The sequence below is a fragment of the Sphaerodactylus townsendi genome, linkage group LG13 (genome assembly GCF_021028975.2).
Source record: "Sphaerodactylus townsendi isolate TG3544 linkage group LG13, MPM_Stown_v2.3, whole genome shotgun sequence".
Lineage (NCBI taxonomy): Eukaryota > Metazoa > Chordata > Lepidosauria > Squamata > Sphaerodactylidae > Sphaerodactylus > Sphaerodactylus townsendi.
In genome coordinates, this window is record NC_059437.1 from 35,280,869 (window position 1) to 35,334,706 (window position 53,838).

Below are 53,838 nucleotides of genomic sequence, written 5' to 3' on the forward strand. Positions count from 1 at the left end.
GTTAATTTTGCCTATCCTGTGATCCCTCTTGAAATCCAGCAATTGAAAGGTATGTTCATTGCTTTGTGAAATACTCAAATGATCCTCCTCCTAGCAGCAAAAGCACACAGAATAAATATTGGACTCCTCAGCTGACAGAAAACTATTGTTGAAGGCTTTCACGGCTGGAATCACTGAGGTGCTGTGTGGTTTCCGGACTATATGGCCCTGCTCTAGCAGCATATGCTGCTAGAACATGGCCATATAGCCTGGAAACCACACAGCACTTCAGTGACAGCAAACTGTCAGTGCTCTGGTTTAACAATGGGTGGCAGCATTTTGCGTTCTGGTATACAGTGCAGCTGCACCTTCACACTCATCTCAAGTTTGCGGCTTAACCATATTGAATAATCCAGTGAACAGGCTAAAGCCAAGAGGTAGATCCTAAATAGTGCAGCTCCCCTATTATGCAGCCTTCACACTCTGATTATGGCAGCTTGAGAGCTCTTTAGCACCTGAAGGAAGCATCAGTACCCCCATCCTAACCCTCTTTCATTCCAGAAATAAACTAACAAAAAGTCAATACAGTTTTCCTTCCCATGCTCTGCAAGCCATAACTCTGCTGCCTCCTGCAGCTGATGTAACTCAGACACTTCACACAGATGTCAGTTAAGTAATCAGAAATTCATTCAATACAAGCAGAAGGTAGAGTGTTGCAAGGAGAATCAGACCATCATCTGATACGGACCAGTCAGTTTTCCTGGTTTTCCCTAGAAGGAAGCTGGGTCCTCCCTTCTTGTTTTCTGCTTTAGAACAAAGCTTCCATCCCAGTGAATGTTGTACTGCGGCAGCTTGAACATCAGCCAAAACAGTACAGCGGCAGCTTGAACATCAGCCAAACAGACTCACCTAATGAACTCCTGGCCTTCTCTCAAAAGGCTCATGGTGCTCTGATTAGCCACTGCTAGCCTAAGAGGTGTATGTGTTACCATTTCAGAACAATCAAAATCAAGCAGTCTGACCCATTAGGATTGAAATAGTCCCAGAAAAGGTCAATAACCAAAGAGAAGTCTTGCTCTCTGGCACCCAGCTGGCAAGTGCTGTTGCCCGAAACACAGTCTACCACCAAGAGGCACTTGAAGGCAAGTCTCCCCCTTCTCCAGCCCTCTGATTTCAACCTCGGTACTCCTTCAGCAGTTGCCCTGCGATCACCAGCCTCTGTATCTCACTGGTTCCCTCATAGATTTCAGTAATTCGAGCATCACGATAGTGCCGCTCTGCTGGCATTTCTGTCACGTAGCCCATGCCTCCCAGGATCTGGATAGCCTGAAATTACAGTGTTTAATAGTCAATAGTCACCAACATGAGCCTGGGCCTTCAGCAAAAGGGGAAGCAGAGACTGCACAAACAGGAAAGTGTTTCCAGGGGATCCAACCCAACTTCCACCATGTCTAGAAAAAGTCATGTAAACCTCCCCCTCAGAGGGGAGCTGCTGTGTTGTTTTCCAATCGGAATGATGGAAGCACTCAAAGCTCTTGCTGAGGGCTCTGTTAGTCCTTTATAAACCAACGGAACATCCGCAACAGGGCAACAGTCTCACCCGGTAAAATTATCTTCTGTCATTGCAAGCTCAGAGCTGCTTACCTGATGGGAAATGGCAGTCGCTGCCTCGGAAGCAGCCAGCTTGGCCATCGCAGCTTCCTGTTGTTGAAAAAGGAAAAAAATAAGGTAGCAGTGCTGTGGAATGAAGAGAGCCAATTCCTCTAAAAGCTATCCCCATTTTTCTGGGCCTAGTAGGAATGGGAGTTCAAATCCAACAGGCACATCACTTTTTAGGATGCCTGAAAGAACACCTCCCCTCCCCCAGCCCTGCACAAAATACATTACCTTGGTGAACGGTTTCCCATTGTCCTTCAACATGGCTGCTCTCCAGGTCAGTAGACGAGCACTCTCAAGCGCCAGTGCCATGTCAGCCAACTTGAACTATGGGCATACAGATGTCTGAATGACAGCTATTCTCAAGCCCTTTTCTTAAAAACACAACACTAATAAATACTGGCTTGGACAGACTGCTGCACAAGCAGAAATGTAAATGGATTTCATGCTTTTCTGCCTGCAGAAGATTTTGTGCAATACCTATATGTTATAGGGCTCACAACGTGGTTGTACAAAATCTTACTGCATGCAGAAACACAAGTGGGGATACAATAAGTGACAGTAAAAGTGGCTACATTTTCTTAGTTTTATGCTTGCACAAGATCCAACTTCATGTTCATGGGAACATGATACAAAACTTAGTGTAGACTCAAACTGATACAGCTAGGTCAAGTTAAGGGTGAGGAGGGGAAGCCAATGGAAAACACCTGTCCTATGGAGCACAATCCACCAGAAAGCCCTCCTTTGAAAACATGACTGAATGCCGCCCACCCCCCACCCCGCGTTCTTGTGCAGCTCTTCCCATTCAACGGGGCTGGCACAGTCCAATCTTCCCAGAGGACTATGATCCATGTTCACTAATGTGAAAATATGGGGTACCTTTTGAATGAAAAAAAAAATGAAAATATATATTTTTTATTTTCCACAAAAAGTTACAGAAACATAAAATAGGAGGGGGGAAAGCCACAAGGAAAGTAAAACTGAAGGGGAAAAAAGACAGTGAAGAGGGGTGTGTGTGGGGGGCATTTCTGAAAGCCGAAAGAGTAGCTCACATCTACTGATATTTTCAGAACTAATGGCTCTATTAGCAATCCTCAACTAACTCACCTGTCAAATTGAAGGTCCCCAGAACTCCTGAGGAGGCAACCATCAGACCCTATCTGTTCTTATGCCAGCAAACTGTCCCTTTCAGTAGTGTGTGTCAGGGAGCTCTGGAGAGCCCAAACCAGCTGAAGCACCATCTTCCCCAAGGCACCTTTTGGATCATTTGACTCAGGGACTAACTTGTCTGACCAGACAGGGGGACAAATTTCTATAATCCCCCTGGCTCCATACCTAATTGTCTATAACCAAACCCCAAGAACTATTCTCCAATTTGTAAGCCATTTCCAGTGCTGAACCCTCCTGATCCAACTGGCCTTTGAGAAGCGTCTCTTAAAATATTGCCACAGCCCCCCACCTCCTGAAAAAGACATTTTAGCTGGCAAAATTACCTGAATAGCCTGCAACTTGGTGATGGGAGCACCAAAGGCCATCCTCTTCTCTGAGTAATCCACAGCACAGTCTAGAGCTGCCTGGGCGATTCCCAGGGCCTGTGAGGCAATTCCGATCCTGCCACAATCCAAAGTTTGCTGAAAAACATATTGGGGAAAAGGGGGGTGGTGGTTATCTTTCAGGATTCTCTCAATTTCCACTTGTTTCTAAAACATGGGAAATGGAAACTACTCAGGAAAGTAGAAATATCAGTACAAATAATTACAGTACAAATAATAGTTACAATGGAAGTGGAGAAAAGCAGGACAAATCCGTGCTACTTATGTTATTTTTATACCACACTGATTGATATGGCTGCTCTCTAAAGAATCCTGGGAACTGCAATTTGAAGAGGATGCTTAGAATTCTTAGATTACAGCACATAATTTACATGCCAAAGATTCTTATCAGTTCTGGCAGCTTTAGTTAAAGGACCTCAAATAGCAGGTTTCAGAAAGATTTATCTGAGCCTGAGACCCTGAAGATCAAGTCAGTGAGAAGAGGCAGTACTAAATGTGATGGACTAATGATCTATCTGACTCCTTAAAACTGGGGCTGCCAACACTGCCTTCGCAAATGCTGAGAAAATTTAAGGGCACTGCCATGAGAAGGTGGAATGTTGGTAGGATGTGACAGGATACTTTAGGATTTTCTCCCAAATGGTAAAGACCATAGAGACAAGGGGTAATTTCTAAAGCATCACTGTGGAGACCAATTTTTCTCCCATTCTCACTGGGAGAAAACCCCCAACTCTATTCTATTCAGCACTTTGCATTCACTAAGATCGTGGGAGGAATGCCTAAAGCTGGCATTCTGCCAGAGACAGAATGGTTATTATAAGGGTGGCATTCAAAAGAGAGCCAGGCTGGTGTACTGGCCAGAGATTCTGGTTAGGATACGAGAGGTCGAGATTTTAATCCCTACTCTAATATGGAAGTTTTATAGGCGACCTTGGCCGGTCACAAACTCTCAGCCTAGCCCTGGCCTACCACTCGGGATTCTTGTGAGGATAACAATGTGAGCCACTTTGGAAACAATGGATTAGAAATAAGGCAAATAAATAAGAATTCAAAGAACTGTTTCTACTGTGTGAAGAGGTGTTCTATCATAGCTTTCAGCTAGCAGGCCAGTATTTTCCCTGGGGACGGTAGAGAAAGAGGTCGGTCCTGGGTGCCATTAATAAAACAGGAAAGTTGCCATTCAACAGCACTCCCTGATCCCTTGATGTAAATTTACTCACCATGGCAATTCTGAAGCCCATTCCCTGCTCGCCCAGCATGTTTTCCTTGGGAATACGACAGTCCTCAAAGATGAGGTTGGCAGTGGATGATGCTCGGATCCCCAGCTTGTCTTCTTTCTTGCCCAGAGACAAGCCTGGGGTTGGCATTGGAACAATGAAGGCACTAATACCCTGCAAGAAGCAACAACTTTCAATATAACCCACAGCAGCATTCAGTACACACAAGCTGGCTTTCTGAGTTTAGTGCAGCAGGTTGTGCAGCCTACTGAAAAGGACAAAAAGGTGCATGAAAACTACCCTACCATCCACTTCACTCCACCCCCAGGCAGAGCAGAGCAGTGAAGAAACAAGCCACCAGGCAGAGGAAAAATCAGAGCAGATTTACTGTAAGGAAGGCAATGTTTCTTTGATCTTTCTCAAGGCTGCAGCAGCCAGCCAGCCTCTCTAGTTCTTGGTGCTCTGTTCTGAACTCCCAAATGTGGCTGTGAAGCTCTGGAGTGCTCCCACCAAGCAAATACCCAATGGGAGTGCTCACCTTGTGTTTTAGGGATTTGTCTGTGGTGGCAAACACCACTGTTGCGCTGGCATCCCAGGCATTGGTGATCCAGGCTTTGGTGCCATTTAAGACCCATTCATTGCCAACAAGCCGGGCGACTGTTGAAGCAGCTCCTGCATCACTGCCATTTCCTGGGCAAGACAAAAAAAACCCCTTGCTAGACCTCGCTCTTGTGCTAGCTAGGGGTTGTGAGGCCCCCGTCTCAAGTGCATTTCCCCCACAGATGGCCTCGACACTTCCACCCATGATTGAGTGCAGCAAGCACTTAACTTATAAGTGTTGTGTGTTTAATGGAATCAGGAAACCTGGCTCACTTACATTTATGCAGCACAAAATTTAGATAATTTTTTGTCTTCCTTAAACAGTAAGGTGACCAGATGGTCACCTTTGTAAACCGGGATGGGCGGGTAGGCGGGTGGCCACGTGAGCGAGCATGCACATGCAGCCGCAGGAGCGCACTGCCTTCTGGGGCGCTCCTGCGTTCCCCAATGAAACTGGAAGCCCAGAGAGAGCAGTGCTTGGCATGTGTGTGCCGGGAGGCTGCACCATTACACTGCCTTGCGCCCCAGAAAGCAGTGTGGCAGCCTTCCAAAAATCGGGACACTTCAAAAAACCTGCGGGACGCGGGACAAATTGTGTTAAGGTGGGACTGTCCCACCAAAAGCGGGACGTCTGGTCAGCCTACTAAACAGGTACATCTACCAGACTAGGCCTCTGCTGCTGGTCCTCCTACTTTCTTTTGATGCTCATCAACAGTAACACAGATGCAGTTTCTGCTGATGGTTTCCCTCCCTGGGGAATTCAGATTAGCCTGTACACTCCCACACACGCCAGCTGGGTGACCTTGGGCTAGTCACAGCTTCTCCGAGCTCTCTCAGCCCCACCTACCTCACAGGGTGTTTGTTGTGAGGGGGGAAGGGCAAGGAGATTGTAAGCCCCTTTGAGTCTCCTGCAGGAGAGAAAGGGGGAATATAAATCCAAACTCTTCCTCTTCTTCTTCTTCCCCACCCCCAGTGGTATCCTAAACCTTAATGCCAGGTCTGAAAAGCCTCAGTAATCATAATACCTCCTGTGCTGAGTGTTTTGGCTGTCCAGTTCTAGTACCCAATGTCCATCCTTAGTTTAAAAGCCTCTGGAGCAATATGGCTAAATCTGAGAAAGCTCATAATCAGTTTTGGATGTATTCTATATGCCTACAGAACATGAACAGAACGAGGAATTGGCAACACAATTTAGCATTCTGACAATTTCAGTTTTTATAAAAATAACACAAGTTCCTAGTCTTTATGTTTATAATGGTGCGGGCAACAATTGGTAATCTCTGAAGCCTGAGAGGTGGCTGAATTAGAGTTCCAGGAGATGGGGGCTTTATGCTGTAAATACTAGCTTGCTCTTCCCTTTGACAGGGAAACCACAATAAATTATGCAAAATGGAAATAATCAAACTGAGCACAAGAAGGTGACAGGACAAAGATAAGCTGCGTGCAGTTATGTTGTCTTTTTAGCAAAAATAAATACACTCCTGTCTATTGTTAACACGCCGGTCCATATCCACACTCTTCATCTCTAGTTCTATGACTTCTCAAGATAGGCTATTCCCCATGAACAAAGCTCTAGGCCACAAACCCCTCTGCACCAGAGCAAAGTCATAATCCAGCTCAGAATCTGAATGCCCAAGTTACCTGGTTCGCTGAGGGCAAAGCATCCAACTCTCTCCCCACTGGTGAAGGGAGCAATCCACTTGTGCTTCTGGTCTTCAGACCCGAACTTCAGAATTGGTCCTAAATAGAGGGACTTAAGACAAATAAAATAAGAAAATAAAAGGAGCCCATGTCACAGAGTGGTAAGCTGAAGTAGTGCAGTCCAAGCTCTGCTCACAAGCTGAGTTTGATCATGACATAAGTTGGTTTTAGGTAACCAACCTCAGTGGCATAGCTAGGGTGGCATTGGGGGTGGGTGGGTCTGGAACATAGGTGCCACTTCCAGGCTGTACTCCCTCTTGCAACTGTGCCCTGATGCAGAACTCCCTGTGGAGTTTACAGCAGGGGCGCAGTTGAATACTGGCAGGTGGGGCTTGCCCTGCCCCCAATCTCCAGATGGAGTTTGGGTGTGCAGATTGGGGACAGAGCAAGCCCTACTCGCTGATGTTTAAGTGTACCCCTGCCTCAAACACCATGGGGAGTTTGGGGCAGGGGTGTATCTGTGGGGGGTAGGGCACCCAGGATAATCCGCAGGTGCCGTTTTAGAACGCTACACCCCTGCTTACATTATTGACGCTCATGATGACACCTGTAGATGCACAGCCCCGACTGATTTCTTCTATGGCGATGGAATACGCCAGGTAATCAAGTCCTGCTCCCGTGTATTTCTCTGGCACATCCATAGCTAGCAGTCCAAGACTCCCCATTTTCTTGATCTGGAGGGAGAAAACAATTGACAACGCTCATTAACAGAGGGTAGACTGAAGTGGCAATAATGTCTCTATTAAAAACCACATTAAAGAATTTTAGGTGGAATCAGCAGAATTGAGACGACTCTCCAGCAGGGATAATAGCAAGCTGCTCCACTGCAGTGCTTACATATCTTGCAATCATGAGAAACGTAGCCAGCCGTGCAATTTATTTTTTGCTGACTTTTTTATTAGCCATTGTTTGTTTTAAAATTTATTATTATTTATTGACTTTAAAATTCAATTTATTGAGCCTTTGGGCAAGGCAGAATTCTATAAATCACAATTAAAGTGAAGCACAAACTGTTGTTTTTGTTAAAGTCATGGCTGGATGCAGGCTGTAATTCCACACTCAGAAAAGCACCAAAGATAGCAGAATTCAGCTTCCTGGAAACCTCAACTTTCACTTATGTTATGTATTGTATTGATGTGAGGTACTGTATTGTTTTAAGAATCTGCAGCTGCTGCACGGTAATTGGTCATTAGTATTTGTGTTAAATTGAGCGCAGCTGCAGTGTGATCTTATGCTATATGCGAGTGGTAGCCATGCAATAAAGCATTGTATTTTATCCCTCCAACTCCTGAGTTCTGAGACGTAACAACTTAAAAATCCCAGCCCTTACAGAGATGAACAGATGTCCTGAAAACACTGGGCACAAGGACCAGCACTATCTCACCAGTGGGATTAATTAGGCAGCCAAGGGCAAAGGTTTCAGTGCCCCTCCCCCCGCCCCCCCATGCAGGGATTCCTGGCTTCTCTCCATGATGAACTGAAAGAAAATAAAATGTGCAGTATTCTGAAAACAAGCAGAAATATGAACATGCAGCTGAAACAAAGCATAGACATGTTAGACAATGCAGAAATTACACAGTAGTATCACAAGCGTGTACCAGACAGTATATATTTTCAAACCATTTTGGTACAGTACAGCTCTGATTACCTGCGTAAAAACGCCCTCCTGAATAATTCAGTTTTGAATAATCTGATGGAAGCCAGGAGGGTGGGAGTCTTCCTGAACTTCTCAGGCCATTTCATAAGGTGGGGCTATGACAGAGAATGTATGTTTATGTGAAGTTGTAGACTTTGCCCATGTATAAAGTGACACCGGCACTTGGAGGAAGCCCTGTTTCAGTGTGCAAAGCTGTCACAGTGGAGCATATGGGAAAGGTGGTGCCGCAGGAACCAAGGACATAAAGGGTTTTGTATGTTTGGGACTCTTTAGTTTGGAGAGGAGATGTCTGAGGGGGGTTTGATTGAAGTCTATAAAATTATGCATGGGGTAGAAAATGTTGACAGAGAGACATTTTTCTCTCTTTCTCACAATACTAGAACCAGGGGGCATTCATTGAAAATGCTGGGGGGAAGAATTAGGACTAATAAAAGGAAACACTTCTTCATGCAACGTGTGATTGGTGTTTGGAATATGCTGCCACAGGAGGTGGTGATGGCCACTAACCTGGATAGCTTTAAAAGGGGCTTGGGCAGATTTATGGAGGAGAAGTCGATCTCTGGCTACCAAGCTTGATCCTTCTTGATCTGAGGTTGCAAATGTCTTAGCAGACCAGGTGCTTGGGAACAGTAGCAGCAGAAGGCCATTGCTTTCACATCCTGCACGTGAGCTCCCAAAGGCACCTGGTGGGCCACTGCAAGTAGCAGAGTGCTGGACTAGATGGACTCTGGTCTGATCCACCAGGCTCTTATGTTCTTATGTGATAGTCAATACCTAACTGAGCCCATGAGAGAAATATAGATGTTCTGCTTAGTTCCTGATCATAACCGAGCTGTGGTGTTTTGCACAAATTGGAGTCTTCAAAATTGACTACAAGGGGAAATCTACCGAGAGTGCATTGAAGTAGTCTAGTCTCAAGGATAGAATACTGGGTCTCCAAAAGTTGCCCTGAGTTCTTTGGAAGAAAGTGAATATACAAAAATGTTTTGCTTGATTTGGGCAGCATTAAAATCCAGATCCTGCCAAACATAACACCTCTGAAAGCAACTGATTGAAACATTTGGCTCAGTTTTGAGACACACACTTGTCTACTTGTCTACTTGGGAAACCTGCTTGGTTGCAAGAGGTCCTTTAGAGTCATCCTGGATACTACCTAAAGCCTAGATATGGCAAATGCCATGTACCTGATCAGTAGGATAGCGGTGCTCCTTGTCCAGCTCAGCAGCAATGGGAGCCAGCTCTTTTTCAGCGAAGTCCTGGCATGTCTGCCGGAGCATCTGGTGAGTCTCCGGCAATTCTACTGTCTGATATACAGTGTGCAGCTGTCGTATACATTGGAAAGTTCGAGCTGCAAAAAACAAATCATGATGGGATGAGATTTTAAAAATCCTCTTTTGAAATTGGAAGGAATTTTTGTGAATTTCCTGCAAGCACTAGCTCCTGAACTGAAGATGTAGCCGGTTTGAACCCTTCAGGTTTTCCCCTCAAGAAGATATTAAAGTCCTGAGCATTCAACTAAAGACAGAGATGACAGAAGATATTGGTACTTCCAGTACAGCTGACAAAACAGCATGTAGCAAATCCTTCATCAGTTCAGTCCCAGAACATTCAGTTTTATCACACACTTGTACACTACTTTAAAACAGCCACTGAAAAATGCTTTACTGCAGGGGTGAGATCTGAGTTGCCTGATAAAAACTCCCTTCTGTTTTACAAGTGAGGAAATTGCTTTGAGAAGATATGCAACCTGAGAGAGAGCAACACACACCCAAAGATTCCTTGCCAACTGTGATAAAAGGTGAATAACGTCTTGTGTTCCTCTCAGAGATCCCACCTCTCCCATCAATATTTGGGGTAAAGAACAGAGTGAAATTTGCTTCCTTACTTCCTGGCCAATCTTGCCAAACCTGAACATTACAGGATTTATTTTAGTGTCACAAAACTAAATCACCTAAGCTACCCCTGCCAAGTCATTTCCTCTGGCCGGTCACACACTTTTCCTCCAAATGTACCACCTCCTTCTGCATCTGTGTCAGGGAGAAACAGCAGAAGCTGCCTTTGCTGTAAAAAAAAGAAAGTTGGCCTATTGATCTCATCCAGCAAAGCACACTTGTTTGTCTCCAGTATTGGCTATCCAGAGGTATACACAATGGTGGGATTCAAATAATTTAACAACTGGTTATTTACAATCACCAGTTTAACAACCAGTTCTGCTGAAGTGGTGGGAACCTGCTGAATCCCGCTACTGGGTATACTACTTCTGCACATGGGGGTGAACAGGAACACTGTTTCAGGCTTTAGCCCAGATGCCAAGCCAAAAGTGCGAAGTAAGCTTTCCCCAGTGCACTCACCCTCCTACCCTGCCCTTCCTGCTCTATTTGGTGGTCCTATCCCAGTAATGGCGAACCTTTTCGAGACTGAGTGCCCAAATTGCAACCCAAAACCCACTTATTTATCGCAAAGTGCCAACACGGCAATTTAACCTGAATACTGAGGCTTTAATTTAGAAAAAATGGTTGGCTCCAAGGTGCAAATTACTCGGGAGTAAGCTTGGTGAATCAACTGTGCAATGCTTCAAATAGGTGAATCACGACCCTAGGAGGGTTAATCAGAAGCAAGCCCCATTGCCAGCAACCGAGCTTACTCCCAGGTAAAGGATCGTGCCCAGGCTAGCCTAGATGTGTGTGTGTGTGGGAGGGGGTGATTTTCCGACCCCCCATATGATGAACTCTGTGCACGTGTGCCCACAGAAAGGGCTCTGAGTGCCACCTCTGGCACCCATGTCATAGGTTCGCCATCACTGTCCTATCCTTTCAAATTGCTTTGCTGTCCTTAATAGTACAGCACCAGCCAGTAGAGCATCTGATCGTTCTCTACCAGCCACGTTCCCCATTATTACTTTGCTACTGCCAAGTTTATAGGCCAAGCTTATGGTACATAACATTCTACATGACATTACGACTAAATACCATTCAGGGTTATCAGGGCTCGATCGCTTTTCTCCTGTTTCCTTTCATGAAAAGAATTTCTCATGCAATCTCCAAGGCCCCCCCCCCCCCCCAAATCAACTTTCCTCACAACCGAACTTCACCCCTCTTTGCCCTCTTGGTACGCGCCAGGCCTGTCTACCCACCCCGCGCAACTACTGGCACGTACCAAAAGACCGCGCCGGGGAGGGGGGCGAGGGGGGTTTCCTCCTCACCTCTGCCTGCAGAGCCCCATCGCCACGCCAGGAAGGGAACCGCCGCCGCCGCCATATCAGGGAAAGGTCTCAGACTGGCTGCCTGTCAGCCCAACCTCCGCCTGCCTCCTCCTCCTCCTCATTACTATTAAAGAGCTCCGGAAGTCTCCACCTCCTCACTGCCAATATTTTTTTTCAGAAATAAGTGGACTTCAAGTCTACTTCACTTCGGGATAACGATTAATTATGGTTAAAAAGAAAATTGCAAAGGAACTCTGTTTACACGGGTGCTGCTGGACTTCAGTCTGCAACTGTCCCATTTGCACACTGCCCGGTGCAAAGATCAGGGTTAGCCACTGGGCCTGGGTAGATCTAGGTTCAAATCCCGATTCGATCATCCCGAGTCGGGACTGTACCTGACTTTTTAAAAAGGGTTGGGTCAGGGAATGCCAGCCCCAGTTCTGGCTTCCCACACCCACATAGCAGAAAAGCCCAAACGGGCTCCTGACCGCGATGGCTGCGGGGAGAGGAAAGGCTCCTCGCTGGAAAACCCACACTGCGAGGAGTTATTGCCAAATTGAACCAGGGGCGTAACGAGGCAAACTAGAGCACTGGGCAAAACCTGAGTTGGATGCCCCCCCCCCCCCATGGGTGGCCACCCCACTACGACCAAAAAATTGTTTTGCACCAGGTCATTGGTGCCTGCAGGGGTGCATTTTTAGACATATCTGCACCAAAATGACATATCGGCACCCCGCCGGCCAAGGAGGAGGAGGACCTCTCTCGGGACTCGTCACCCCGGAGGCGATGGGGAAGGAGGGAGGGGCTCCCGTCATTGGCTTCAAACGCCCCTCCCCCCCCGCCTGGCTCCCCCGGGACCCCCCTCCCCCGTCCTGATCGGATGCTGCAGCTGAGGAGTATCTGCCCCACAGTGCTCGGGAGAGCCCCCGCTCCCTCCCGTGGGCCACGCCACGCTGACCGCCCGCCTTCGCACGAGACCGCACGTGGATGTTATGGGGTGATTCCGCTATCTTCCCAAGCCTCTTTGAGCTTGGCAGCCCATTTGGACAATGTAGCCTAGAGCCCTAGGGCGCACGAGGCCCCACGTCGAGATTGTGGCGTGTCCGAGCCTCTTTGGGCAGGGGAGCCGCTGCCCTCGGGTGGCCAAAGGTGTGAATTACAAGCGCAAACCTCCACCACCACCACGGGGCATTTCTCAGGTTATAGTTGCTATAATGTGGCGTGTTGGGGCCCCTGTTGGGCAGGGGAGCCACTGCGGAGGGCTCTCCGAGAGCGTGCTAACGCGCCCGGGAAACTGGCTCACTTGGCAGCGTTGGCACGCTTTCGGCAGCATTCGTTACAACGCTCTAAGAAAGCGTTAGTATGGTCTTGGGAGTCGTTTCACGCTCTCAGAAAGCGTTAGCATGGGCGGGAGAGCGTTACAGCGCTCTCAGAAAGCGTTAGCATGGGCGGGAGAGCGTTACAGCGCTCTCAGAAAGCGTTAGCACGCTCTTGGTGGTGGTGGAGGTTTGCGCTTGTAATTCACACCTTTGGCCACCCGAGGGCAGCGGCTCCCCTGCCCAAAGAGGCTCGGACACGCCACAATCTCGACGTGGGGCCTCGTGCGCCCTAGGGCTCTAGGCTACATTGTCCAAATGGGCTGCCAAGCTCAAAGAGGCTTGGGAAGATAGCGGAATCACCCCATAATAAGTTGCAATCGTTATAAATGAATTCCTTTTCAGGAAGAGAGCAAAGTCCGGTGGCCCAAACAATCTTGAACTACCTGCTTTCTTGCTCTGCCAAATTACTGTAGGAGTGCTGCATGTATGCAAAAGGTCAGAACACCAGAGTTAATAGAGAAGAAATGAGACAGATTCAAAGGGATCTAGCCCACAGAGGGATTTCAGATGGAGATAAAATTTTACCAGCATCTTGATCAGGGGTGAAAAGAGATGTCCTGGTTAACATATCAGAGGAAAACAGCTAATGTGTCAGGGAGAATCAGTAACTGCGCAGATTTGCAAAAGACCACACAAATCAAATTACTGAGTCCCCTACCCAGCACTGTTTAAAAGGCCCTGACTAGTACCTGCTCATTGGAGAAAGCCCATTGATTCTGAGAGACCAAGCATGTACACTTTCTCCTCTTCATCTTACCGTAAACCTGGCACTATCAAAACCATATTGTGGGTGTGCATTTAATAGATAGGGGCTAGAAGTCAGGAGTACCAAAAATGATCATGACCGATGGAGACAGGGTTGACTTCAAGTCTGTGTATTATCGCAAGCTCAAGAAAAAAGTAACATACAAGGTGATTACTGCAAACCTTGAGTCCTTTTGTATTTTGAGAGTTCCATGTGTAAAATCAGAAAAGCCAACTATCTGTCATTTCCTCATAATTTCTACAGCCATCGTACAATATCTGTGTATATTTTAGCACCTTTAATTGTTAGCTGAATAAGAATACATTTTATACTAAACAGGATTTCCTTGCTATTTTTACATTCTTTGCTAGGCTTGCAGTCCTACTTATAAGCACTTTCCCTCCAATTATTAAGATATTATTTACAATATTTAAATGCCCACCTTACTCCTGAGTATCTTAAGACGTTTACTCTGAGCCAGGATGAATTTTGGAGCAGAACTGTGCTGTAGGAAGAAGAGATACCGCTCAAGCAGACAGCATCTTAAAAAAACAACAACCAAGCAGAACCTCAGCTTCACTACAGCACTGAAGAAATTGCATCTGCTGGATGATTATTCTTGTGCTGTTAAGAGATCCCTGCACACTTCTTAATAGTGTAAGGTCCCCTTTATTACCTTTCCCACATGTACTTCAGGCTCAAGCCCTAGGTCTAATTAACCTTTGGTGTTCATTTGTTACCACCAATCAAGTCACTACTTAGCTGCCGCACACCATACAGTGCTTGGCAAGCAGTTCAGCAGAGATGAACAAAAATGCAAGACAGTTCATCAGTAAAACTTTATTGCTACAGAATCTTAAATTTCCAGAAATGTTACATAATGAGTCTGGGTACTGTTTGAAATTGAAATGGAATGCAGAGCTTATGGAATCTTTTAAACAACCTTTTGAAACATTAGGTTGAAGGGTAGGCAAGCTTTCCTATGTGGTCACCAAAACCCCTGCAACATCTGCCAGTGGTGAAGATATTAGTGCTGGAAAATAAGAGCGGAGGGAACAGACTAATTCACCTTCATTAATATACTGAAAACAGGTATAAACTGATTAAAAAAGACATCGTCCTGGGGGCTGGCATGGATACTACCAAGCAGTTGCATTATAAATGTCAAGTGAAGGATCCTCCTCCCGCAAGGGTCATTGGAATCTGCTGGGCATGGTGTGCTTTTTTCTTGTCTGACCACCCATGTTAGTCAGGTGGGAAGGAAGCACACCTGGTCTTACTCCACATGGGTTCGGCAACCAAACATTTCTGACTGAGAAGTGGGTCCACCACTATTGTTGTACAGTCTTAACAAGAGATGTAAAGTTAAGAACTCCTATTATCGGCAGTCACTAGATGCTTCAAGGTGGAACATCTAAACTACTTATTGCCCAGCTGTGTGTAGACTGGGATTCAATGGCTCTATTTTCAGAATTTCTAAGACCACTGAATGCAGATCTGCCCCCAAAGAGCATGAAAAAAATAAGACAAGACTCAAGTGTAAATGTTAGGGGTTTTTTTATTACTATTGCTTGTGACAAAATAACATTTTATACAAATAAGTCAGCTAGAATTTACTATGTTCAGGGAAAGAGACAAGATGACAGGTCAATCCTGGGTAGGGAAACTGGAAGAGGAGGAAGGAGGGAATCACATATAGTTCTGTTGACATTTCAGCCATTCTTTGTGGAAAAATACCTTGACAGAAAAATATACTTGGGAGAACTCTTCTGGACTTGCTACTGTTCTTCCTACATGTAAAAGGAACAACGACTAGTGCCCTTTTCTAGGCTACAGACACAAAGAAAAACAAAGACCAAGACATGGATATACTCTCTGTCAAAGACCACCACAGAACAGAAAGGCTAGTTGCAAGAGGATACAGATAGGGAACTGCTTCCATGTCCAATTCAGAGTTAGAAAGCTGTGCTGGGAATCCATTCTGACAGCACTGCAACTGGTCACCCACCCCCCATGCTGGTAATTTGAACACATAGTTCTGTATAACCAGTCTTATACTGTCATCACAAGCAAGCTCCCCTCAAAATCAGGGGCACTGAGAAATACATTAATATCTTGCCTGAGGCTGATGTGGTTTTAGAATACTCAACACAAAAACAAGTGGTCCACACAACTGATCAGGTCATTTGCTGGTGTTTCACAAATGGGAACTGGTAACAGAATATAGCTCCTTGTTAGCAGGTCTCCTTCATTTCGTGTTGCTGTGATGAAGGATGTCATTTATTACTCTAAGGGCTACGTTCAACATTTGAGATGTGCAGAGCTGAGTAGCATCCAACTATGAGTGTAATAACATTGAAACAGCAGTCTTTGTCAAAACCATCATGAGACCAACACCCACTCTAACAGTTTGACACTTCAGGGCAGAGACTTGATGGTAACTATGATACTCCGACCACAATCCCCTACCTAGTACCAGTCAGTGCCTCTCCAATTAATTTCTGTTAATGTTCCCTGCTTCCAAGTGTTGTGTGTGTAATTCCTACACAAGGTGAACTACAAGCACCACACTTCTCCCTTCGTCCTTCACAGGGATAAGAAGAAACACATAGACACAAAAGGAAGGTGATGACTAAATCAAGTCAGGGAGATTAACACTTCAGTCCATATTCACTGGACAGGCCTGGGGTACCAGATATCTTAACTCCTCTGTCACCCATGCAATGGGTGTATAAGAAGTATTAAGCTAGTTTTAACATGGCAAATTTTGAAGGATTCATAGCTGCTGGAGTGAGTGGCCCAGGCAATCAAAGGATATGCTTAAATGCTCCATTCTTTGGATGGAGGCTCTTATTATATCTGCTTCCTCCTTGGTCAGTATAGCAGACTTACAGCTTATCTCCTTAGCAAGCAGAATGACAGTTCTCTTGGAGGGAATGTTACCCCAACAGCCTAGCGATCCCAACAAATATGGTATCGGGAGCAAAAGAACAAGGACAGCAAAAGAAAAACAAATGCACAAGCTAACCACTAGCGAAGAGCAGGACTTCACATGAACTGAGGGTGACACTTCTTCAGAAAGTGTCCCAGACAGTACTAAGTGGCACATCTAGCATCCTTCTCCCATTCAGCATTTGGTCCACTAAAGCAGCAGGCCACTGCCAGCATCCAAAAGCTACTCTGCTTTTCCCACCCCCAGCCCTTCTGTTTCTTATTGCTGATGTGGTAGCTTATTCTCATACAAGGCACACAAAGAGCAGCTGGATTTCTAGAGGGAGGAGCATCAACTTTCAAGAGAACAGATGACACTGTACAGAGAGCAAGTCACTGAAATAAACTTCCCTGACAAGACTTTATTGCTGACTGTACCTACTCCTGGGTTAGATTACTATATAACCCTTCTGACTGCACCCAGGTACAGGAAACAGACGGGATCTGCTACATGTACATGCCTGAGCCACACACAGAATGATGTTTAAAGGCACTGGGTGTTTAACCACATGGATGCAGGGACTTCCACTCGCTTCTATGGGACAAGAATCAAGCTCCTCTGTTATGTGGCCTTGGATGCAGGGAGAAAAAGGCACCTTTCTGTGGAAAACAGAAGGGAGGCTGCAACAAAATTCGTATAATTCAAGAGACAACTGAGGAGCTGGAAGAGGCATACAAGACACCCAAGCTTTGAATCACCAGTGATTTTTTGGAAGAAATGAGACAGGTATATGAAAAAAATAGTCTTCATTATCCAGTGTTTTTTTTTAAAGAACTAAGGTATGTCTTTGAAGTTTGCCCAACTTTATTGTACTCCTCTATTTCACACGTTTGGGGTGCTCACAATATTTTGTCTTTTAGACATGAGATCAAGCAATTGTCATCTCGTGCTTTCTTCAATGGCCACTCCATCGCCTCATGCTGTCCCATTTGTGGATTGTCACTACCCCAGTAGGGATTTACTGCCAGGGCATGAGGGGATTTCCCTCCAAAGGGACAAGCTCAAGTGCCCGCAACATTCTTCTAAGGTCATCCGATTTTACTTGAATTGTATCTTACGCAGATTACCACACAGGATAATCAGCAGCTGATCAAGAGCTTTTAAAAATGCCGTACTCCAAGACACAGCTTCTTCTCTGGCACAGGAAACACCATATGGGATAAGGTAGGGAAGAGAAGATGGGGACAAGGAAGACAGTGGCAGGTAATCACAGACAGAGAAGAAGACTCCTGTCGCAATGACTGAGACACACTCTCATTTCTCCTGGGACCAGGTTCTCATTGACTGGCTTGCTGTCTATATACTACATGAGTCTAATGTTAAGAATGAGCTGCATCCCCATAAGCAAGGGACTCATCAATTTCCCAACCAAGCAGGGAAATCATAAACAGAAACTCAGCACTATAACTTTTATTTTTGGGGGGGGGAGGGGAGGGGAGATCCCTTAATTTTTTGTTTCACTTCATTGTTAAGTAGAAGGGCTGCACCTCACCATACTAAGAGAGCCTCTAGAGTCCAGTCTGATAATGGCATGAGCTGAAGCCCTGGTCCAGGTAAATATAGGCTGATTAACACCACCATTTATGATAATACCTTTTCAGGAATTGTTGCCTTTTCAGTGAATACAGGAGAAAGCCCTGGGAAGATCTGACCTTCCATTTGGCATACCTATCAGGCAGCTCCTGATAACACTCTCACACCTCATTCTGCACACTGCCTCAAGGAAACAGCAAAACTGTCTGATGGGACTGGAAGCTGTGGGAGGTGCTAGTGCTTAGCTCTGCCTCCTCCCATTGCCTGGACACAAAAATGTATTTTTCTCACCCCAACTCCCTTTATCCTCACAAGGACCCCATGAGGTAGGTTATGCTGAAACAGAGAGACTGCACCAAGATCACCCAAGGAGCTTCATGTTAGAACAGGGAATGGAACCTGCCCCTCCCCCCAATCTAGTCTGGCCCTCCATGACACTGTCTCTGGGTATCCTCTTTGCAAAAAGGTGCACAAGGAATTCACTACGATCATGCCAGGCCGAAGAAACAGTCCCGCTCCTTTTAAACGTGGAGTGACTCATTTGAAGTTCCTATCCTAATTTTGTCTTTGAGAATCACTGGGCAGCAAGAAAATTGTGAAGGAGTCACAATTACATACACAGGCTGAACCACTAGTGATCCCAAAGTTATTAACCAGCTTCCAGAACCATTCAAAGGGAGACTGCTATTTGATTTTCCCTCAGTACCTGGGAAAGGCAGCAGCTTAACACTGCAGAATCTGGCCCAATGATCTCTGGACAGAAAGTGGTCTTTTTCGGGGGGTGGGAGGAATACAAGTCAAGTCTGTCCAATGACAAGAACTGCTACATCAGTTAACACTTCATGGTCTGACCTGTTACCTGACTAAAGTATCGTTGGAAACCAGAGGCCAAGGAAGTAACACTGCTGGGAAAGGCAGACTTGCAAGCAGAGCACTTTTACTGTCATATCCGGTCACCCTTCATTTCACATCTTGAGCCTTGCAGAATGTTTCACAAGAGGCAATGGAGCAGGAACTGGCTCTTCTGCTCGCCGTCTGTGCATCCAAAATAGCTAATAGTAGCACAAAGTCCGAAGGATGCAGTTGTAACAGCTACTGTCCTCCATTGTACGCGTAGTCGGCCTTATTGTGCATGATGAGTTTGTTGTCTACAAAGTAGAAGCTGTCTGAGCGAGTCTCATAGGGGTTTTCAACCATCAGGCGGACTGTGGTGAGAAAAGAGCTTGTTATGCAGAGCTAAAAAACAAACCACAGTCTGAAACTGACATCTGAAACTGGCCCTTGGGTTGGCTTGAATCCTACAGCTGCCAGAAGAGAGGAAAGCCAACCAACCTGCTTCAGAAATGTTATTTGAATTGTACGCTCATACTTGCTGGATTACCTAGCTTGCTGGAAGGAACCCAAGCTACAGCACAGCTCTCAGTCAATGAATCCTAAAGGAGTAACCACACATGACAGCTTCCTGCAACCACACGATAACAAATGAAAGCGGAACACACAAGGTAGGAGCCCACAGCTAATCACAGTCCCCTCCACCAAGAGATTCTCCTCCAGGACTACATCCTCAAGGGCTTGGAGTAAGCTGCTATCTTCACCTACAACATCCACCCCTATGTCTCAGCTGCCCTCCACATTCCTTCTTTCTGGAGTAGTTTCTGTCCTCAAAAAGCAAATTTTTGAAAAAAATTCCTTCTGAATAATTAATTTATTTAGGAAAGTTCTATGCAGCATCTTCAGTCTTACTGGAGGTGGCTCACAGTTAAAATAATAAATTATGAATACAAAAACAGTCAAGGGCATGAACAGCATAAAACAAACCTCAGAATAGAAGTAAACCATTACAAAGCTAGAAAGAGAAAAGTTCCAATTAAAGTCTGGGTAAAAACACATGTTTTGCCCTAGCACCTAAAAGACAGTAAAAGAGGCTCCAAGCAAGCCTCAAGAGGAGGTGCCACCACAGAAAAGGCCCTGTATCTAATTGCCCCTAGCCTCATCTCTGTCTGCTGAGCTACAAACCCGCTTAGGAGAATGCAATGTTCCCATATAATTTTGCAGTCTAATTTTTCTCCATTCCTGGGCATCTCATAAATGTATAAAGACACCAACCTTGTTGGTGGATATCTTGGCTTTGATGCTTTCATCAGCTGCACAGGGGCAAATCAGTTTTACAATTAGAAATAGTTACAGGCAGGATGAACCACATGGGACTGTAGTGAGAGGGGGATACAATTCTGATATCCCACCTCCCCTCCCCCATTCCCCTATATTTATCTCCAGGATTCTTTCTCAGAGGTCTGAAAAGGCCAATTTTCTCAACTTCAACATTTCATGCTCTTCATTAGGCCATTTGTGGGTGGAGTTCCCTTCCTTTTGGTTCATTTATGGTCACAGTTTGTTGAATATCCTGGGAATCCCTGAGTCTGTAGCAACTGCAGCTACTTTGTGGGTAGGTGCTCCAGTTTTGCTGCTTTCATTATCATGATGGGGTGGGCCCATTTCTTATTAGATATAGTGACATGTTGGGGCCTGTAGTATGCCTAACTCTAAGTTCAAATGATAAAATGGAGAAGCGGGGTATGTTGCGTCTCTTTCCCCAAGAGATATATGGGAGATTTGAGGGAAGGGAAACTTGCAGCTGGGGAATGGATGACTCATAGTATGTATCCACCATCCCATATATTACCTGCTTTTTCAGGAAATTAAAACAAGAAGTGACAGAGCAGCAGGTGTGGTTGAGATCTTAACAGGGACATCTGGAGCAACTGAGAGGAGTGCAAAATGTATCAGCTACCATTTTGCCAAAGGAATCCTGGAGGAGAGAGGGGCTGGGGAAGTTTTCCTCTGCCAAGCTGTTTTATCTTCAAGGAGCCACAGAGCAGATAACAATGGGGAACAGCAGCATGCAGCACAAGCAACTTGCTTAACTTTACACAAGTCTGCACCCAAACCAGGGAAGTGAACACATGAGCAAATGACTCAGCATCCCCTGCTCTTAACCACATTCTTCATCTCTACCAGCCTTCTAGACCCAGGACCCAGCAGCAAACACAACTCCAGAGTAGGGAGGGACAACTGTGTGTGGCAAGCGTGCAGGCCACTGAAAGACTGCATGGGAGGTGGCCTGGCTGGGGGAAGAATGAGAAGACAGACCTTTGCCAGGGAGCAGGGGGAGTCTCTGAATGCAGAAGTTAAGTATTTATTACTTCTTCCTAACAGTGGTGTATGGGAGAGTCTGGGAAATGAGTCCCTCATAGCATGGCCTTCCATTCAGTGATAACACAGTAGGTGGTTCAAGCCAATCATAAAAATAGCCAAATAGTATGACCTAACGTATACAATTTTTGAACAATTTGGGGATGCCCCAGATACACAGAAAAATATGACTTTGAAAATTAACGAAGGGGGAGGAGCAGCCCAAAATGCCTAATCATGAGGACTGAGTATGCTTTGGTAGCAGAGATTCAAATGCCAGGGAGAGAACAAAGAGGGAAACTGGTCTGCTGAAGTCCCTAATATTATAATATTCTGCAGAAGAAGGGATGCATATGTATGCATACACATGTCAGAGGTTCCCAGAAATTCCTTTCTATCCCACTATTTGATTCTCTAAAAACATCCAGCTTGCTCCCTGAGGTAATACTCAATTTCATGGTTAGGGGCCTATCACAAAATGAACCCACCTGAAGATAAAGTGAGGATTTCTGCATGATCACATAATTTCCTAAGTAAACACACACAAAAATTCGCTAATAAATTAAAAATACCCTCTCTGCAAAAACACAGCATGACCAGGATTTAGCGTGCTTATTGTCTTTGGCCCATTGAGAGTAGCTGAGAGACAGTGAAGGGAGGGAGACAATTAATGGCGAAATTGGCCTCTCCAAGACCCTAAAGTCAAGTATTCTGGAAATCTGGCTTGGGTTGAATGGTTTCTGATTAACATGCTGCCCAGTTTGCAAAGGCTCCTATACCCTTTCTCATGAAAAGATGACTGGAAGACATGAATCAAACTGCCAAATCTTTCTTCCCACCCCCCGAGATTCTCTTTGAAGACCGAAGAATTGTACTTATACGCCATTATCGGCTGCAAAGTTAAACATACCACTTTGATAAAAGAGTCTTTTTAGTGCTCTGGACATAGCAACATTTTCATTTTCTAAAGTTGCGCCTGCCATTTTGTTCCCCACAGCAGCATGGAGCACACAAAATGGTGGGCACAACTTTAGAAAACGAAATCTGGAGCACTAAAAGGACTCTTTTATCAAAGCACTATGTTTAACATTGCCAACAATAATGGTTTTGACAAAGTTGGTGCCTAAGTACAATTCTTTTATCTTCAAACAGAATCTGCCCTACTTTACAATGTGGTCGTGGACTGCTGCAATTTCCACCGCAGCATGCTTGGCTGCATTGTCATCTTTCCGTGTGAAAGGCTATAGCGATTGTCAGAATTCTGGACTCTACAGACCCTCTGCCTAAGCCTGCCAAAGTAAATCTTTATGGAAAAATACTTACTAAGGTCCTCCGAAAGCTGAGGGAATTCATAAATGTGTTCACAAGTGTTCCTGCTATTTGGGATGCAGAAGCCGAAATCAAAGTCAAAGTTCTTGAGCAGGCAGTCTCTGAAGTAATGCCTCTCAATCATGCGGAAGTTTGATACGGGCTTGTTTCCCACTGTGAATTCAACACTGCAAAGAAAGGATGGGCAAGAGGAGAACAAGGTAGGAAAGGAGACACTGGGGTTACGCTGACCTCTCCCTCGAGATAACATCTGTGCTGAACTACAATAGAAAAGGGAGTGTTGTGCTGCCGGAGTGCTCAAAAGGTGCAAGAAGTGGAGAAAGATACAGACTGTTGTTCTTTTATTTAAATAAGGGCAATGCAGGTTTTTGGCTCCTATGGTTATGAAGAGACGCTTGCAAGTACTTGGGCAACCCTCACTGAAACCTTAAAGGGCTGACTGGATTTCTAGTGACTGGAACTTGGGGTTCCAAATCTCCAAATAGTTCCTGCCCCTTCTCCATGACTAGTTATCAAAGTTATGTAAAATAAATTATACAAAATCAGACGAACTATGAACCCTTGCTTAATTTATACAGGTCACAGAATTTATACAGGACATAGCATTTAGGTGAAGACAACTTAAGTGAAAACAATCAACTACACAGATATAGGATGAAGAATATTTGGCTTAGAGCAGTACACATGAAAAACCTGAATTGACAGTGTGATGCACCAGCACAAATACATCCATGTGATTTTAGGCTGCCCTGAAAGAAGCACAGTATGCAAGTCTCAAGGAGCAATAGCTCTACTTCACTCTGCACTAAGACCTCTTCTGGAGCACTGTGTTCAGTTTGGGGCAACATGTTTTAGGAAGCTTGCAGACAAACTGGAATAAGTTCAGACAAAGCCAACTAAGGTGGTTGGGGTCTGGAAAACAAATCCTATGAGGAACTTTAAAAAACTGGAAAATGTTTAACCTGGAAAAGAAAAGACTGAAGGGGAGACACAACTGCACTCTTCAAAGCCTAAAGGGCTGTCATACAGAAGAGAGCAAAGACTCATTCTCTGCTGCTTTAAAGGGCAAGACTAGAACTAATGGTCTTATGTTACGGGAAATTAGATGTAAACTGAACATTAAGAGATGCTTCCTAATAGAAAGAACAGTTTAATACTGGAAGCAATTCAAGGGGGGCTGTGCTGCACAGCTTTAAGCAAAGGTAGACAGCCAACTGTTGTGGATGTTCTCATTCTACACAAACACAAAATTGAAGTAGGTCCTTCCAACTCTAGGCTTCTTTTTGGATTGCTGAATCTGCCACCCATCTACTCAAAATTACTTCACTACAATGGCAGGGTTGGGACAGAAATTATTAGCAAAGGTGGCTCCCCATCCCTTTTACTCACGTTGCCCCAACTGTCCGGAGGCGCAGAAAGGCAGGAGTGAACTGGTAACGAACGAACCGCCCAGCACTGGAGTCAACTTCTCCGCTGTCATCATTGTCGTCATCTTCTTGTCCTGCAAGAAACAATTACTGAACAGTTAGAATTAGATGATAATGCAAACATTTGTGGTTTTGTTATGCCCATCCTTAAGGTGCAGTGTCTGACTAGTGCACTTTTGAAAGAGGGGAGCTTGTCTTAACAGGGCACTCACCACCAAATCCAGCTTTTCCAGCTAATTAGCTCATCGACAAAGCAACGCTAAGCTACAATAGAGACAGATTTAGGTCAGCTAGTGTGTGGGACAGACAGATAAAGGGCTTGTTTGGGGGAGGGGGGCATTTAGTACATCAATATTTAAGGCATATTATGCAAAACATGCACAAGACTAGAAACAATAATCTTAACTTATTGTGATAACATAATGCAGAGACATCCCTAACCCAACATTATGTGGTAGATTCTGAGCAGCACAGTGAGAAACAATTTTGAGTCACAGGACACAGTCATCAAGAAATTTCCCTGTGCAAGTCCAATATAGACAGGACCTATTCAAGGGCATAGTAAAACTTTCAAATGTTTTGTGAAGAAGATCATCTCAGTAGTTTGTATCTCAAGTTACACAAAGGGGATCACAAAGAGATACCATTTAGATTTTCTAGCTTCAGACAATAAGGGGTCTTGGAAAATACCAGTACTTGGATAGTGGAGACTCAAGGCGATAAGAATTAAACCGCCACACAACTGTTAAAAATAACTTCTGAACTCAGAACTCTTAGTGTACACCGTAACAACCTAATAGCATTAAAATTCAGTTTCTGTTTACCTTATGCACAAATAGGCCTTAGAGTGAACCCCGCAAAAAAACAAAAAAAACAAAGACATGGCAGAAACCAATCCTGAAAAGCAGCTAGCAGAATGGAACTGAAGCAGTGACAATTACCCCTAATATGATGAGAAAAGCTGCTGCAACAGCACAATTTAGAGACCAGAAAACAATAACTTGATCAGCTAAGGATACCTGAGAAACATATAATAAATGAATAATGGTTAATTCTGGAATTAGATAAAATTCATGTGGGATGGTGAGGGGTTGGCTTGCCACTTGAGAAATCCTACAATCCAGTGTGTTGCTCTAAAATTCTGAAACTAAAGTTCAACCACAGCACTTCCAACACATCAAACAAAACAGGATGTATCAAATGTACTTAATGTCTGTTCCAAAGGCAAATCTGGGGGCTTGCTACCTAGGACATTATAAAGCTACAGGAATGTAAGCGCATGGGCAGGCACTCTAAATCTTTGGCAGACATTATCTACATTGTTTTTTAAACCTTACCATAGATTGCTGGATTCTGAAGAAGCTATGCAGATGCACTAGAATCACTGTCTTAATCTCAATAATTTATAGACAAAAGATCAAAAAAATGATTTAACTTTCCTGTAGCTTTTTTTTTTTTTTGGCTTACCTAAAGCAGAAGGTTTGGCAATTTCAAACAGCACCGTTCCGGTTTCTAGGTCCCGGATCTTGAACTTGGTGAAATCAACATTGTAGATGTTGTCCTCAGGTTTGCACAAATAATCTATGAGAAGGAAAAGGAGAAAACTACCATTCAGATGCCTGAAATGGAAACCAACACTTATACAATACAGAAGAAAGCCTCCAGAATCTTCAGAGAAAAGTATCTTAGGCAGCAGGAATGGAGAACATTTATATTCTTGACAATTTGCAGAATTCTTGCTAACTGAAGTAGACAATATTGTGGGCCAATATGGACTAAGTGCAGCAAAAACAAATATGGTATAAGGCTGTGGTGGCGAACCTATGGCACTCCAGATGTTCATGGACTACAATTCCCATCATCCCCTGCCAACTGGCCATGCTGGCGGGGCTGATGGGAATTGTAGTCCATGAACATCTGGAGTGCCATAGGTTCGCCACCACGGGAAGGTGTCATATATGCACATACAGTTCAATTCAGGTACAAGTTTACTTTAAAGAACAGTCTGCTTATACTAGACAATGCCAGATTTCCACCCCTGAATATGAAAGAGGTGCATGATTGATGGCCATATTGATGAGGAAAAGAAAATCTAAGCCAAAAAGAACAGATACTGAGCCTCCCATTAGAGTCACGGGTTTGACGAGTGCTGTTCTGAGAACAGGAAACTGTCCAAAGTAGTTGATGGCTGACTAAGGAGACTGAGAGAATCAGTTTGCTAGGTAAACGCTGGACAAGCACAGAAGCCATGCAGCATAGAGACACTAAAAGCTAAAGCTGGAGTGCAGGACTATTCAAAGTAACAATGGAACTGGTCTTACAGAGCCTATCTCATGTGGACACTGCACACTGGTTTGTGTGATATCAGCTTACTGGGGTTTTGAATGGATTATTCAGAACTGCTATTAGGGTGCTGCCTATGTGCACACAGAGAGTGAGATGCTTGGTGCCATGTCATTTAGCCTGCTCCGAATTACCACAGGCTTTGGTTACAGACAAAACTCAGACCAGGAGCCAACCCCAAAGCTTCTTTATTTGGGTTGGTGGTACGACAAGGGCCAGCCTCATATAAAATAGCGCAAACAGTATTAAAATAAGATGTTGAACTTTTTAACGCTCACAAGAAAACAACAAATAAAACCACACCAATCAGACTGAGGTTCATACTGTACATGACATTCAGACATTGAGGAATTATGGTTTAATTTAATGACAGTTGTGACGTTTGAACAGTTTTTTGGGAACGCTAAACTAGGGTTCTTAATTTTTACAGCTGGCCCGCTAACCATGGTGAACAATAATTTTTTCTGGAATGGCCAGGATTAGAAATCCCCAGCCTAGATTCAGTCAAACTACTTCAAGTAAGTAAAAAAAGATATTTCTGAGGAAAACAAAGCTACACTTCTGTTCTGAAAAGTTGGGTTTTTTGAACGGGGCCACTATTTAGAGTATGGCAAAACTGAGACTGGACTATCCGGGAACCAAGAAGCTTCAAAAGAGAATTAGACTGAGCCCCATTGCGTTTGCATAGAAGAGTTTTTGCTCCTGTCTCAAAAAGGTGCATTTCTGAGCAATGTGAAAATAGCGGAAGTTGAAGCTGCAATGCTTAGAGGTCCTACAAAATGTTCAGCAGGACAGCTGAACATTGTGGTAAGATGGATGGCCGAGGCTGCTCGGGGACTTCTGCTTACCCTTACAAAAAGAGAAAGGGGTGGGCTGCGGGGGTCGTTCGAAAATTGATGCCCGAGCCCGGGAGCTGGGCGTGCTGGGCACAGCAGAAAAGAAGGGATATTGATTCCCTCAGGGTTGAGCCTGGAGGGACGGGGGCAGCAGACGGCGGGAGGATCCCATTATGTGTGCGTAGCGAGGGGATAATCAAGAGTCCTCAAAAGGGCCATTAACATCGAGCAGATTAAGGTGCGGAACATTCACATCCGCCCGTTGCCCGGGCCCTGAAGGGGGGGGGGGGGAACGGAGGCCAGACAGGCGGGGCGGGGGCCAAAAACAGACACCCCCACCCCCCGAGAGGAGGGACCCGCTCCCTGCAGTCAGTCGCTACTCACTCTCCGTGACGCGGGTGAGCCCCAGGACGTGGTCGGGCCGGATCACTTCCAGCGCCGCCAGCTCCGCCTCCGTGCGGGGCAGGACCGTTCGCATCGGCGGCGGCGGCACCACAGCGGCGTCTTCGGAGCCGCTCCGCCCGCGCAGCCGGCTCAGCGGCCCCGACGCTCCCGGCGCCGCCGCCACCCTGGGCTTCGAGCCGCTCATCGCCGGCCCCGGCGCCGCCGCCGCCGCCAAGATGGCCGCCCCCGCCGCTCGCCACTGCCTTCCGCAGGCAGCCTCCTTCGGTAGCTATGGGAGCCAGCCAGCCAGCCGAGGGGCGGGGCCAGACACAGCCGCCATGACGACCGTGGGAGGGACGCGTTGCCGGGCAACGGAGAATGCGGGCGAGTCAGCTCTGCGCGCGACGACCGGGGCTGCGCTCCGGGCTTCATCGTTTTTCTTCCCTCGCAGCAGCTCCTCCCAACCACAAACGCAGCCCCGAGCGGGCTGGACGAAGCTTTTGCTGGGACAAGACCAGAACCGGCCTCCCGTTTGCGTTGGTAACGGGCGGCGCAGCAGGGAGCGGGTAGAAAATGCGTCAGTATCACACCCCGCCGCCACTTTACCAAGTCTTTAGTTGCCAGCTCCTGGTTGGAAAGTACCTGGAGTAGTGGTGGGGTTGGGAGTTGGATCTCAGCGAGGGTTTAACGCCGTAGAATCCATCCTCCAAAGCAGTCAGGGGTGATTCCTGTAGCCTGCAAATGTAATCCAGGGACAACTTCAGGGCCCACCTGGTGATGGGCAAACCTCTGCCACTGCAAAGTTCTGCAAAAGCGCGTGTGGTAGCTACCTTACAAGGTAGTCTGAAATGTCACATGAATATATGGGACTCTGGATTTGTAAATTCATAAACCCACTCTTAAATCCTAGCGTGCAAAACAGTCTTAAAACTTATGGTCATCTTTGTACACCATTGTCCAGGATACTTTTAGCGGTAGTGGTAACAAGAATAATTTCAGATCAGGGTATAACCTATGTGAGTGTCTTTTGTAAAAGCAAGTAAACAGCTTGGTAGCAGAAGATGCTGAAAGCACCATACCAAGGCCGTGCTAGAGGAACCATCGGCAATAAAAAGATGCTCATCATAGATGAACCAGGATGAAACAATATATAGGATTTCAGGGACAGTACAAGGAGATGAAAATGAGCCTCTCTGAATTGTCCCATTGTCCTTACTTCATTAAGAAAGCTAGCAGGGAAAATAATTTGTGTGTTACGTTTGGCTAAGTGATTGAACTAAACATCTAATGCATTTCTCACTTTGCTGAGGCCATGTAAGTCCAGCCTTCTATAGTGTATTAAATTACCTTCCCCCACAAATACCCCCCCCCCCAAAGCATTCCTATAACCAGGGAATCTCATAGTGGTATGAAAAGATATTTTAAGACCATCAGTAGTTTAAACAGGGAACAACAATAAAGCTAGATTTTAGCAGAGACAATATCACAGCTCCTTGGATGATGCAGGAAATCTTAATACAGTGGTGGGGTTTTAAATTAAGTCTGTCAACCTGCAGTAGCCACTATAGTTTGAGCCTCCAGCTTCATGGAGCTTCAAGCTACCGTGTTTCCTCAAAAATAAGACAGGGTCTTATATTAATTTTTGCTCCAAAAGATATGTTAGGGCTTATTTTCAGGGGATGTCTTATTTTTCCCCATGATTTTGCACCCCCCACGTGACCAGATCAGCTGCACCAGGGAATCTGTAACTAGGGCTTATTTTTGGAGTAGGGCTTATATTTCAAGCATCCTCCAGAAATCCCGAAAAATCATGCTAGGGCATATTTTCAGGGTAGGTCTTATTTTAAGTGAAACAGGGTATTAAAATCCTCTTTGAAAAAGACATGCACACTTCTCTTAAAGAAAGCACCAGTACATTTGATTGACAATATAATTTTGTTTATTTCTTTTAACACACTGCTGGTTAAAACTGCCAGGCAGTAAATTTCAGAACATTTCCCTCAACCAGTCATTCTGGGAGACATCCCCTCCCCCAAATAAAAAAAAAGCAGCTAAACGTACCAAATTGAAGGGGAGGGAATCAATCCAGAACAACTCAACAATACCCCTTCTGCTTCCCCAGGGGGGGAAAGAAAATCATTTTGCAAAGCCAATCCATCTGTGCTTTTCACCCTTTGCCTACATTTGTGATTTAAAAATCCCCAACCAATAAGAAAAAGAACTGCTGCAAATCATTGAAAACACAAGGCAAGTGACAGTTATGAACACAATCTGTAAAAGCTATGTGGTAACTCTGAAGCTGATGAAAAAGAATGTCCAGTAAGAAAATCTGTGTCACTCAATTTAGGCTTGAGACCTTCAAGATCAGAGTTGTCCTAAAAGCCCTTGAGATCAGCTGCCTGAAAACATGACCAATGCCTCATAAGAAAGGGTAGGGATCCAAAGAGGGATGAGTGAAATGCAATATGCACAACAATTACTGTAAGATATATTATGATCAGGCAACAGTTGAAGACTGCTTATCTGCCCCCAAACGCAGCTTGATAGGAGTAAAAATTTGACCCTGCATGCTTAGGAATTCGAATGGGAAAAAAACAAGCAGGTTCTTTTCTAGAATAGCTGTTGGTGATTCTTCTCTGAAATTTCTTAGGTATGCATTTCTTAGACTCACCCAAATGACCACTTCCTGTGTACAGTTAACAAGACAGGAGAACAATACAGGAAGTTTCCCTGCGCCCAAGAGGAGAAAGAAAACTGCTCTGTGTCTGAGAATGATTCTGACAACACAATCCTGGATTCTCAGACATCCGTACTCCAACCCAAGCTATATGTTCAATTTCCTTCCCTGAAACAAGGTTTGGAGGATAGCCTATGGTACTGAAACTCCTAAAACGCAAAGTAATCTTAAGACTGACTCCACAGCATCAACTGGAACAGCAATTCAAAGTTAGGAGGCACATGTATGCTTTAAAAAGCTTATTCCTCCATGATTCCTCTCCAGACAGTTCTATGGATCCCTATTACCTACATATCCTGCTGTGGGGAGTGGATGATGATCCTTAGATAGTGAGCCAATCTGCCTCCAAAAGTTTTTGGAGAAAGATTACATTCAAAAATCTATACTGAATTAGATCCATGGAAACCATAATGTTCACAGACAGCAAATTGAACAACTATTCCGAGAAACCTCCTTTAAGCTGGTAGCAACATCCCCAGATATTTCCTACTACTACATAAATGCTTGAAAGGTAAACATTGTACCTAGTCATACAAACTTGCTTGGGAGAATTCAGAGCACTTCAGTTTGTTAAAATAAAGCACTTATTGGGGAAGAAGGACGAGGAACAAAACAACAAACACACTAAAATGTCCTATCAACAGTGGTATTAAGGATATTTGTTGACCAGACAAAGTGTGTGTAGCACCACATAAAAGCATTCCCATGTAAAAAAAAATATTATTCTACCAAGCAACTAATAGCCAGGAAGACAGAAAAAGCCTCTACCATTACTCTCTTGGGGACTCAGCACAATAGCCTATTTACTAGGAGGGAAAGAAAGCTTACAGGCTCCAGTAATATTTTGTCTCTACTGGACTGTTCAAGTAATTATTTTAATTTGCATCCAGCTGAATACATCAGGTTTTAGCTCTATCTGATACTCATGATGTCCATCTAGTAAATAAGATGTTCCTTGATCAAAACAGACACAGCAGCAGACCAGAAGCTCAAGTTTATAATATTTTAAGAATCTCAAGACTCCCACCAGATCCAATAGATCCAATTTTCTAGAATTAACAGAGTGCTTAGGTCTGAACTGCAAAAATTTCTTTAGCAATTGGAGCTTGGACCTTGAGCAATAGGGGGATAGTATGCTCCCAGTTATTTACCTATCCCCACAGCAGAAATACCTTTTGCAAGCAAAGCGTGGACATCAGGAGTATAAAATCCTCCACAAAAGGGCAACATGATCCAGATTTTCCATTACGTTGTCCTAGCATGCGAGAGGGCTTGTGGCTCCCACCATTGTCTTACTAATGTATAATTAAATACAGGACACTGGGAAAGGATACTGATTTAAAACAATGGAGTCGAGGCAACGTCCCAGAGCCTTACAATAATCATCATCAGCATTAGGCTCCTGCAAAGGCAGTACAGCAAAAGGTGACTGGTTGGCATGCACAGATAACCTGAGATGGCATGAAGTCCAAGGGGTAGCTTAAGGTGGTCTTACTTGACACCTGTTATAAGGAGACAAACATTTCACTTCTAACCCCCAGTGGTGCTTTTAGGTTTCCACAAACATAACCTTGCCAAGTGCAGGAAGGGACCTTCCTTAAAAAGGAGGTCAGGTTAGAGGTACTTTGTGGAGGGCAAACTGGAAGGTTCTTGTCAGCGTACTTGGGTTGTTGTTTTTTACCACACAGGAACGGGAGCCTGAGCCCCCAAGCAGATTTAGGATTATGACATTTCAGCACAGGATCGATAAGATGAAGTAATCTGTTTTCCTGCTATCTGTGAACAAGGGGAAATATTCAGCTCACTGTTCCTGCTCCCTGCATTCTTAGATGCAGTTTTTAAACAAAGTTCCTTAAAACAGAAGCTTCGTTATAAGCTAAAGCTGCTATCTTACAACTCAAAAATAAAAAGGCACAACAAATGCATACATTCACTTTGGCATTCCTTTCATTTCACTCTGAGGTACCCTCACACCCGATGGGACAGCTCCCTATGCCACACAAAGCACTGGAGATGGAAAAAAAGCTTTCAGACTTTATAATTACAACCAAAACAACTAAAATCAGAAAAACAAACCGGAAACATCCTTGTTGTGTAAATGAAATGGAGGACTCTGACTTCCAGGCCAGGTAAACTATTCAAGCCGTTCACTATATAGTGATTAGAATGGTACATGCACAGAATAAAGAAAGTTATCCAGCAATTATTCCCCACACCTAGGCACAGATATTGGAGAATCTGCTCCCTGGATGAAATAAGTGTCTTTTGATCGACAGATACTATCAGTGCCCTATTCCATTTCATCATGAAGTACAAACCAAATAAATTACAGCATTTCCTCACAGAAGATTGCTCTTGCAACCTGAGTCCTTCTCTGCAGTTGCCACCATCAAATGACTGAGAAAAGCTGCCAAATCTCTCACTGAAGCAATCTGGTTCTTGCCTCTTCAGGGCTAAAGCCTCCTTCTTTACAGCAAACTTACTCCTCCTTTAGGGATTCACAACCCTCTGAAATGGAACAGACAAGGCTCATTCAATTAAGTGATGAACAGCCATCAGTCCCTTCAAAACATGCCAATGCAGGGCTGGAGAAAGTAGCAGAACCAAGGTTTCAAGACTCCACCAGGTGCCACTAATGGCTGCTATATTTCCGTTCTAATAAAAGCTGTTCTTGCAAAACTTCTGTTTTTAATCTGTCGACCGTGGAAATAAGATGACCCAAGTAGAATCTGGTGATTCTACATGGAGAGATCAGGCAATCTTCTCATATTTACTTATGAAACAAGCCTCCAAATAAACAGCAACAGTAATCAGAAAGGAAAGGCACAAATGAGAACAGTATAAAAACAAAGCATCTTATTTATACTCATGGCCACAAGAACACACTCCTGTGAGCTCACGTACCACCCATCTGCCATGAAGAATAAGCAGGTCAAATCACCTAGCCAGAGCTGCTGTGGCTGTATGGCTTCCAAAGCCACTCTTCATAGTTTTGGGATCTAAAGCATCAAACACTATTTCCTATTGCTTTAAGCAAATCTAGAGCTAGCAAAAAAAAAAAGAGAGAGATGGAAAAACAATGGCAAATGTTCATGATGTACCATAAACTAAAAGTACCTAATTCCTACCAGCTTCTCAGAATGCTAGATGAGGTTCAACAGCCAAGTGGAAAACTAGAAAAACTAGAGGTGGGATGATTGGGGGGGCGGGGGGAGGGACGGCGGTTAAGACATACATCCTGTTTAATCCAAAAAGCTTTTTGGGGTCAAAAGCACAGCAGGGTTCACATTTAGACAGGCTTTCCTTGAAGTGTGATTCCAAGCTAGGGAGGAAGAGGAATAGATGGCTGTTAAATGCATCTGTTGGCAATGGAGTCCTAACTTTATCCCCCACTTGCCCTAGAACGGTACCTTGGAAGAGATCAGTAGCAAGTCAGACTTGCACACATCCAGTTGTTAGCACCTGAATGACCTTCTATCATCACACCCTTGAGCTGTACTTTTTAAGCCACTTAGTGGCAAAATGAAACTTATAGCTGAGGAAAACTTAAGAGTCCAGGAAAGAACACATTGCAAAGGTTAACCTGACCAGAGTTGACATGATGATTTACTAGTGAGCGTGAACTGAAGAACATCTCTATGGAAAGAGTATAATGGAGCTCTAGCTACACCTTGAGTGAATAATCACAATGCAACTATCTTCCAGTTTATCAAGATGGAGTTTTGCACCACTCTATTCTTAACCTAGCAGGGACTGCCATTCTCCCTTTAGTTGAAGCCACCAGAGTGGAGGGACGACATTATAAAGCCACAGAAACCCAATATAAAGGTTTAGTGGATTCAACTAGGGTGAAACCGGGTAGGGTCCTGGCTGCCAGGGCTGGCCCATGAAAGACCACTATAGACCACATCAATGATCATGGCTCCTCCCATATCACAAGCTAACATCCTTCTCAGATACACATCAAAATCTCTTAGCAAAATTAGGAATGGATGCCCAATTCACCCAATTTTGCACTGTGTATGGATATTTCACTGAGACACGTTTTCACTGTCCATCTTTCAGTTTGCATTCCTTGGGATGCAACTAATTTTTATGAACTGCTTTTATGTATGCAGCCAATATGCTTGTAACTCTTTTAAAGCGAAACTGGCATAGACCACTAAAACTTCATCTTGAGGGTCCAGAAGGAGCTCGAATGGTTCTGAGGTCAGAGAGAAAAGTTGTGCCCAAGGTCCCCCCTGTTACTCTCACAGGCAGAGATATCTCTTCAGCTCCCAAGGCAGCAAGGCTTCTGGCTCAAGGAAATCAGAGGCTACCCAAGGAAAAGTTCAGCAACTGCTCTGCTATTCTAGACCTCCATGGCAGTTTACCAATCAGGTTTTTGTCATCATACAAAGTAGGGGACAGAACGAGAGTCAATAAACTGTGGAACAAGTGAAAGCTAAAAGTAACGTCTGAAAGAGCCCCCCACCCCAACAAACAAAAGCAGCCATGTTACAGATGACATGACAAAGGAGCCTGCTCATGGCTGAGGCTGTTCTGCATTACAGTGATGAAGCAAAGAACATTTCTCACAGCCAAGGCAACTTGCCCAGGTCAACTTGCTCATCCCACTCTAATGACAACCCTGACTTCAAAGGCATTTTTAAACCAACAGACCAACCAGCAAGGGTGAACCTTCTTTCTTCCATAACAGAAAGGAAGTACCATATGTTTAGTTACAAATGTCAAAAAGCCCCTCTAACCCATCCATTCCCAGCAGTTCTAGCACACATTTTATTCCATCCAAGGATGCTCAAAAGCAAAGTCTGCTTTTTTAAAGCCAACATTTGAACCTCTGACCTCCCTGTTTAGTACTGCCCCTCTTTTGATCTCCTCTTCCTTTCCTTGAGGGGGAGGGACGGTAGTTCAGTATCCAGTCTTTGCATCAAGGTTCTCTGGGCAGGAAAGGTGGCTGCTTGTGGTACGGCTGCGTAGAACCCAGAGCCTTGCTGCTGGGGAAGAGGCAAGATGGACACCCTCCTCAAAGACTGTGATACAAACTCACCCTGGTACTCCTTAACAACCCTTTATTTTCCTTAAATTATGAGAAAGGTGGAGAAACCAAAACACCTGCTATGTGTCTGGTCTGCCTCCTTCCCTTCCAGCCTTGCTGTCATGTCTCTCACAACCTGCACAGGCAGAAGAGGGTAGGAATGAAGACACCAAAGGCCACTAAGATAGGGAACATGAGGCTGCTGTTGTCCGAGGCATAGGGGTTTGGTGTGCGGGGGCCCGACTGGACCCGGTTCTTATTGGTCTGCTTTTTAGTGCTGGAGCCTTCCTCATACTCCTCTTCATCTTCTTCCTCCTCTTTTTTCTCCAGGCCTGGATGGGGCTGCAGCTTTGGAACATCTGTGGAAGAAAAAAAATGCCAAGGTCTGAATCACACATATCCGAAAAGCAATCATTCCTCGTGCTAGGGAGACACAAAGTCACAGCACTTATTACATTTTTCAGATACGGACCTAGTTTTAAATGTGAATACAAGAAGCATGCACTTGCGAACATGTATACCATACAGGTACTTTAATGAGGACGTCTGGACAGGCAGCACCACGCTGTTGAGCAGACCTGATGGCACACTCAGTTTTACCTCTGCACAATGACTAGGCTGACCACAAACCAAGTCTGATAAAGAAAGGTTTTTAAACTCAATCATAAAACACTTCCCTGATTGCAAGAACATTAATCTATTTGGAGTGTGACACTTTCCTTACGTACCAAAATTATTTAGCACTCTGCAAAATCCTTAAGTGTTGCCACACCCGAATTGATGAACACCAGACACCAAATAATATTGCATGATTTGTCCTATGCAGGACAAATTTAAGGGGCAAAGTTAGTAAGGCTAATAGAACCCAATGACCATCAATCAGCCAACTGGAAATAACAGATGCAAGACATACTATGGAGGACTGCTCACAGTCTTCAAGTAATGCAGGGATGTCTTGTATCACCTATGCATTCAGGACACTGAATGGGGCACAGGAGGGGAGTGGGGCCTAAGACAGGGACACTCTCCTCAGTGACCAACTTTTCAAGTTCTTCCTTATAGCTGTTTGTGATGACACACAGGGTAGCTGGGGACCTGGAAAAAGGAGGCAGTTCTAGAAGGCAAATATAAAAAGTTCCCTATTTCAGAGAGGGATTGTCCAGGCATACTAGGGGAAGTAGCCCTTTTTATAATGGGATGCGAGCTAAGGTAATCTATCCTACGTTATTCAAAATTCCAAGTCGCCCTGAAAAAATAGGACTTGAAAATCTTCAACTACTATGCTTTTGTATGTAAAGTCCTTCGTATGTGCAACGATAAAGGCATTATCTAATTATCAGACCAAAATCACTAATTTAGCTTCTTTAGCTTCATTTTATCTAAATAGGAAAAATTTCAGAGCTTAGTAGTTTTTTTAGAAGACCTTTTCTTAATTAAAACTGGTGTTCTAGTTTGCTGAAAATTTGGAGGTTGTGAATGTATATGTATTTGATAGAATCTGGTCAATGACCACAATAAATTGAAACTGAAAACCCGAAGGCTAAAAGCCATTAGAGGAAACTCACCGTCTACTGTTCCCCGGAGGACGTACAGTGCACAGACTTTTGGATTATCGTAGTACCCCTGGAGAAATAGGAAGCAGAGATTAGTTTTATTACTAAACATTGGTTTATGTAGATTGCCTGTTCTAGCTTCCTTGTACATGGGACAAGTAAATCTGCACAAGCGTGATTAAATCAAGGGGAAATGCAACTGACTAGCCCCTTCCTGCAATTCAATGGAAGCCTGGCTAAAGACAAAGCAAAATTGTAGTATCAATTCTCCATTGTAAGTGTAGGGCTGTTAAAAGGTCTCCATTTCATGTGAAGGTTTAAGCATTCAGAGATTTTCACTTTTCTATGGGGCAAAGTTCAGGTCCGAGCAAGGCCCTCGGCAAGACGCAAGCAGCAAGCTTCTCTCCCCTCACACCTATTAGGCAACTAGGACAAGAGGCAGCTCCTCCCTTCCTTCTGCACAAAGGGCAGCCAACGGCAGCTCTGGTTACGAACCATAACCTAAGCAGGCCCACAGTGATGGAGTAGAAGCAGCTGCCACCTCATCTCCCTCTCCCCCTTTGATCAATGGAAGCAATTGCTCCTGGCAGTCAATGCTGTTTGCTCAGCTCAGGAGGACAAGCAAGCCCACTTGCCTTTCCCACTGCTACATAGAAAAGCAGTCGGAGAAAGAAGGAGCAGCATATTTGTTCAGGCAGGAAGAGAGGCTACTAACAGGGAGAGGGCAATCCCTCCAGTGCTTGAAGTGAGCCAGGCACACAGATAATTGACAGCAACTCACCCATTCAGGCAAAGGAGCATTAAGCCACCTGCTTGCCTCTCAGTAGTGAAAGGTGGCCCCAGCTTGTTAGAGGATGAGGGGGAGAAACTGGAGCCATCCACTGCCACCAGTCACAGAGTATGCACCAATACAGAAGGGTTACACCCCTTCAGGAGGTCTGACCTCAGTGCCAATGCTGAGAGTGAAGGCAAGGGGCAACAGTTATGGCTGTGCCAGGGACCAGCAATGGGATGATTGAAGTCCAGGAGCTGCTCAACAAATACTGACAATGGCTTCGATGTATAGCAATGGAAATAAAACCAAACTGGAAACATTCACATGCATGAGCTGCAATTGGCTCCCAAATTTCAGAATTTCACTGTTTGACAATTGTCATACTACGACAAATGGTGAAAAGGACAGCTCAAGCTCTACTAATATGAAACAAAGAAGTTTTGATTTTAGAAAAAGTGGGATCATTGCTCGCACAGGTGTCAAACTCGCGGCCCTCCAGATGTTATGGACCATAGTTCCCATCTTCCCCTGCCAGCATCATGTGGTCCATAACATTTGGAGGGCTGCAAGTTTGACACCTATGCATGGATTCTCATTAGGCTTCACATTGAACATTTTCAACATTACTCAATTTAAAAGATGAACTCTGACCTCCAAAAACCGGAAGTCACAGAATTGGCAAGAGAGGAAGATTAGAAAGCAGTGGCATAATATCCATCATGAACACAGGCAAACAAATGCAGAGAAGGTAGGGTTGTACTTGGAAGCACAGTGGGCAGTATATTGTGCCCTTGAGGCAGGATTCATGTCAAAGGATACAATATCCAGTATCTGTAACAGACCACAAGTTATACAAGGGATTTCTCCCTAGAAATGAATGACTGTCATTTATATAGATGACAGGATGCTCTCAGGGATATTGCTTAGGGCTAAATTTGTTTCTGCCTCTAAGATTATTTCAGTTTCCTTCGCCACAATTAAGAATATAGCCTGCTCCCAAAAAGCTTCATTCTGGATGTGGACTTAGTAATAGTAAGTAATGTGCAATCCTGATCTATTCACACGCCTCATAAATTGCCCCAGAAATTACTAAACATATGGTATATAAAAAAGTAAAGTATTGGGTTATTACTGACCCATGGGATGATGTCACATCCTGGCATTTACGTGGCAGACTAAGTTTACGGGGTGGTTTGCTGTTGCCTTTCTCAGTAATCTACACTTTACCCTCAGAAATCTGGGTACTCGTTTTAGCAACCTTGGAAGGACAGAAGGATGAGTCAGCCTTGAGCCAGCTATTTAAAACTGACTTCTGTCAGGATTGAACTCCGGTTGTATGCAAAGCTTTTGACTGCAACTTACCACTCTATGTCATGGGGCTGTATGATACATATGCAAAAAGCAAACAACACCCCCCCCACACACACACCAACAATTCTGCATTAGACAAACAGTTTTCCAGTCAATCTGTTACCTTGACAAACTCAATGTTGAGCTTTCCTGTGAATGTAGACACTTCCCCCTGAACACTCAGCTTCCCCTTCTTGATGCTGACAGGAATAACCTCATCGTGGGCTGTGCTGTGCCCAACTCTGTCAAAGATGTCCAAGTCCTTCACTACCACATGCCCATTCACACGCACATCAAAAACCTTTTGGAGAACAAAGAATCAGAGAGGAGAGGAATTAGGCTTGTTGTTGTTACGGAGAACTTATTGTCAAGTGACAGCACCATGGATGGAATTACCAGCAACAGGTAGTTACCAGCAACAGGCTTATTTATTTCCAACTCTCCTTTGGACCAGTAAAGATCTCCAATGTGGCTTATATAAAGTGAGGAAATGCAATGAATTCGGAGATGCTCCCACAGCTTCTGAGATTGGAACACTATGAGGTGGCTGGCATCCCAACCAAACCATAGTTCCTATTAAGTCTTTCTAGTTGTTCCCATCCCATTTCATTCTGCATCACTATCCCCTTCCTGCTGACAAATGGACAGGCACTGCCTGCCTCTGTGATCTTTATTGTACCCCCCCTGCAAGAACTGCTGGTCTTTTTAATGTCCAATGGCAGAAAGGGAGAAATGAGCAAAACAACTAACCTGTTGACTTTTGCTGATTTATTAGTATTCAAGTTTGCACAGTGGTTATCGTGTTGGGCTAGCTAAGGGCCAAGGAGACCGGGTTCAAATTCCTGCTCAGTCTTTAAACTCACTGGTGACTGGCCAGAGTGATCTTGGGCCAGTCACTTGCTCTCAACCAAGCCTAACTCTCAGGGTTGCTGTGAGGATAGGACAGAGGAAGGGAGAGCTATGTACGCCACTGTCAGCATCCAGGGAAAAGGGCAGGATAAAAATGTGAAAGCAATTACAAAATCTAAAAAGGAATGAAAGCAGACATCTTTTCATAATGCTTGTTGAAGAATTCTGTGTAACAAAAAACCTGCCTGCTGTGCTATCAAGAGAAACTACCTGAAAAGAGATTCTGCCTTCCGAATTTCATAGCTCAGGTTTTGGTGAGAGCATGCCAAGATGCAGAGCTCTTTGTCAGGCAGAATGGCAATGCCCAAAGGATCTTTCAAGTTTAATAACAACAATATGAGCAAAACAGGTTCTACAACTGCTAAAAGAATTTGGGAAGAGGGAAAGTCTGAGCACATTCCCCAAGTAGTTGTGTGCATACCCAAAATACTTGAAACAGTGAAAAGTGAAAAATAATGCAGCAAGAAGCACACATATTTTGGGATGGACCTTTAAGGTCAATTTACCTTCCTGCCAATATTGTTTGGACCAGCTTAGCCCTCAGAAGTATTCTTGCTACTTTCAAATGTTGCTCTTGTCCACTAATGAAAAGAGAACACTTGACAGACACCCAAACACAAAAGCCATATCCCAAATGATTTCAAAATTAGCTAATGGAGTCCCACATAACAACTTACCTTCTGCTGGGACTGTGCAAAATAGACTTCAGCAAACTTCAACACGAGCACATAATCCCCCTCCTCCTTGATAGGGACTTCATATCCAAAAGTTTCTTCATTGTAGCGTTCTGTCTGGTATAGAATCTGATCCTCTGGATTGGATCGCAAGATTGGCAGCTTCATGCCATAGTCGGAGGCTGTATTCAAAAAAATAAAACAGTAAACTTTAGTAGTACTTGACTTGGTGAGGCAAACACCATCACCATATTCACATAACTGATCAATCACCTGCACTCCCCAGCAATTCCATAACTCTCTTCTACAAAAACTATTATAATCCTAAGAAAGGAGTCCCTAATCAGAGATTGACAAAGATCATGCCATATCTCACAACTACAACACTCCATCACAAGGTTATACTTTGGCTCACACACCCCTTGATTTCTCACTAGTCAAATGAGAACCACACTGAACTACAGCTTAATGAGTGAAACGTCTCCCCGGGAAAAGGAACCATGTGAGTGAAGATGCGTAAATTCTTTCTGCAGCATCTGATCTGAACTGACCCATTCTCACCCTCAATACACAATACGATCAAGTGATAAATTTGCATGTGTGATCAGACCCAAATGCAGGACACAAACTGAACTTTCAGTCAAATCTTTGTTAGCAACAAGAGTTGGACATTTTCTTGCTTTGTGTACCTGTTTTAAAAAGCACAGCAGATTCAACATCAAGTGCAGATCCAATATCAAGATACTCTGCTCAAACAGGGCTGCAAATCTATGCAGTTCACTTCTTAGCTTTGTACCCCACAAGCTGTGTCCCTCCATCCCCTACAAAATCAAGGGGACAAAGCAAAAAACCCCAAAAATAACATAAATAAAAATCAGGAAGTGAAAGTTTGAGCATGACATAAGGAAATTCTGCCTCCTCAATAATCATATCCTAGCTGCAATCTACTTTGTTTAAAGAAATTACAGAAGACTTCCCATGGTTTATAAATATTATGATTCAATGCCTGTACATTACTGTTGCCAACCAGCAGCTTGGTTATTCTTACACAAAAGTCCTTGTACATTTCAAGAAACTAGAGTCCACAGCTACTCTTCAACAGAAAGGACTGTCTACTCTGTATTTCTGCATGAGTCACTGCACTGGCCTGATCTCCTTCCACAAGGGCACAGTCCGAGAATAGGGCTATGGTCAGTTTTAGGTTTCAGGTTTATGTTACAATTTTGGGAACAATTTATGACTGAATAAATTAAATAAAAATAATAAGTTAGGGTTAGGGTTAACGCAAGAAAAGGTGCTCAGGGTTGCCTTAGTGTTACCTTGAGTTCTAGGGCGCAGTACAAGAATAGGGCTATGGTCAGTTTTAGGTTTCGGGGTTTTGTTACAATTTTGGGAACAATTTATGACTGAATAAATTAAATAAAAATAATAGGTTAGGGTTAGGGCAAGGGCAGGATCTCAGGCTTGCCTTAGTGCCAATTGGCCATGCTGGCAGGGGCTGATGGGAATTGTAGTCCATGAACATCTGGAGTGCCATGGATTCGCCACCACTGCCTGTAGTGTTAAGTTGAGTTCTACGGAGTAGTCCAATATTAGCGCAATGGTCCTCTTTCATATTCCAAAACTACAGGTGAAACAGCACAGTGTGACTGAATTAGCCATAATGTGCCTTAGTTTCTAAAAGTTAGTGAATCCTGAATAGGGCTTTCTAGCAGTGAGAAACAGACATGAGATGCCATAGATAACTGCAGCGTAAGGGAAAAACAGCTATTAATAGAAATCAAACTGAAAAGGAACACTAAATAGCAATTCAAGCACAAAACTCCCAAAGGGAACTCACATAAATGAGCAACAGGAAATTAAAACCAGTCCTAGCCCTCTTGGTCACACAAACGTGAGCACAATATGGCTACACACCAGAGCTCCCTTCTCCCCCAGCCCAGGTCTTGTTACTTAAGGCGAAAAATGCCAAGATGGGAGGGTAGATGTGGGATCACTGACAGAATGTAGTAGATGAAGATCAACTCAATCTCCTGAGTGCGGAGAGAGATCTGTGCTTCTGCCAGCTTACAGGTTTGCAAGACAGCTTCGTCCAATTTACATCTACAAATTACAAGGAGAGAAAAAAAACTGCAGAGAAACATTTATGGCCATGGAGTAGCCACAAGAGAAAGAAAACATGGGGCAGGCACTCTCAAATGAACAAATCACATCTCTGCACTAGTTGTATACAATTCGTTTACAATCTAGGCTTACTCCCCCTCATCCCCTGGCACAGCAGTTCAGTGCGGATCTGACAGTGTTACAGGGTAGGCTGACTTCAGACAGGACTAAACTAATGAGCAGCAACTACAACTGATGCTTTGTACCCTACTACAGGCACCCAGAGGTAAATGTCTTCATTGCCAAACCCACCAAGCAGGAAAGGGGGCTTGAAAAGAAACTTCTTGTCAGGGAGACAAAATTTTACTTCCTACCAAAAAGCAGTAGCAGCTTCGTTCATATCCAGCTAAAGATCCACTTAAATATGTCATATCACAACTGAAGTGGAAGGTGTTGTTAAAGAAAATTAGTTCTGACCAAAGTTTCGCACACGACAGAGAGGCACGGCACTCCTCATTACAGAATGAATTTCAAAAGCCTCCTCCACACAGACATTTTAGGGGAAAAGGAAACCACTGAGGGATGTTGTGAGTGGTCTAACGGACTTGGATGTGGGAACTCCAGGTTTAAGCTGCTCACACGTCATAAAGTGAAATGTGCAAAGCTGTTGGAAATTTTGAAATTGAGGCGGGGTGTGTGGAAGTTACCAGAAGTTTTAAGGGAAGTTGAAATGTATGCAACTTTTCCCCCCTTACCAACCATGTGTTACTGCATCAAGAATACGGTCAACCCCATTCATAGTGGAAGCTGTGGGCCGCAGCACCAATGTAGTGCTGCCTTATGTCTCCCAAAGAAGTTTCCCAGTGGGGTGGGGAGCCTTGCAAAGTGTGACAGCCTCCCTGGCACTGAGAATCCTCAATGGGCTGCAATGGACTTACACCAGCCATAAGTCCCATTTGTGGCCTGCCAGCACCAGCAAAGGCTCGCAGGGAGCTGACTAATGTCAGCTCTTCCCCACTACACCAGTGGTGGAGGTGCAGGGACATTGCCAGAGGAGGACAAGCAGCGGCCACAAGGCAGCAATTTCACCCCTCCACCGAGGTAAGTGCCCTGGAGAGGGGGAATCCATGCATACGGCCACCCCGCTGCTCCCCTGAGAGGACCCCCCCTTTGGATGTGGCTGTAAATGTATAACTTAGCACATAAAATTGTACTATTTGCATACCTGTAAAACTGAGTAGTATAAATGTTTTAGTTTTTTGCTAGCAAAACTGTGAATACTAGAGACAGAGAGCACTACAGATGTCTGCACACTATGCTATTTTAATGTGTATCTTTTTGCCATTTGAAAGGTGGGAAAAATATAAGTTCAGCTATTGCAGTAGGCAAAATAAAGTGTATTGTTTGGGCAGAAAGTTTTGCTGTCTCTATAGCACTAGCAGCATATCTGGATAAAGACTTAAACTTTACAACACTGAACTCTTATATTATATTATATCATCATTATACACATTACAGGATATTTACTGTTGCCAAAATGTGTTATATTTAAAAAAATAAATATATTATTGATATTGTTTATGTCTATAGTCATAGAACACAGGAACTATTCTCTAATACTGAAGATAGTCTTACATAAAAATCTTCGTATCACACATTCTGTGTATAAAACCTTAATCTTAAAAAAAAACTTCACTCACTCTGAAAGAGAAAATAGAAAGTTTTTTTCCCAGTGCTCTCCAAAATTTTTAACTTTTATACTGCAACACTGAAGAAAAACCTCAATTCTTTTACTACATTTTTCTAGGTCTTCATATCTCTGCATGAAACTTGCTACCAACTACAGAAATGAGTAGGAAGTGAGGTCCACCTAGTTTGCACTTAAATTCAGGTTCAGGATCCACACAGCAATCACTTTTCCCTGAGCAGCCGTGTGTGGATCATGCCTGTGAAATGGAAATGCAACTTGAACACTTAGAACAGTGGTGGCGAACCTATGACACGGGTGCCAGAGGTGGCACTCAGAGCCCTCTCTGTGGGCATGCGTGCACAGAGTTCGTCATGTAGGGGGGAAATCACCCCCCCACACGCACACCCCTAGGCTGGCCTGGGCTGCTGGACTTGATGTGCGTGCACCTCAGCAAGCAGGGAGGACTCGGGTGGCAGGCCTGGTGTCTGTGTTCCAGGTGACTGCTGCCGGGGGTGGGGGTAGGGGGCAGATGCGGCAAGATGCTAGAGAGGCACAAAGTGGCGTATGTGGGACTTGCTGGAGGCTACAGCAGGCTGGCCCCTGCTCAAGGGGGTTATTCTGGTTAAATTGCCGCGTTGGCACTTTGCAATAAATAAGTGGGTTTTGGGTTGCAATTTGGGCACTCGGGTCTCAAAAAGGTTCGCCATCACTGACTTAGAACGTTATTGCAAGGAAAATGAAATAAACAAATACTATTGCCATTGTTTAGAGACGAGCAGTTTGAAGTTGAATACGTTCCAACTACACGTGGCATCTTCCCAGCCCTATACCCATCCCAGATATGACTGATAAACTCAAATCTCCCCATGAAGAAAACCAGACTGTAGCATGAGCCTAGACTCCAGCACCATCTGCGCCACAGATCACAGGGAGTGGCTCTCTAAGGTAAAGATGGACTTTGATTCAAGGCTTGCAGGTGGCTGCTTCTCCTTCAATAGTAGATGCTCAACCAACTGCTGCTCGGAACAAATCCAGCATAGGTCACAAAGAAGATGCAGCTCTAGCCATGAGAACAAAAGGCTATGGCTTATCCCACAGAGAACAATTGGCAGCCACTACAAAACCTGTATTAGCATAAAACACCTTTTACATTTATTTTTTTCATCTGAAAAAGCAGATACAGGGTAAAATAACAACATCAGGATATCGAATGGCTGCAGGGCTTGTAATTTAGATTCTGGGACATTCAGAACACATCTCTGTTCTGAGCACAAAAATAGCATTCTATGCTAGTACAGAAAGGTCAACACCTAGATTCTAGTTCTCGGCTCTATAAAGCTAGAGTGGGAGTTAGCCCAACAGCAGGTTCAACGCAGGTTTCTTCCCAATGAAAAGTACACAGGAACGTACACTTGCATGCTATTCAAGTATGTTTCTCCAGGGTCTCCTTTCAAAATGTTTACTTCACTACTATGAGAGCAGAAAACTGTTTCCGTCTTCAGTTATTAGGTTAAAGAATCTGAAATGTGAATCAGTAAGATAGGAGTATTCTAGCCTGCGCAGAACACCCTTTAATTCATGGTAAGGCCCAGATTTTGCAGGCTGAAATCAACCTAGACAAGCATCCCCGAGGGTGTTGTTCCTACTGCTATCATCTGTGGCTTTTGAGCTGTATAAGCAGAATTTTTGTCTGCTAGGAAAAGCCTTGCCTGCTGCATCATCTGTAATGTAGCTATTAAAACAATAAAGAAAACTGTCAGGAAAAGATAGTTCTTGCTGAAGATTGGGAAAATGACCCATGGAGCACTGGAGCGGAGTGCACTTTCATTGAACACTCTACTTTCAGTCTCTTGAAGTGACAGGTAGTATCTCTCATTCCTGCAAACTCTAACATGAAGAATACACAGTCACATCAGAAACACAAAGTCTGCCTTAAGTATCCCACACTATTATACGCAGATCAATGTACTACACTCTGAGATCAACATTTGTCTTCTTAAGAATCTTTGGATAAAAAGTGACAGCAAGTTTCTAGCCCTCATAGTTGCCCAGAAAAATTTGAAGATGTAAAGGCAGGCTATCACTAGACAGATGAAGGCCTGAGGGAACTCCCCTACCCAGACTCCTCCTCTTTCCCCCAATAAAAATTAGAAGTTGTGAGGAACAACAGAAAAATTTCTATGAAACTGAGTGACAAGATTAAGACAAAATTTTAATCAAAATGCTCTCTAAAAGTTGCAAAATATGAAAAATTTAATGTAGGATGATCTGCAGCATCAGATAATAACTGCTGTGTATTTCTGCACCTTCATGAGATGAATATGCAAGGCTGGCTCTGTTCGTGGATTGCAGCTTGCCTTCCTCTGATGACTTCGATCTAATTTCGTGGAAATTCTAGAAGCCAGGGCCCTGGATCTGCTGTCTTCCCAACCTCCCCCTTCTCCCCATCGTCTATCATTTCACCTCTCTCTTCACCGGGCTGTGATACAGATGCTAAGCTACAGGAAAACGAGCAGTTTATTGCCCTGCCTTGCCAGAGGCTAAAAGTCAGAAGGGGAAAGAAGGCATACACACAGTACTATGTAGCAACAAAAGCTCACATAACAGAAACTGAACATCTGGGTGCTTAAGTATGCCTGCCAAGTTTCAGAGCTCTATGCTTTTGATCTAGTATATGCGTAATTTTGTTGTAACAAAAACAAGGCATTTATATTTCATGTGTCATAAATATGCCAGATAGTACAAATGTATATTCCAATGGTGCACTTTAACATTGATAAATTAGTAGAATAATTTAAGGTCAGAAAGTCAATATTAACAGTGCAATGTTCCCTATAACTTGATCAGAAAGTCAAGATTAACAGTGCAATGTTCCCTATAACTTCTGCCTCCTCCCAGGAAAAAAGGATGTGTGAAAAACCATTTCTGCACCATGGCTTTGACATGTCAAGAACATTTATATCCATTGTAATGATTTAAAATGTTGTGTGTGTTTCTTTAAAAATGAGAAGTAAGTTGTAGAAAGAAGGGAGGTGAAAGGGGATGAGAAAATGAAGTGATTGGTTTGCTGCTCACCTTGTTGGCCGCTACATTTTACCCACTCTGATGCAAAATCTTGATATGAGCACATACAGAACTTTGGCAACACAATCATAAGGACAGGATACTGCAGCTTTCCAGTAAAAGTCACACCCAACACTTTCAAAAAGCCTTTTCAACTTAATAGCCATGGCTGCAAGATGTTACGCAATTGTAGCTTACTGTCAGGAAATGTACATGGTGGAACTGCCACTTCTGTTCCCTGTATCAGGCAATAGTTAGCAGACCTGAAAGCCTACACTCAGCTGAAACCAAATGTGTGGGCAAGAGAATTGGGAAGAACTTCAGTTGAGTCAGAAAGAAAGCAACATGTACAAGCACCTTGGTTAAATTAGCTACTCAGGAACAACAAAAAGCTGGAACCAAGACATTGAAACTAAAGAGTTTATTTCAAGGCAATCAACTGAGTAATGACTAAACTTATCCCCTCCCCCCCCCAATAATCAGCATTGCAATAAGGGAATAAAATTGAACAAGAAAGAATTGTGATTTGAGCTGTTCTGTAAGGTTCAGTCAGATTCTGAGCAAAGAAAGCTCTCAAGAAAAAACACTCATTTGACAGAAAACAGCCTCCATTATTCTCAACTCAAAATGTCAAAAACTGCTGTCAGAACTTCTGCTAGCAAGTAACAAAGGAGACACATATTAACCCAACCCTATATTGTGCACCAACCAAATGAGAACAGCCTGCATGCTCAAATTCCAAGTCCTTACATTTACTGATGTCAGTTTAGAATAGTTCTTGGGACTCCAGAGAAAAAGTCCAACACTAGCGAGAACTGCAATCATAGCACAGATTTTTTAAAAGTCCCTTGCATGAAGGAACAAGTGCTAGGGAAATCAGCATGCTGGAAAAGGTGGAGCAGGGAATAAAAAAAACACAAAACATTTTAGGGCAAATAGGAAGGAATAGTAGAACATAAGGAAAAGAGCAAAGAGTCAGAGGTCAGATGTACTAGCCTGAATACAGTTTAACCACCTTCCTATTGGCAAAGGGAAGCATGTACTGGTGCTGAAATGACCATTTGTACAGGCAACAAGAATCAGAAGTCACAGAGTAATGACATAAAAGAGATGGTCACAGCATTTCTAGTTAACATATGCCTTAACTTTGCCAATACGAAAACAGAGGTTATAAATGAGACTGGGGAGATTTTCCAAGAGCATCATATATATTTTTGCCATCAAGTCACAGCTGACTTATGGTGACCCCATGAAGTGTTCAAGGCAAGACAAGATTCAGAAGAAGAATTGGTATTTATATCCAAGTTTTCTCTACCTTGGCTTACAATCACCTTCCCTTCCTCTCCCCACAACAGACACCTTGTGAAGTAGGTGAAGCTGAAAGAGTTCTGAGAGAACTGAGACTAACCCAAGGTCACCCAGCTGCTGCAGAGGAGTGGAAAATCAAACTTGGTTCTCCAGCTCAGAGTCCACCACTCTTAACCACCACACCCTCAAGAGATGGCTTGCTACTGCTTGCCTCTGGGTTGCAACCTTGGACTTCTTTGGTGGTCTCCTGTCCGAATACTAATGAGAGACAACCCTGCTTAATAACCGAGGTCTGATGAGATTGGGCTAGCCTGGTCTGGGCAAGAGGTTCATTCTAATATATTTCTCTGTGTCTTTCGAGTCAACGATGAATAAATATTACTGCTGAATAAAAATAAAGCCAAGGCCAATGATGTAAGCAAAGTAAAATGCATACTTTATTACTCAGCTTTTATCAGTGCATCTCTATCCATTCATTTGTTTGACCATTTTAGCAACCATCTAAGATGAGGTCACCCCAAATCTGGTATCAGAGAGTTCAGCAAGATAACTCTACGTTATACACGTAAGCACTCTGTTCCCTCTGTTTAGAGGCTGCTGCCAACAGATTTCATTGAGTAACCCTATGCTGTAATGTTTAGTAACTACCCCTCTTCCACAGTCTGCAACCATGCTGTGTAAAGAATGCCTCCCCGCCACCTGCAAAGAAAAATTCCATTCAGCTCCCACTGGTGATAAATCTCTTCTCCCCCATAAACCTGCTGACGTCTAAATTCACCCAAGCAGAGGCCACCCCCTCGTCTCGTGGCACCAAATTCCACAAGCTGACCACGCGCGAGGTGGTGGACAGAAGGTCCAAGCTAGGGCCTGGCAGAGGGCTCACCTCGTCCCACCCTTCCCTCGAGTGGATCCTTGCGGAAGTGAATGCCGTGGACATCTAGATGGGCCTCGCCACCCGCGTTCACGGCCCAGATCACCTTCTCCGCCAGGCCGGCCCCTTCTGCGGCGTGAGGAGGCGGCGGCAACAGTAGTGGGAGGAGAAGGAGGGCGGCCAGAAGCGGCGGCCCACCGGCCCCGGCCGCCACCGTGGCCGCCACCATCTCCGGCTCTCTCCTTGCCCCTCAGCGCGGCAGCAGGCCCGCCCCGCCGCCCTTTCTGCACATGCCGCCCGCCTCGCTCCGACACCTCCGCGGGCTCAGCCGCAGCAAGGGGGCAGCCTATCCCACTAGCGGTGCCGGCTGCCCGGAGCGCCAGCCAATCACCAGACTGCGTCGCGGGGCCTCGCCACCCCGTTGGCTGCCGGAGTTCTTCTATTTGCGTATAGGCAAGGCCGCCGGCCCACAGAAGCGCAAAGCGAAGGAACAAGTTACGTTGAGAGCGCAAAGTGCCAGGGAACGGTCTACGCGAGTATAGGGCGGCCGGCGAACATTAAGGAAGTGGAACGAACCATTCGGACAAGGGGGGGTTAAGCCCTCTCTCACCTCAGCGCACACTTCCCACCTTCCTCTTTACGTTAGAACGGAAGGCATATTCCACCTCTTGAGGTAATGTCATCCATTTAGGACAGAAGGGGGACTAGTTTGGCTTTTACTGTATCTTATATCCGGAGTGGCTCATCTAGGCATGACGCTGGTCTTGCAAGATATGCGCAAGAATCACTTTCTTCCTTGCAGCTGTTCGCGTGGAATGAAACCACCCCTGTCTGTTTTGCCTCCTCCCACCTTTCTGATACTAATTGGTAGAGCCCATGACTGACTGCCGAATCAGAGAAGTCCAACGCAGCTACTCAGTGCGGTGCATTATGGGGAGAGTGGTGGCCGGAAGTTAGTTGTGGTTGTTAATAGAAGGAGCCGAGTTTCTGAGATAGGGGCGGGGCTAGCTCCTGAGAGCGGGAAGAAGAAATCTGGGCTCATTCTCAGTTCGCCCACGCCACGCGCCAGTTCGCCTTGCTGCAGCTGCTGCTAGCCTCCCAGGAGAGGAACGTGCCTTTCGCGCGCTCTGTCCCCCTGCCCCCCCCCCCGTATTGCTAAGAGCAGTTGGAGAGTGTGCCTGTGGCCGACATGGGACAAATTGAACGGAGTAAGTTCTTTGGCGACTGCATGAAACGTAGAAACACCACGCTATTGCCCTATTCCTTTTAAATAAAGCCTCCAGGTGGAGCCTGAAGCTCTTCCGGAATTATAACTAAATTCTACAGAGATCAGTTTATCTGGAGAGAACGGCAGGTTTCAAGGGTGGTCTTTAATACCACAGACTCCAAGTGAAATCCCTCCCCAAATTCCCCCTCCATAGGCACAACCCAATCTCCAGGAATTTCCCAGAGTGGAGTTGCCAGCCCTAGTTTGGCAATCCCAGTTCCAGCAGCCTTCAACAACCCCCCTCCCCCCGCTTTTTCAAGCATACAAAATGGTTTATTAAGATTAAAATAAAGATGTTTTTGGTCTGCACTTTTAGCATGCCTCCTTTGACTGAGCTTTGATGCTGTGACCCATAGAGCTCCTGCTTTGTGGCCTGATCTTGACAGTAGGTTTTTCAAATACTGTCAGTCACTCTTAAAAACATGAGCAGCACTGGAACTGCAGACAGAATGACTCTGTATTCTGTGCTATCCCATCTACTTTGTTAGATTGACTTTACAATAGCAATCAATAAATGAAATGTTTACTGGCATATTTTTGGGATCTTTTATTGTTTCTGGTCTGAAAGCAACACGGAAATCAGACTGACTAGAAATACACTGATTAAGTGGACTCATGCTGGAAAACAAACCACAAGCCTCACTGGAAATGGGAAGGGCAGGACAGCTTTGATGCAGGATTAGTGGTATTGTGGGACTTTGCCAAGCATGGCAAGAGGGTAGTCACTGAGATCTCTGAGAGGGTAGCCACTGAGATCACTGAGAACAGGAGCAGCAGTGGCGTAGGAGGTTAAGAGCTCATGTATCTAATCTGGAGGAACTGGGTTTGATTCCCAGCTCTGCCGCCTGAGCTGTGGAGGCTTATCTGGGGAATTCAGATTAGGCTGTACACTCCCACACACGCCAGCTGGGTGACCTTGGGCTAGTCACAGCTTCTCGGAGTTCTCTCAGCCCCACCCACCTCACAGGGTGTTTGTTGTGAGGGGGGAAGGGCAAGGAGATTGTAAGCCCCTTTGAGTCTCCTTGCAGGAGAGAAAGGGGGGATATAAATCCAAACTCTTCTTCTTCTTCATCATCTTACCTTGTGTTGAACAATGAGCTGAGCAAGGAGAATTAAGGCTTTGTTGGTGCTAGTAGAGATGACCCTGCCATGAGGCAATGCATGACAGCAGATTTGGGAGTCCATTAAGGGTGGTAACAGAGTAAGAATCAGATCTGACCCAGAAATGCATAGCTCAGTGAAAACTATCCTTTAGTCTGAGGGAGAATGACAGAACAGCTCCAGCAGCTCTCCAACCAATACTAATTTTGCCACACTGCCTTTGACAATGACCTTGGATCAGCCCCAGTGAACAGAATTTGGTGGCTATACCTTTGGTATGCATATATGTGCACACATGCAAAAGCATGTGCACAGAGTGCAGTAAGAGAGTAATGTCTTCAGCGAAAAGGAACCTGTATTGAATCCCTGGCATCTCCAGCTAAAGGATCACAGGTATAACAGGATTGGGGGAAATCCCCAAATCAGGTGAACTGGCCCGAAATAAGGCAGCTTTTTATGATGGTGTCAAAACAGATGAGATGCCAGCGTTTTTGAAATGCCAATGCATGGGAGAGTGACATTGATCAGGAACAGGGTTGGGAGAGCAAGGTGTAAATCTGGTGTGATTTTGCCAATCAAAACTAGCCACCACACCAGTGGTTATTAACATTCCAAGATGAAAATGCAGGCAAAAATGATTCCCAGTCATGTCCCCTTCTTGCAGCTTGGGGAAGGTGAGGCCATTAATGAAATCCTCTTTCCCTTCCCTGCATGACCACATTTCAACTTGAAGCTATATGTGCCTGAAAAGTATCTGGGAGCTCTTTACTCTGGGGTCTTGGGCCCTAATATCTGCTACTTGAGATGACCTGCTGGACATTGACTGACAGCAGTTTCAGGACATACAGAATCAAATACTGCTTTACACAACATATAATTACCTTACAGAACATTTCATGATCTGTTCTCTTGCTTGGCCAATTAGTGTTTGGTGAATGGGATAGATCTCTGCACATGGCGGGCCTGATATGTGTTCCTGCCCCCAAACACAGAAAGCAATGTGTGAACCAGTGCTATGTGTCATATGGTATAGAATAAGCTTTGCCTTGTTCCTGTGATCACCTTTACTTTCTGCCTTGATGTACATGCCATGTCCATGTTGTTCCAGAATGGCAGGTACTGCAGGGTCTGGGGCTTCTGAGGGGAAAGAAAGACTCCACACCAGAACAGCTGGTGGAAAGTAGATAAAGAGGCTATGAGTTCTCAGACCAGATGTGAGCTACAGAAATTTAGGAGCTGTTTCACTTTGAGAGCATGTCAGTTTTCCAAAACACCAAATAGCACCTCCTGAGACCATTTCAAGTAGGGAAATGGCATGGGAAGTGGAATGGTGAATCCCTATCTCCACGTGCATCGTCATCCCACTGTACATGCATGAGTGAAGGAGAAATCATAATTCACATCTGACTCTTACACAGGGTAGGGATCCCACATGCAACCTGTGTACTCTGTGATCTGTGAATTGACCTTTTAAACAGCTCAGTGAGAAAGGTGGGAGAGAATGGCCATTTACACACTTGTGGTCTCCTTTCCATTGAGCATACATTCCCTTTTGGATTTGATTCTCAGTTATGCCACATTTCCCCTTCTTTGGCAGACATTCCGCCTTCAGATCAGAGAATCACCACAGTTTTTGAAAGCTCTGAAAGTGTGACTTTTCCTTCACAGGAGGAA

General features: G+C 44.6%; 3 protein-coding genes across 3 annotated transcripts; all 3 read right to left on the reverse strand.

The window, feature by feature from the left end:
- Positions 1-644: 644 nt before the first annotated feature.
- On the reverse strand, positions 645-11,846 carry ACADS (acyl-CoA dehydrogenase short chain). The gene is made up of 10 exons (XM_048515074.1): positions 11,566-11,846; positions 9,548-9,711; positions 7,231-7,380; positions 6,647-6,758; positions 4,944-5,095; positions 4,409-4,579; positions 3,129-3,266; positions 1,867-1,962; positions 1,624-1,680; positions 645-1,305 (listed from the first exon to the last, which is right to left on the reverse strand). Exons 1-10 carry the CDS (start codon positions 11,618-11,620, stop codon positions 1,153-1,155), a joined length of 1,248 nt encoding a protein of 415 aa, XP_048371031.1. The 5' UTR covers positions 11,621-11,846; the 3' UTR covers positions 645-1,152.
- Positions 11,847-15,229: 3,383 nt separating this feature from the next.
- UNC119B (unc-119 lipid binding chaperone B) lies at positions 15,230-28,023 on the reverse strand. Its single transcript, XM_048514265.1, has 5 exons — positions 27,726-28,023; positions 25,630-25,743; positions 24,125-24,236; positions 22,730-22,902; positions 15,230-19,419 (listed from the first exon to the last, which is right to left on the reverse strand). Exons 1-5 carry the CDS (start codon positions 27,928-27,930, stop codon positions 19,307-19,309), a joined length of 717 nt encoding a protein of 238 aa, XP_048370222.1. The 5' UTR covers positions 27,931-28,023; the 3' UTR covers positions 15,230-19,306.
- A 1,623-nt stretch (positions 28,024-29,646) lies between these two features.
- On the reverse strand, positions 29,647-50,318 carry MLEC (malectin). The gene is made up of 5 exons (XM_048514244.1): positions 49,809-50,318; positions 40,765-40,943; positions 39,303-39,479; positions 37,066-37,123; positions 29,647-35,859 (listed from the first exon to the last, which is right to left on the reverse strand). Exons 1-5 carry the CDS (start codon positions 50,023-50,025, stop codon positions 35,630-35,632), a joined length of 861 nt encoding a protein of 286 aa, XP_048370201.1. The 5' UTR covers positions 50,026-50,318; the 3' UTR covers positions 29,647-35,629.
- Positions 50,319-53,838: the final 3,520 nt, after the last annotated feature.

Bases quoted from the DNA above. Each gene is read 5' to 3' on its own strand.
- UNC119B (XM_048514265.1), bottom strand. From the start codon at position 27,930: ATGAGCGGCTCGAAGCCCAGGGTGGCGGCGGCGCCGGGAGCGTCGGGG. The intron at 24,237-25,629 runs GTAAGCCAAAAA...TGTTTCTTGCAG, and splicing joins TGCCAAACCTTCTGCTTTAG to GACAAGAAGATGACGACAAT. The intron at 19,420-22,729 runs GTAAGTATTTTT...TTCTCACCACAG, and splicing joins TCAGCTTTCGGAGGACCTTA to TCCGCCTGATGGTTGAAAAC.
- MLEC (XM_048514244.1), bottom strand. From the start codon at position 50,025: ATGGTGGCGGCCACGGTGGCGGCCGGGGCCGGTGGGCCGCCGCTTCTG. The intron at 40,944-49,808 runs GTGAGCCCTCTG...TTTTGAATACAG, and splicing joins CGAGGGAAGGGTGGGACGAG to CCTCCGACTATGGCATGAAG. The intron at 37,124-39,302 runs GTAACAGATTGA...CTATTTCTCCAG, and splicing joins TCAACATTGAGTTTGTCAAG to GGGTACTACGATAATCCAAA.
- ACADS (XM_048515074.1), bottom strand. From the start codon at position 11,620: ATGGCGGCGGCGGCGGTTCCCTTCCTGGCGTGGCGATGGGGCTCTGCA. The intron at 7,381-9,547 runs GTACATGGCATT...TTCTCCCTCCAG, and splicing joins ACCGCTATCCTACTGATCAG to ATCAAGAAAATGGGGAGTCT. The intron at 5,096-6,646 runs GTAACTTGGGCA...TGTCTTGCCCAG, and splicing joins CTTTGCCCTCAGCGAACCAG to GAAATGGCAGTGATGCAGGA.